This window comes from Mytilus trossulus, chromosome 3 (assembly GCF_036588685.1).
Source record: "Mytilus trossulus isolate FHL-02 chromosome 3, PNRI_Mtr1.1.1.hap1, whole genome shotgun sequence".
In the NCBI taxonomy this organism is placed as follows: domain Eukaryota; kingdom Metazoa; phylum Mollusca; class Bivalvia; order Mytilida; family Mytilidae; genus Mytilus; species Mytilus trossulus.
In genome coordinates, this window is record NC_086375.1 from 69,929,242 (window position 1) to 70,001,330 (window position 72,089).

The window sequence follows — 72,089 nt, forward strand, 5'->3', positions numbered from 1 at the left end:
TGTTGTTATACTTATTTATAAATCCAGATCTTACAATATGTCAGATTTTAAAAATTTGACGGCAAAATTGAGAAAATTTGAATATGCAGGCTACCCCATTTTGTTGTGGCATATACTAGACACCAACATTATTTGCCGAGCTTAATATTTTTTTTGATTGAGTATATATAGTTATACTTTGCAAGTAGATATGTTGTTTTACAATAATAAACGGGTCTTGGAGTATTTTATCTCTTAAAGATGACCAAAATCAGCCATTTTGGACTTGAAGCTAAATAGGACATATTGAAACGGTTAGATTATACATACACTTTATAGACAGCATTGTTATTTCTATGCATTCTTACACCTAAAGTGATGTATTACTAGGAACAACTATCAAAAATTTATAAATATTGCCATGTTTTTTTATTTAAACCACCAAAATATGCAAAAAAAGGCTTTTTTTTGACGTTTTCGAGCAATTTCAGCTGTTTAAAGATGGCGCCTCAAAAAAATCAAGATCGGTTCAAAATTTCCAAAAAAAATTTTGTGTGGTTAATTTCATCAATAAGGTGCACCAATGTGCCAAGTATGAACTAATTTGGCAAAATTGGCATTCGGACGGTTTTGCATGGTTTTCTGGCAGATTGGCTCTTAAATGCATGAAATATTAAGTAGGGGGGTGTAATTACATGTCAAAAAAAATTTGGTGCTGAATCTTTATGTTAAGGGCATACGATACAGTTACAGGGAAGGTAATGACGTTGCTAACGTAATTTGTTATTTTCGCGACGTCAAACTGTGACATATCGGGAAAAGATGCTTTTTTCGACTGATTTTTATCATTCCAACTGATTTAATTTGAAAACAAGTTCATGGACCCCTATTTTTCAAAACGGCATTTTGTTTCATTTTGCAGGGAGATTATGTGACCCAAATTTTATTAAACTGTAAATAGAGGATTTTTTTTAATTTTGATAAACATGGAGTAAAAAATGACGTTTTTTCCTCAATTCATGAACATTTGATAAATATGAGTTATTTCTGAATAGAAAATTGCATATTTTTTTGAATATTTATAAAATACAGAAATTACCGATTATCTAACAAAAAACGATTTGTGTTTATCTTTTATAACAAAAAAGTAATGTCTTTCTATAGAAAAAGAAATTACGGCCACAAATCTGAATTTTGAGCAAATATAAAAAATTTCGACCTCATTTTACTCAAAAAGTAGCACATGAAGGTATATTTTTTATTACATATTTGATTTAATCAGGTAAAAAATAGCCTATATGCAAATTTTCATGAACTTGTAAATACAGGATCAAAACTGTAATAGAAGATACAATTTGGTTGAAATGCACTAGACATTAACGAATAAGGGGAGATAACTCTGTTATTTGCTTTCATTCTAACCAATTTTCTAACCAAGTTATTTGATATTACCAGACACACACAAACAAAAGACTAATACTTTTTAACTCAGGATGATGGTTGGTATTAAATAGCATGATTAGCTCGGTGGGTTTTTCTAATCATGTTTTAATTTTTACCTAAATTGCCTGATTCTTACAAAGACTGGCACCAAAAGTAGTGAATTGGCCCAGTTCTTAAAGGTCAAATTTTATCACGTCTGAAGCTGTCAAACTGAATTTTACATCCCCTTAACACAGAATTGTCAATATTTTGAGTTAGAGCTGGTAGAATTTTCTATAATGTTGATATTATTTGTCTCACTGGTAGTACACAACACTAAAAATCTTTTTGAGAAAGAGCAGGTGCGATTTTTTTAATTTGAATTTATTGTCTTAAAAAAATGCACTACGAAATAACTGTGTTCTCGGGCCTGATGTGCCTGTCTGGTCGTCTGAAATAAACCTGCTGTTTCACAATGAGTCATCTTCTGACTTCCCAGCAGGAGAAACCTCCCTTGAAATGCAGCTCTTTTATTTCAAGTGTTTTAGCCACTACTGGGTCAAAGTTATGCCCCTTGCGCTATGATAAATATACACAAGTTTTCCAGATGGAATAACCCAATGCTTGCTGGGAATAAAACGTCATTACTTTTCAACATATCAACTTACACATGAACCATAAAAAGTTTCACAAGATTTTCACTGTTGGTGCACATTTCATTTTAGAGTTACTATTACATGTTTGCTTCTAAAGTTTGTTTTTGGAAATATAAGAAAGATCACCTCCTATAAGAAGGTTATAAGTGGTTTGTTACTAATGATTTATCACATATTATCTAAAATTTCTCATAATATATTTGCCCCCAGGCAAAGTTGACCTTGTACGAAAATGGCTGATATAAAATTACTTACCCGGTTATGTTGTTTTTAGCTTTTTACACATTCCTGCCTTTCAAATGTATGGGTTTGGCCGTTCCTGATAAACCAGGTTGATACATGTATATAGAAAAGTGATTTGAAAGCCCAAACATAATAACATGTATTTTCATTTATAAAGTAGCATTACTTGGCCTTAAAAATACCCAGTGCATGGCAAGTTCACTTTCTATTCCTTGGCAGCGATGTGTTTGTCTAGCATTTTAATGGTTAACGTATAAAAAAAGGCTGGCAGTATGTGATGTCGAAGGAGGGGTAAATGTTGTACCTATTTTGTGAATTAAACAACTGTTTACAACCCAGATCCATGTAACTCGCTATTTATATGGAAATGTTTGAAGATTTTGGTGATCTTCATTATTTACGATAAATGATACCAATCTGGGACTATTATACCGTAATTAGTATAATAGTCCCAGTACCAATTAAAGTTAATTAAATACAAACTCTGAAACCGTGATGATAATATGGAGGCTCTGCAGCTTCCATTTTTATACTGGTACATAGAGTTGTCTTTATTATTTCATGTTATTTCATATATATGTACATGTAAAATTATATATAAGAAACCGTGGCTTTCTAAGCAACCTGGTCACTTGAATTCTTTTTTTTTCTTTGAAGTATCCTGATCTATTTTTATGGATTTTTTTTAGTAGAAGGTTCAAAATAAAGATGGTTTATCTTATGTATATATTTTGGATTATGCTTGTTAGGATAAACAAGTTGATCCAGGATTTTGAAAAGGGGATGGGGGCTGGAAAGTCAACGTTTGGGGTGATACATGTACTTAAAAACGCCTATGCATTTATCGTATGTAAAGCTCCATCATAGTGGGCCGGCCGTGTACCCTGCTCCTAAAAACGCCTCAATTTTTTTATTTGCCACTGCCAGACTATGTTATGAGCCTTAAACTATCATAAAATAGAAACGAACCCCAAAAAAACTATTCTGCATAATGGACTGAAATCAAGTTGCCAATCTTTCGACAACAACCATAGAATTTGAGACATAGGCTATTTTTATAACAGAAAGTTCATGGCTTTGTACTATTATCGTTGGACAAGGACATACTAGTACTCAAAAATAAATAATCGAAGTAAGTGCACACTTTAAAAGTTTTAGGTTTATACATAAATAGAAGGGAATGTGAAATAATCTCATCTAATCGGGGTTGCTAAAATCAATACAATAAAAAAAACGTTTTATTTTTCTCAAAATGACGAACAATTACTTGGAACCCTTTTAAGAATGCTATATGCAAATCACCAAGTTATGTCTTGAAGGTTGATACATAAATAATTTATAAAACTATTGACCACATCAAGGATTTGTATAGTGAGATCTCACTATACAAATCCTTGACCACATGAGAGTTTTTATACGACTGCAAAATTTGAAAATTTTTTCGTCTTATATTGCTATCATGTTGGCGTCGTCGTCGGCGTCCGAATACTTTTAGTTTTCGCATTCTAACTTTAGTAAAAGTGAATAGAAATCAATGAAATTTTAACACAAGGTTTATGACCACAAAAGGAAGGTTGGGATTGATTTTGGGAGTTTTGGGTCTAACAGTTTAGGAATTAGGGGCCATAAAAGGGCCAAAATAAGCATTATTCTTGGTTTTTGCACAATAACTTTAGTTTCAGTAAATAGAAATCTATGAAATTTAAACACAAGGTTAATGACCACAAAAGGAAGGTTGGTATTGATTTAGGGAGTTGAGATCCCAACAGTTTAGGAATTTGGGGCCAAAAAGGGGCCCAAATAAACATTTTTCTTGTTCTTCACATTATAACTTTAGTATAAGTGAATAGAAATCTATGAAATTTAAACACATGGTTTATGACCATAAAAAGAAGGTTGGTATTGATTTTGGGAGTTTTGGTCCCAACAGTTTAGGAATTTGGGGCCCAAAGGGTCCAAAATTCAACTTTGTTTGATTTTGACAAAAAATTAATCCTTGGGGTTTGTTGATATGCTGAATCTTAAAATGTACTTAGATTTTTAATTATTGGCCCAGTTTTCAAGTTGGTCCAAATTGGGGTCCAAAATTAAACTTTGTTTGATTTCATCAAAAATTTAATAAATGGGGTTCTTTGATATTCCAAATCTAACTGTGTATGTAGATTCTTAATTTTTGGTCCAGTTTTCAAATTGGTCTACATTAAGGTCCAAAGGGTCCAAAATTAAACTAAGTATGATTTTAACAAAAATTAAATTCTTTGGCTTCTTTGATATGCTTAATCTAAACATGTACTTTGATTTTTGATTATGGGCCCAGTTTTCAAGTTGGTCCAAATCAGGATTCAAAATTATCATATTAAGTATTGTGCAATAGCAAGAAATTTTCAATTGCACAGTATTGCACAATAGCAAGAAATATCTAATTGCACAATATTGTGAAATAGCAATTATTTTTTTCAATTGGAGTTATCTTTCTTTGTATAGAATAGTAGTTGAATCAACTTTAATCATAGTTTTATACAATATACAATGTATTTTCATTTTTACTACCAACTAATAAATTAAAACAATCTTTACCATTCAGTGGTAACATGCACTTTTTATTACATTTTAATATTGTATGATGTATTTAAATCAGCAGTTATTGTTGCAAACTTCATTAGAAATTTGAATTGAAATCAGTACATTATAACTTAAGTATAGGTGAATAGAAATCTATGAAATTTAAACACAAGGTTTATGACCATAAAAGGAAGGTTGGTATTGATTTTGGGAGTTTTGGTCCCAACAGTTAAGGAATTTGGGGCCCAAAGGGTCCAAAATTGAACTTTGTTTGATTTCATCAAAAAATGAATAATTGGGGTTCTTTGATATGCCAAATCTAACTGTGTATGTAGATTCTTAATTTTTGGTCCCGTTTTCAAATTGGTTTACATTAAGGTCCAAAGGGTCCAAACTTAAACCTTGTTTGATTTTGACAAAAATTGAATCCTTGGGGTTCTTTAATATGCTGAATCTAAAAATGTACTTAGATTTTTAATTATTGGCCCAGTTTTCAAGTTGGTCCAAATCGGGGTCCAAAATTAAACTTTGTTTGACTTCATCAAAAATTGAATAAATGGGGTTCTTTGATATTCCAAATCTAACTGTGTATGTAGATTCTTAATTTTTGGTCCAGTTTTCAAATTGGTCTACATGAAGGTCCAAAGGGTCCAAATCATAATGTGGCATAAACCTTTGTTGTGTCAACTATTTAATCACAATCCACATTTAAAGCTGTATCAAACTTAAAAGTTGTGTCCATACTTGTCCCATCTGTTCAGGGTTCTACATCTGCGGTCGTATAATGCTGCGCCCTCCGAAGCAACTGGTTGTTATTGTTCAGAGGCGGGTCTGATGGGCATCCGGTGGGCGTATGACATTTGCGCCGATTTTAAAAATGTTCATTCGTTCATTTGCGCCGATTTCATTTTTTCATTTGCACCGATTTTATATTTGCTTCTTATTAGATTTAAAGGTAAGTTAAAACTTGTACATGTACTATACCATTGGTAAAATCTGGTTTTAAATTTTGTCCATTTATATTTAATAAGTTAATTTTGATTCATATTGTTCTGGAATTTCGTTGTAGCATGATGGACATATTGCACACTAAAACGAGCAGAGGAATAAATTCTTTAATCATCGACGGCCATACATATCTTACTTATGTACCATAAAATCGTGTAAGACCACAGTCACCACGGATTCTGATAGTCTGATTATTATTATAACACAGAACGAACAAAACCATGTTACAGATGACCGATAGACAGAGGCCGCACAACTACAGGTACGGTCAAGGAAAATTCTGGAGATGTATCTTGTAGGCCTTCTTCCATTTCCCCGTTGTGAGCAGGATACAACAGTTAAAAAAATATATATACATGGTGATATTGCACTTTTATGTTTTGTGCAAATAACAAAGCTATGTTTTAATTCTGTTGTTTTATAATTGTATATAACAGTCTCTCATAGTTCTTTTAAGAATGGCACATGAATTCTAAATTTTATATTGTGTACTTAATATTATATTGTGTTTATACTTGTATGTATGTGGTGAGACCTTAATAAACTATTGAATCTTGAATCTACATGTTATGATTGACAATTCATTTCATTTGTATAAGTTGCTAACCGAAGAGGTATATTATACTGATAAATGAAACATAACATGACTTTGATGGAGAGTTGTCTCATCGGCGCAAACGAAAAAAAATCGCGCAAATGAAAAAAAATCGGCGCAAATGAAATGTAGATCGGCGCAAATGCAAAACGCCGGTCCGGGTGTTGGAACCCCTATTTTAAAAACTATCAATGCATTTGAATGGCCGGAACATATGGTTGGACCCCGCCCCTTTTTAAATTGGAGGAATCCGTCCATCATTATTTTGAAAGGATTATTTTAACTGGTGTAAAAATAATAGAAATGTCACTTTGGTCAGATTTAATAAATGTTTTGTTTAAATTCCCCAAAATATTGGTAATTTCCCGTTTGTTCGTGTCACTCACATTGACAAAATCAGCTTTTCAAAAGTCTATCACATTAGTATAAACATCGCTTAACATTGCTGTTTAAAACAATTTCATACAATTTTGCCAATATTACATATTTTGGCATTAGAGGAAACCTTAAACATTACAGTTGTATTTGAAGGAAAACGTATTTTACTCTAAGTATAAAGTTAAGCTTTTAAATTTTAAATCTATGAAAATTGCATTTTAAGTTATTTTTAGGCTGTACAGTTAGTTATGTCATATTTGGTTAGAAGACGTTATATTACAAGAACATCAAATTGCAAACGTGAAATTGTCATACTTATTAGAGCACTTTCACATACTTGTGAAATGAATTCAGAGGAAATTAACCTATACTGTTTTCAGATCTAGATTTTGCTTTTTTAAACTGATAAACATAAAAATGTGTCTGCTTGTTATATGTCCATGCATGCCATGTTACAAATACAAATATTAAGAATTGTCTTCCAATTATCAGTGATAAATACTATTACTTGCTTATTTCCCTATCATTAATAGCGTCAAAACTTCTCCTAACCGACACCATACAGTTAAATATATGGAGTAAGTAAGGTCAGTAGTACTAAGAGCTGAGCTAGACCAGTGAGAATATCTAGAAAATATCTTAACTTATTTAACAATTACCTTCAGCCATACAAAATGAAAAATTTATACTTGAGCGTATAAAAAATGAAAACAATGTTTATTCTCACGATGTAGGTTTGATCAATTAATAATAAAACAGGTACAATTTGCTTTGTTGCTGCAGAATATCATACATTGTAGTATGAAAGTATTTTTCTCCGATCTATCTGCATTACATTTAAGACGCCTTGAAGAGTTAATAAATTTCAAGGATTTATATCGTTTGCTATATATATAAAGTGCCTATATAAATATAAATCCTTGATATTTTTATGCCAATACTGCATTCTAAGGCTTTGTCCATATATGCCCTTGTACTATTATGGATTACCCTGAACTTGAACCCTTTACTGTAAAGTATACGATGATTAATAATGTTATTGACCTCTTGAGTTCAAGATCATTTTAAAAGTTAGATCAGTACTATATCGACGTGGCCTTTGTCGGGAGTTGAGATCACTGAAGTATTGGATTTCAGTATACCATAGTACTAGTAATGCAATATGTAGTATTTTTATGAATATATTAAGCATGTAAATAACCGGAAATAAATCAAATGTTTATAGTATGCAGAAATTGGAGAAATACTGAATGTTTTAGTGTCTTTGTAAACTATAGGTCGGTTAATGTTGTAAAGCGAGGAATTTTGAATTTACAAACATTTTGTCAAAGAGTATCAATGTAGACAATATTTGTCGAAAGGCAAATATGTAACAGTAAAATCAGAAGCCTTCTAACAAAATGCCCGACACCTATACCTAAATCCTTAGTATTACTCTAGTAGACTGAAATAATAAAAAAAATATATATGGTCAAATCATATATATACTTGCTGTCCCTCTACTCGATTAACTTATAAAAGAGTAGATTTAATTGTTTATTGTTGCTTCCTTCACTGTTCAGTGGCAAATAGTTCATGCATGTTCAGGACGAGAACACAAATTACCATTAAATACAACAGCAATAGAGGCCGTCCTGAATGAAGGTGGGGACATTTGTACTGCTACTGGAAAATAAGGGTAAAATTGAATAGGGCAGAAATTTGCCCCTTCAACAGGTCATATACGACCCCTCTAATTTTTTAAGCGTGCAAATAGCGTGGCCCTCTCATCACCATTAACACTTATTAAGCACATTAAATTGGTTTAAGTATCTTTGTGGAAACAAGGTCGTTTCCCGTCCTGTCGAATCCATACAGAGGAGGATTCTTTTTAATGTGCTGGAAATAAAAAAAAATACCTCGAAGAAATAAAATAAGAGGTGCAGTAAAACTTAAGTACATTACATGAGTAAGATTCTATGAAAGTTTCACAAAATTATGTTACACAGTTAACGAGCAGTTGCGAAAAGTGGTACATAAAGACGCACGACTTGAAAAGAACAGAGAGACAGACATCTCCATCACTTTAGAAAACCGGGGATTAAATTATGAAAGGGGATGTGGTATGATTTTCATCTAACAAATAACCACAAGTGACCAAAAAGGACGAGGGTGTAAACAACTGTAGGTGACAGTCCAATTTTTACAATAAGGTACATAAACTAGAGGCTCTAAAGAGCCTGTGTCGCTCACCTTGGTCTATGTGAATATTAAATAAGAGACGCAGATGGATTCATGGCAAAATTGTGTTTTGGTGATGGTGATGTGTTTGTACATCTTACTTTACTGAACATTCTTGTTGCTTAAAACAATTTCTTTCTATAATGAACTTGGCCCGTAGTTTCAGTGGAAAATGTTAGTAAAAATTTACAAATTTTATGAAAATTGTTTAAAACTGACTATAAAGGACAATAACTCCTTAGGGGATCAATTGACCATTTCCGTGTTAAACCAAGGATTTGTTTACCTACAACCTTGGTGAAACTGAAATATCAAACTATAAAAGGACAATACGCGTCGTCGTATATACTAAATTAAGTCCTGGTATCTATGATGAGTATTAGTTACAACCATTGGGTCGATGCCACTGCTGGTGGAAATTTATTTCCCCGAGGGTATCGCAAGCCCAGTTGTCAGCACTTTTTTTGCCGACATGAACTGTCATTGATAATATGGTTATATTTATAAATTTACTGTTTACAATTTTTTTTAATTTTTTGAAATACTAAGGCTTTTCTACCTCAGGCATAGATTACATAAGCTGTATTTGGCAAAACTTTTAGGAATTTTGGTCCTCAATGCTCTTCAACTTCGTACTTTATTTGGCCTTTTTAACTTTTTTGGATTCGAGCGTCACTGATGAGTCTTTTGTAGACGAAACGCGCGTCGGCTTACAGACTAAATTTAGTCCTGGTATCTACGATGAGTTTTTGTTACTGGTAAAATGAGATTTTTATAACTAAATTTCTGGGGAAGACTTTTATAATGACAGGAAGATTAGTTTTACAAAATTTACAAGACGACGTGATGAAATCGCATTTCAATTGTCTAGTTATTCGTGTATCTAAGAAATCACAACGGTGCTTCGGCGTTACTGTGAAAGACTTACAACAAAAGTCTCAGACTCCCAGCTTGCAAATTATAGTATTCACATGTACAGTTAGTTTAAACATATTTTATTGTCTAAATATACAATAGGATTGGATACAAGTAATAACAACTTAAGATAGTCCTCTCCATATAAGTACAATATACAAAATTTTAAGATGACAGCAATTATATATTTCAGTACAATATGAAAAATATATACAATTTTATATTATGTTTAAACAGTATAACAGTTGGATACGAGTTCATTTTAAGATACAGCAATATTAATCAAAGAATCTTTTTGTATGGCGTATATAACTATGTACATTTCTGAAAAGGATTGTGCTTTGTTCAACAGTAATTTCGTCTGTTCCAAATAAAGTATGTTCTATAGATATATCAACTAAGTGTTGAATGTTTTTAAAGAGCTGACTTCTAAAGTTTATGTAGAGTGGACATTCTAAGAAAAAATGAATCGAATCTTCTAATGGACACCCACATTCACAACTGGGGTCATTTACTAAATAAACTCTGTATAAATCAGCTTTTAAAGGACTACATCTGTGTCGTAATTATGTATGTAGTATATTTTCCATCCTGTTTCCAATGAAATAATAATTAGGTACCAAAAAAGAAATATCATTTCTCCGGATGGTGTTTTTGAAATGTACAGTTGACTTCCCCAGAACAGATTTAGGGAGACGATGAGTGCCGGCCTCTCCCCCCCCTTTTTGTTTTAAAATTAAGTTGATTATATAGGGAATAACTGAAGGATGACTGGAGCGGGTCTACTCCTAGGCAGTCAGTGGACCCCCTCGGCTTATGAAAATTTCTGGATCCGCGAACGATTCCCTTCTCTTAACACGATAACTAATTCCTAATGTATACATGTATAACACTAAAATAAATTGTCCGATTTTCAGTTGATGCGTTATGAATATCACAATCTTAAGTTTTAAGTCATCCTTTCGAATCTTTTACGGACGCTGTTATGATTTGGTTAATGTTATGGAATTTCTCTGCCGACCGTATAGATGACCACTGATATGTTCAACAGTGAATAACTGCAAATTGTGCATTGTCTTATCTAGTTCGTGATCAGGACACAACCTATGATGGAACTTTCACTTTAAAGTTCAACCCGATGGGTGTCACGAATTTTACAATATGATGGAAGTGGCATTCCAAATTTCCCGTCTTCTCAGTGCCTTTTGAATTTATTGTTAGTTTACCATTCAGTTGGCGTTAAGCAACAATTCGTGTAGTTTATGGACAGAGTTAATGCAACGGTTTAAATATACAAGGTGGGGGCAGGGCTGTAGTATCCTTATGGAACTACACTATCATTTTCCCCATCCGGGAGCCGCGGCTGACGCAAGTCTACTAATGAAAAGAGAATTTTGTTTTCTTGGATTAGAATTGTCAGTTTTCCTGTCGAAGTTCGACGGTCTTCACCTCCCTTTTCATTAAAGAAATGTTTTAGATTCTATGTGCACTCTTATGTAAATTTATCATACAAATGAGTATAACAATTGTCCGTTTACCTATAAAAAAAGAAGATGGGGTATGATTGCCAATGTGAATGAGACAACTCTCCACAAGAGACCAAATTGACACAGAAATTACCAACTATAGGTCACCGTACGGCCTTCCACAATGAGCAAATCTCGATACCGCATAGTCAGCTATAAAAGGCTCCGAAATGACAATGTAAAATGATTCAAACAAGAAAACTAGTCAAAATGATCTATTATAATAGGGATGGTGCACATATGATCAAAACAAGCTACGAAGGAACTTGTGACCATTACAACCCCATTATTCACAACCATACAAAATGTTAGGATTTATGGTGTGTTAAAAAATATAACGATAAATTTGACCTTAGAGGATTATCCCTCTGTAAAACTTCATTGAATTTAACAGTGTATCGACTTTAAAGTCAAACCAATGTACTACAGTATTTAACAAATTCTATGATAATGTTAATTTGACCAAATTTTTTGCAAATAAGAAAATAATATCGATTGTGTTGCTCGGGATTTGTCAACAGAATGATTCATAAATATAATCCCCTGTGTTACCTCTCTATTTTGGGAGCCAGCTGATTTTTTAAACCAATGAAATTACAGTATTATGACATGACCTTGAATCATAAATATCATGTGTAAAAATCAATGCTATCACAACCGGAACCATACAAAATTTTCATAATTGAAAAACAACTTTATGTGGTTAAAACGTGTTCAGTGACGCAATATTGATAACAATATTTATGTGTGCTTGCACAGGATTCAGGTTGACAAACACTGCGCTAGACTTTTTATAAATTTTACAGGTATTTTTCGATCTGTCACCCCTCTATATAAACTCGTCCGAGAAGGAAGTGATCATCACCTGTGAGACTGTCAAACACAAAACAACTTGAACTGTTTGTGAGTGATTCGAGAAAGAATAATACTATTTGGATTTAAAAACATTAAGTTTTAAACATGCAAAACGACAAGGATAAATCGTCTGATGTGAAAAGTTCCCTTTTGGATTCTTTGAAGAAATTTGTGGGCGCGGTTGAGGCGATGAATGAAACTGTGATGATTCCAAGTAGACTCAAAGACATGGAAATTTCAGCCTCCTCCAAACCAGTAATCACAGAAAATAACAATAACGAAACGTGTTCTTCTTTACCAGATATCGAACCAGGAACAAGCATGTACAGTTTTTACAAAGTGCTAAATAAACTTGAGAAGGAGATAGTTTCAGGACAGTCTGCAGAAGTTGATGATGGAGATTTCACTGACAGCAGTGACGATAATTCTGACAATTCGGACGATTCTGCAAATATATCAGCAACTAATTTCAAATATCATTTACGGGGACTTTTCAATTCTTTGAATCAAATGACAGCTACTGCCAAAGTTCTAACGGACACATATGAAACTGAAGTAGGACAATGTACCAGGCATGCTCATTTTTCATCGTTCGCAGTTTAAAGCAGTGGCCCTAACTTTTATGTGAAACACCGCATGCGGAACAAACAGTCATGCCAGTTACAACAGTGAGAGGGTAAAAACTTTTATGAATTCTGATGCAATATTGAAAGGAGTAACGGTACTTGAAACCGATCGCTTTGCCAGTTTCATAACTATAAAGTGCAATTTCTGTATATTTGGCAACATTTATTGAAACATTCGCACATTGCAACTCTTCTTAGTTGGGGCGTGACTGAGTGTAAGTGTTATTCAAGTCGTTGCCACAATACTGAAGGCATTTAAGTTTATATGGTTGTAAAGAGAGCGTGATTCAATAACTTTAATACGATATGCTTGGTGAATTACACTTTAAATTGTTGATGTGTTCACATGTTTTATTTATTTAATGTTATTCATGTTAAATGCTTTCTACAGTTTCTTTTGAATATAAAATTATAAAGTTTATTATTTTTTGTTAGTTATATTATCGTGTAGTCTGTAGACTGTAGCTAAACATCTAAATCTGATGATCATGAAACTTTAAAACGAATTATATTCGCGGTTCCAAAGTAGGCAAGGTCAACTACAATGTATCTGTGTCATTTGTAACCACAAAAATACAATTGTTTTTGAATTTCATCATTTCATACATACACTCTCAAAGTTTCTATTACTAATAAGAGCTATGAAATTCAAGGAAATACAAACTGTTCTACTTTGCCAGTGAAGTATATAGCATCCTCTGATATCGGTAGAAGGTAAAAATGAGCAAAATAAACATCTCCCTGAGTTCAAGTTTGGTGTCGAGTAATTTACCAGACATTTGTGCTCATATCTGACAACCTGAAACTTGGTGCTATTTTAGTTATAGGAAGATGTGATATGAGAGCCAATGAGACAACTCTCCAACCAAGACCCTTGGATCACACCGAACAACAAGCTTTATTATAATCTGTATCTGTATGTGTACGTTGAAGATACCAATTCTGGCTTTTACTCTCAACGGGAGAGAGACACCTATTGGTGGTGTTGAAGAGCAGCATCGAAGCTCTCACCGGTATTAGCGCATACAATACGGTCTTTTAGTTGGTTCTAGTGTGGTATGCTCTTGACAAAGACAAGAGCTCGATCTTGTATATATCAGTGTTGCAATGAATAGTTTTTAGTGCCTTCGTATTGTTCTTCACTGAATTTGTCACTGTAATGGTACTTACAAAGTTTTCAAATGTTTTAGGTTGATTTTCCTCAATGATTTACTTTTAACAAGAAAATCATCGGGATTAATAGCTGGGATAATCCCTTCAACAACTTAGTACAGAAATACCAGCCGTTGACTTGTTCCTATCGATTGTACATTTATACATGTAGGTTGTGTAGTTCTTACTCGGCTAACATTTTGGTGACCGACCCCTCTTCTCTAGACCTGTGGTCGCCTGTAATGAATCTAGCTGCTCTGCGTTGTATTCTTTCCAATTGATTTATATCATGTTGACAGTTGTGTATACGTATATGGGTCCCATATTATGGCTGGACATATTCCATAGTTGATCGTACTAATGATATATATGCGGTCTTTTAGCAATTTTTTGGGCAGAAGCGTAGATTTCTTTTTATGAAGTCGAATTGGCTGTCTTGGATACATTTGAGATGTGCGTGGTCCAGTTTAGGTCTTCTGATATTTGTAAGTCTATAAGTTTGGATTGTGTTGTGTTGGACTTGCTGTAGAACATGTCCGTCTAAGCTGTACATGTTCTGGATTTTGTTCTTGATACTAAGAATATAGCACTTCTTTGTATTGAAGCGCATAATGCCATTGATAAAGTTATCTTGACATAATTTTAGTCAAGAACACAATATTATCCTTGTTTACTTATTTTGAGATATTTGTCTAAATGCATTGGCACCTCCAAATTTGGAGGTATCGCTGTAGGAGTGTGTAGTCATGTTGGTTATTTACCTTCCTGCACAGGCGGCAGTCATCTACGAAAAGTCTGACCGATAATTGAACTGTATTATTATTCTGGAAGGTCGTTAATGTGGCAGAGGAAGAAAAGGGGTCCTAGTACTGTACCATGTGGTACACCGGAGTCAACTAAAGCTTCTGATGATTCATTTCCATCTACGAAAGCTTTCATTTTCCTACTCATATATGAAAGAAGATGTGGTATGATTGCCAATGAGACAACTGTCCATAAGAGACCAAAATGACACATACATTAACAACTATAGGTCACCATACGGCCTTCAACATTGAGCAAAGCCCAGTTTATATGTTGTGAAATTTTTTAAAGACAAATTAGATTTAAATCAACATGGACATGCGACAGTTTAAGCGGGTCATTTTGGAAAAAAAATAGTTTTTCTCATCACTTGATCGTTCTATCTTTTACAAAAATCTGAGAAAAATGACAAGAACAAACAAAAAAGTATATGTGTTTACATGCTGAAAAAATAGGACATATTTCAAGTTTTACATTGAGTCTATGGGAGATACATTGTAGCTTAACCGGGCATAATAAAAAATGGTCAACACAACTTTATAGAGTAGGGTATAAAACTTAAGGTAGGTAGGGGTATATTGAACACGCATAGTTTTTTGTTTGGCTCAAACAATATAAATTAATTGAGGAGATATGTTTGTCCTGCATTCTATTTTTGTATACAAGGTTGGTTGTTGGAGAAGCTTTGACCTTTATAGATATACACATGCTCTTCGGAGATTGGTGGTTGCTTAAAAACCTCATCCGTTATTAAAAAAAGGCTGTATTGTTGCGATGGCGCTTTAAAGTCTAGACATATAAAAGCTCGTGCAGCTGAAAATAATGGTAAGATGAAACCTTATTCCGTGGGCACAAATCTGGTAATTCGTCATTGGATGGAGAGTTGTCTCATATCACATGTTCTTATTTATATTTGTATGAAAGAAATTTGACCTTAGTTTCTCCAAAAAGCACAATGTAACATAACAATTATATAGAACTGAAATATTCCACGTGTGTTATGCATGCAAGTATACAAAAACTGTAATGTATCATTATGACCTATATGGTTAAACAAATTTTAAATGTATACGGTATTAGTAAACAAATCAATGTGGAGTGTCCATGCATGAATATGCTGGTGACTGCCATAGATTGCAGATAAAAGTAATCTATCTGACCTTCAATCATAATAATTCTAACCACTTCGCCGCTGGCACGCCCATTCGTCTGAAACAGTTTTTGTCGGGTGGCGGAAAATGGTGCAGAGATTTTCGTTACCATCAATTGGAAACTCCGACTATCAAATTTCAAGTATGCATTGATAGTCGACCAACTGTCTGTGAAACGGTAGTATTTTTGTCACATAGGGACATTTTTTATGACGTCTTATTATATAAGTGAATTACAGTTTTCTGTCGTACAATAGTTGCATCGATCGTCGATATCATATTTGCGTGGTTCATGGATTCACAACGATTTCAGTGATTTGAATATAGTCTACAGTGCCTATTTGTAATGTCTCTTGTCAGTCGACTCATGCACAAGAAAGCCCGACATGCAAACGATATTGCGTGTCAAGTCTTGTTTTGGATTCGCACTTACTATATGTGGATTTATATATTTAAACTTTTCATTTTTAATTAACCCATTTTAGGATTACCGTATTTCACACATGTATATATAATTATGTACAAACAAATGTATAAGTATATAAACACACAGTTAATGGCCCATTTACAATTATGATAACTGACCAGGTCATTTCTATCAGGACACAGGCATGTTGGTCTACCAATCGAGATCGCTTAACTAGAACAATATTATTTTATCGTTATGAAACTAAACTGAGCATTTATTCCAGGCCACTGAACTGTATACTAATTAATGTTTTCATTGTTTATTTCGTTTTAAGTGTTTAATTGATTTATTATTATGATGTTAATGGCAGTATATGCTACATGTATGATGAATTAGTAACCTCATAAAACACGCAAACTTACATAATTAACAGATTTTATATGTACATGTACTTATACAGCAGAGTTTTCTGTTATGATGTACCTTGTATGCCATCTTACATAGTGGTGTTCTAAAAGTGGTATACATAGTTCAATAGCATATACAGACATCCCTTTGCTGCACAATACTGAACTTTGAAACAAATGTGTGACTGTTTTTTGAACGCGTTTTAAATGTTATAGGATTTGAAATTATTTCAAAATAAGAATAAAGTTTCTTAGCGTGCATAGTTCGATGTCTTTTTAGTTAATTTTTTTTCAGTTTTTTTTTTGGAAAATAACCAACTGCAGTTAAAGTTATTTCGTAAAATTTCTGAAATTAGAAGATATTTTATAAAATCACTGTATTATGACTAGGGATTTTGTAAAATCCTTTATTGAACCATATATAGTATATAATAAAAAAAAAATGTAATAAGAGAACGATCAATAACTTTGTGCATGGTTTTAAAACAATATTTAAATTCCCAATTTGATGAAAAAAAATCTGGTGGTCAAGCAGATGGAAAATAAAACAATTATTTTGACTCCAAATTTCCCCCATACCATATAGTGTTTAAATTTGATTGGAAGCGGCGAAAAAAAAAAAACAACAAATGTTTGCGCTTAAAGCGCGCGAAAAAAATCTGATTCCCAACAACAAACCCCCAACCCCCTTAATATGTTAACTAGCTTCACCCTTTATTGTATAAGGGATGTTGTTTTTTTTTTTTCTAAATTGAAATATGTTTGAATTATCTTTTCGAACATATATCCGATTCACCTGTTAAAACATTGTGAGGTACAGTGATTTTTAATAAAATGTATATATACTAGTACCGGTTATACTAGTATATAGAGTTACACACATCACAAATTACCGAAATTGTTTTGCATGCATGATGTAGTTTTGATGACATCAATATACACCTACCCTACACCTACGTTTGACCCAAACCTATTTTATTCATCACTTTTGTTACCACAACAGCCACATTTTATACGACTTCAGAGGCCAAGTCAAGCATAAGACAGATGGTAAAGTGCTTGGAAAAAGATACGAATCACATAAAACAAAATTTGAAATTACATTTAGATTTATATTTTCTTTCTATAACATCACCATGTTGCAGACATATGCATGGGGGATTAAATATTTGTTTGCATTAATTTGGATCGCAAATAATACTAGTACCTTAATATAACAGGCAAGTGCCTATCATTCGAGATTCAACGTTTATTATTCAGAGACTCATGGAATTTATGATAGGTGACTATAGATATAAAAAATGCAACTTTTCAAACGAAAATTGAGGCATGCACCAAACTCAAAATTGATATTGAATTGAATTTCTATTTTTTCTTCTTTCTAAAAGACAATCTCAGAGGCGGGTCGAGGGGGAGGAGGTCCGGATCTCCTTATGCAGCATAATTTATGATAAATGCAGAGGGCCATTCCAAAAGTTGGCAGTCCCCTTTATAAAATCCTGAATCCCGCGCCTTGGTCTGGTGGTGTGATGGGTAAGTGATATTTTATGTTGTGTGGAGTCCTCTGTAAGATGTGTAGTATAACTTTCTGAAACCGTATATATTTTTTAGTGTTTGGACACTATTGTGTGGCTCGGTTATGTGACTGATTGATTTGTTTGCTCTGCAAAGTTATGATTAATACGGGAACACATGCACACACAAAAATATCAGAGTGGTGCATACTAGTTTATCACATGAACAAGTTCATATATTTTCTTATAGAATTAAGAATTAAAATAACACGTGAATAATCTCATTATATAAAACAGTAAAGTCGAATTACATAAACTGGGAAAGAGAGGAATAAAAACAATTCTTGTTAGCTAACACTGACATGGTTTAGTTTGGATATGTTTTATTGTTTATAATGACAAATGAATCAGATACAAGTTTCATAACACAGTAAGGCCATAGCTGTGTTTTTCTATGTTTTATGTCCGCTTGCCTGTGTTTTTTTCTATGATTTTAAGTCCTAATAGTATAGCAGAAAATTACAACAACAAAAAACCAGAAAATCAAAATAAATATGGGGAAAGGGATTGATGAACTGTGTAGTCAAATAATTTTTTACAATTATCATTTGCCTTAATAATAATAAAAAAAACCAACATAACAACACTATATAATTATATATATATATACACTGATTTTAGTTTTCTGCATACAATTTTGAACAGGTATAATTCTGATGTTCAAATTTTGCGTCAAAATTTATGCCTTGTGTGTGATTTTCTTTCTGACTGCATGGATGATAATTTTTAGAAAATTAACTAAGAAAAACTAATTTAAAACACACACGACCTTACGTTTTCTGTAAAATTTATTCACAAATATAGTCACGATAAAAAAATATACAACTATTTTACATGTGACGATTATACAACATATAAAGTCAAGGATAAACTTCGCTTATATATAGGCACCAACCATTAAAAAGTCAATCAAAAAATCATCCAACCATACAAAAATAAATCATAGTACTGAAGTACTGAACATCGGATGACCGAAAGTTCTTGTGGATGGTCAAAAGCACTTGTCACAAAAAAAAAAGATCACATCTCTTTACCTGAAACTGAAGTTAATGTACACAGATATATTTTTTCTGAGACAAGTTCGTGCGTGGATGATGAATAAATGACAGGAAATTCAACCAAAAATGGGTAAAAATCGATGAAAAATGAGAAAATCATCAAAATTGGGTACTTTTAAAAGGGCGGTAGCGAAAAAAAAAAAAAAGCCCACCACCATATGATTTTTTCTTCACCAATGATTTTTTTACAGCCATATAAACCCAAAAATCAGGTTAAGAAAAAAAGTTTGATACTAGAAATTTTGGCTCCTCAGAGGTGTATATATATATATTTAAGACCGAAAATTCACAAAGTTTACGCAAATTAGGCCCATCAGAAAACAAAACCATCCATGAAGTGTGTATGGAAATGTCAAAAAATCAAAAACTTTGAAACAAAATTAGATTTGGAAAATGATATTGATCAGTTGAATTGAATAAGATTTGATAACACACCTAAAACAGTTTACATTATATAATTTGTGTAAGGGGTTAATTGTTTATTAAGAGAAAATTAAAGGTTTACAAAGATTATTTCTTTTAATTACGACACATCAATTTTTAAACAAAAGTGGTCGTTATATGAATACTATATATAAATTAAAGTTTTTCGTAAAGTTTCGTACACATTCAGAATTATGAAGGTGCTATAACTCATTATAAAATTTAATCCTTAGCATTTATGCCTCGTTCACACGGAAATTTAATCGAATGCGAATCGAATTCGATAATCGTGTTCACACACTCTTCTTTTTTTTAATTCGAATTGTTTCAAATTCGCTAATTCAAATTATCCAATTCGCATTAGAAATACGCTTCTGTGAATACGAATTAAAAGTTAACGTTGTTTGGACAATAAAGCAATTGAAAATTGGTCAAATCCAAATGAGTTACTCTCTCTAAATAAAGATATTATTATTATTATTAAAGCGAATTTGACTGACGCGCATTGCAATTCGAATTAGAATCGACGTTAGGACGTAATTCGTTTAACGAATTACACTAATTCGAATTAGCTAATGCGAATCGAATTCGAATGACGTGTGAACTCGATCAGCATTAGTTTCTATTGTCACAATGCTCTCCTAAATTCTACACAGCAACTGTTATTATTAATTTTACAATTTGTTATTTTTCATTTAAAATTTGTTGATACGTTACTGGGTACACATCACGACCATAATCAATCATCTGATGAAATACTTATCCTTCCCAGGAACCTTGAGGAGAGGGTTACACAACCAATGTCTTCCTGGTAACTAAGTTGATACATTTTTCATAGGTTCGGTATTACACATTATGGTGATGATGGATTACTGTTATTGTTCAGTGACACATATTACATCACATCAGAACTCGAAAATGTCAATAAATGTGATGTGACTATACATTTGAATCCTGCTTTGTACTATACCCCGATGGTACTCAGAGCCAGATTTTGTATTACTAGACTATGTCGCAAGGTAACAGTGCACTTGAATGCTCGAAACATTCTACACCGAATCATTTGATCTGACCAGTAGCTTTCTTTTACTATGAACGCCGCTTTCTAAGCAGCGAAACCCAAATAGAATTTTTAAATCTTTGTTCTGACCCATCCGTGGAATGATTACTATACATTCACAACATCATTTAGGCAGATATATGTAACCAGAAGACACCAGCGTGTGAATAGATTGCACAAAAAACCTACGAAAACATGTTAAAGGGGAATAACTCCTAAAGGAGTCAATAAGCTGGTTCTCGACTGACCACTTCACTTTGTTCATAGTTTGAATGTAGCGTTATACAAGCGAATATTTGTAGATCTTACTTTGCTGAACAATTTGGCTGTTTACAGTTTATCTCTATCTATTATAATATTCAAGATATTAACAAAAAACTGCAAAATTTCCTTAAGATTACCAATTCTGGGGCAGCAACCCATCAACAGATTGTCTGATGCGTCTGGAAATTTCAGGTTAGATAGATCTTAGTCTGTTTCCAGGTCGTTATTGAAATTCTTTGCAATAATTAATATTTGTATATTTCGAAGGCATACTGGATATTTTACGGACGGGACCAACCTAGATAGAACTTGACCTGATTCTGTAAATGCTAAAAGATTCAGATATATAAAGCCAAAAACTGCATTTCACCTCAATGTTCTTTTTTAGCCATGGCGGCCATTGCTTGTATTAAACTAGTTTATAAATTTCAGTACATACGTAATTACGGTACGGGTAACATTAAAAACTGATGCTCTTCATAATAATCGACACTTTGGCTGATGTAAAATGCAAGAACGTTTAATACATTATATACAAATTTATTGACAAGTGTACAATTTAAAAGCCAGGGGAAGACTGCCCAAGCAACAGTTTACAAAACATGCAATATTTCAAAGTTAATGGCCTTAAAAGGTTCTCACAAAACATTTATTATTGTCCAAGCTTATGTTATAATAATCGGATTAAAAAAAAAAAAAAAAAAAGAGAAATATTCAGACTAAATATATAGTTCATATATAGCACTTTGCGAATTGTAGTAAAAGTTCCTAACGTCACTTTTCTTTCAGTTATAATAACCAAAAACTGCAAATATCCTTAAAATTACCAATTTAGGGACAGCTACCCATATTCTATGTTTAGCCATAGCGTGCATCTTGATTGATGGGCGGGGTCATCGGATACATTTTTCAAATAAGATACCCAATGGTTGAGTTAGGCTAAGTTTGGTCTCATTTGGCCCAGTAGTTATTTACAGATGAGAAGATCATAGTTTTGTAAAAGTAAATGAACGATGATGGACGACAACGACGAACTACGAACGCCAACTGATTAGAAAAGCTCACTTGGTCATTTTGTGCCAGGTTAGCTAAAAAGGTGTACGTGAACCTCCTGCATATATCATACAAACCAGAAACTACTAACTTGGTTGTGTCAAGGGTCACTGACAAAGAAGCAATCGTTGCAGCATTCAACGTAAGGCTTAACAGTATGATATATTTATATATGTAACTACACTTACATAACTGTTTATTTGTATATGTATACCAAAATACAGGACCCAGGTAGAAACCTACACGCTGGTATTTGTACAGTTATGTTGTTTATTCAGTAGATCCTTGGTTCAAAGCGTCTGTTTAAGTTGGAGCTAGAGTTATTTAATATGTTTTAGATTTATATACGTTTTCTTTGAAATGGTAATAAATATATGTCTTTTGTGTCAATGTATATGGATAAGGTCGATAAGTAAAGGCGACAGCCGATGTTCATATCTCATAAATCGATTAGGAAAACTTAAATCAAAGTAACAAACAAACAATTAGGGGTTTGGATGAACTTCAAAGGGTGCAAAACCGGACGATTTGACAGGTTGAAGTCTCCTGCTACGCATGCATCATGCAATTTCACAAAATTCAGAAGTTTTGAAAAATGTTACAATTGGTAATAGCACAAAAATCATCCAAGATACTTTTTACAAGTTGGGCCATTAATGTTGATTGTCTGCAAGGATTGTATGTATAGTATGTTTATCATATTATCATATGTTGTAGTACATGTCTTTGTTTGCGGGTATAACAAAGAATTATAATAAATATTTATTATATTTTCTTCACTTTATACTATATAATGCACGTTTTTTTTTAACATCGTTATCCTTGTCTTTTATTTTTTCTTTAAATAATACAGCGAGGCAGTTGCTTCACCGCCACAATGTAATAGACAAGGAAATCCAGAAGTTTTCAAAAGGGGTTGGGCCCGTGAGGACTGTCATAAGAGGGTCCCGCTTTAGTGATATCCTAATTAATCAACCGAATTGTTCCCACAAAAGGGGTGTCCGGGCCCAAGCCCTTCTAAATCTGTTTCTGATCGATGCCACTGGAGAAAGAGAAGAAAGATACACGGTGAAGTATTCTATTGGAAGACACAATATAAGTTTATTGGTATTTTTGGAATACCTCATTGTATTTTAGCAGACAGGTAATAAAACAGACAAGGACTTGTTACATCATTTGAACAAGGATGAAAAGTTATCTACCAGTCACCGGGAATCTATTGGACCATAGTGAACATTGGTTTACTGCATGCAGTAGTAAAATATGCAGTTGATTCAAACGAATCTTAAGGTCTGGTAATTCTGAATTTTCATTTGAATAAATTGTTATATTCACTTATTTCTTATTTGTGTTAATCATGTCAAGGGTAAATTTATTAACACAAAGCAGACATTAACCAATATAATAATAATCACAACCTAAATACTATTTACATAGTCAAAGGGGTATAACTACAAAACTAATTCGATTATTTTTTTCTGAATCAGATCTAGACGAGGAAACTGACACAGGGTTAGGCTTTTAGGTAAATCATAGATGTAATATCTCTACGGGTAAACAGACACACCAAAAGTCCGGTACCTAATTCTATACTTTGGGACGAGGTAATGTGTAAAAGGGATGAACCGCTGGAATATGTCATTTACAAAATTTCATGATATTATTACCCAAGTTCGAGACATTAAAATTGAATATATTTTTTAAACAAGGTTGCAGGTTCACTGTGTCTAAACTACACCGGCAAAAAATGTTTGGACTCAATGGTATCTATAATATCGGGTACGGTGATGGAACTAGACAGAGTAAAGAAAGGTTTCTGTTTATTTATTTGTTATTTTTATGATATCAAAGAATATGTACACATATATAACTATTTTCTATTGTGAGGTGTAATATTTTCTACAACCGTTCTATATAAACGGAAAAATAAGTAAAAATACATGTCAAAATGACGAAATGAGTGAACCTTGCATCGAATTTGTTTATTAATATTTCTTTAAATTGTTCACAGTGTACAGGAAGAAAGGTTGCAAAACTAGCCACTTATAGCACCTCAATACTTGTATTTCTGTGTATGGAATAAAAGAAATGGGTCATATCAAAATGGAAGAGGCCGGTTTGGACAATGTTCTTTACTTCACAATCCCCCGGTTTTGTCTATATCACGCCTGGTAAACATCTATCTAATCTCAAGTAATCTGGCACTTCCTGTTGAGCTTTTCTGGTTCAAAATATCCAAAATAAACACGGGGTAGGTCATCTTTTCGTTAATTTACTGAAAATCAGTGAATTCTTTTGTTTAATAGGAGAATGTCATGCCATAGATAATTGAATTAGGTTTTGTCTCTTTTATGACACTGACCAATATGATTTTAACTGACATCGGAATGACTTTTCTCCAGCAGGTAAATGTCGCCAGTACAGTCAGTTATTGACAACATGACAGTGCGATCATTGTTAAAGTAACATAAATCAGTTATTTGGTATTTTCTAAAACCTAATAAACATAAAATTACAGTTTGTTCCTTTTCTTTGCGAATACAATTTCATTTTAGCTGAATACATGGAATATGTTATAAAGTATGTCATGTTGAGATATTCTGGTATCGGTTGTGGTATTCTGGAACAATATTGAGATCTTCTGATGAATCAATCTTTCAACTAGTTAAGGTAGATCAATCATAGGTATATTTATATTCTTTTTTTAGTTTATTTTATCATCAACTTTTCTTATTTTGAACATTTTCAACCACCTGTTCCTAATTTACCCCCTTCTTGACAGTTCAACACTAAAAGTCAGCAGGTGTAATATGATGCTGTGGAATGTTCCCGCCAAATATAATTTTGATAGTAAGCAAAACAGCTGGGACTGAGGCTAACCCAAGGTTACCATTTTATCAAATGATATATTTGATTAATCAAGAATAACTTTAGAGAAAATGGCATGTTTTATGTAAAAGGAAATTTATTAGCAAAATAAATTGTGATAAAAAGCAGAACTTCTTTGACAATGTATTCTGAAATGTAATATTTCTCCCAAGATTACCGTACTACAGGGTTAGAAAGAGAATTGAGAGAGCGACACATTACATATAAAATAAAATGGAGGAGACAGCAAATAATTCAAGATCAGTTTTGTCATTAGAAGTAATACAAGAGCAGAGGGATGCAATTTATAATTTGTTTGTACAAAATGATTGGGAATTTATAGAAATATCTGGTGAAAGTGCTAGTGTTGAGGAAAATGACTCAAAAACAAAAGATTTCTTTATTGCACAAGATGAAAACTCAGATGAATGTCCTAATTGTTTATGCAGGCCATGCATGACAAATGAAAGAAACAGACAGATGTGGTGGGCAAATGAACGGAAAGCATATTTGAAAAAAGACATGTATCAATTTTTTTGGACAAATTTGTATCATAGGCGAGTTTGGAAAGACCCTAGGTACTTATTGCGAAAGAAAGATGCACTTAAAAGTGATCCGAGAAGGCGTAAATGTGTATATCATCGCAGGGATTTAATACCCAAGTGTGTGATTCAGCTAGTGGAACAGTGGTTTCCAAAATTATCAGGAAAATAAATACATGGGTCACATTACATGCATCAGGGAATACCAACTTAGAAATATAAGTGCCGATAAGAAATATACTGAATACATGGAATAGACACGATGATTTTTTTGGTGTTTATATATATCTGATATATTGGATGCTATTAGTTCCGCTGACTCTAGGGTCATGTATAATTCCTGTGTAAACATTAACAATAAAATACAAAGTTTGAAAATATTTTCAACCTTACTATTTCTATAAAAACAAGGTATTTTTCAGCAATATTTGACTAGGGTGTGTTGTTGTACTAAATATACATGATGTATGTGAATTAAAATGAAAATAAAAGAAATATTTGAAAAACTGTGCTTTAATTTGGAAAAACTGAAAGAAAACCTCATAAACCATGTTGTTTTTCATTGGCAGCTATTGATCCTATTTGTGACTCAAGACCAGACTTTCAATTATCTCGAAAACTATAATAGAGAGGGACAAATTATAAACAAGAGTAAGATCTATAGGTAAAAAAAGTGAAGGAAAGTGTAAATCGATTCCTTACTAGTATTTGGGTTATTGTCCTAACATGACATGACCATTAAAAAAATAGTATGTGAAAGGACCTGGTTCATACTTGGCCAGAACTGTGAAAGATTGTGGCCAGTGTGGTAAATACATGTCTCAGTATTACGTGCTTTGTCAGGTTATATACAAAAGCTCCTGTGAGTCTATTGTACCAACAAAGACGTAGGGACGTGTATGTATGTCTGCAAGCAAAATGATGCTCTCCCAGTATAGGTTATTTGTTTCTAATACATTTTTACAATAGGAATGATGAATTCGTTACTTGCTAGTGATTCATTGGAACTTTATTTTTTTCTTATAAGAACGATGATTTACTTGCTAGTAATTCATAGGACCTTTGAGCGCAAATTAACTATTTTTAATACAATGCATCATATAATTAAATCATCTAAGTAACCTTCCCTCCTGAATCACAAACCAAAATTGTCTTTCAATTGTACAACCGAATTTTATCATATGACATATGCTTCTATAGACGATTTTTCAGACAATTATCGCAAACAGAAAGTTGTAAAACAAAATATTGCAAACTTGTATTATGCAAGTCAAATAGTAGCATTTGGATGAAGTTTGTAAGTTGTAAAGTGAAATGCTCAACGTACTGTAAGATGTCAAAAGAACAAACACGTTTCGGAATATGGTGTATTATCTTAGCGTTGTATCATCATTACAATGTTTATTATCCTTCATCATAAATTAGTTCAATCGAAAATACCTCCTTATTTCAAAGACCAGTCTGTACCAATAATTTCTTATACCTATACCAAACCTATTGCAACTAAAATTTTCAATTACAAACGCGTTTTGCAGGATCTCGATATTGACGACTTCAAGTTTAAACCTCCTGATTGCACATGTGCTAGTTCCCAATTCACATATAATCCTGCTGGCCACGTTATTACCGGTGACCTTAACATTGTTAATAACACTTCTCTACGAAATGTGTTATCGAAAGGTCCGAAATATCGTGAGCCTAAATCCATCAATTGGAAATACAACTTTAAAATTTTGATGGATTCAGTCGAGGAATATGCCAGGCAATGGGCTAAGTGCGAGAAGGAAGACGTAGACACTCTATCCGAATGGATTAAGGCAGTGAGGTCGTTAATACAAATAAGAATTAAGAAACTGAATGGGTCCATCAATGCCCATGCTACGTCAATCTTCAAAGACCCAAATGTTGTTAAACACCTATCCGACCTCCATGATAAATATATATGTTTGTCCCCGCAGACAAAGCCACAAATAACATCGTTTTTGTCTGTAAAAGTCATTACATTAATTGCTTGATAAATGAATTGGGTATAGACAATTCACTTGGAAACTCAACATATACCCTCACGACACTTACAAAAGAGGAAATCCTGGATAATCATAGGTCTGTTCTTTGTTCTTTTGGTATTTCAACCAAAGATGAAAAACTGGATCTTCCATCACTGTATTGGATACCTAAACTACATAAGTGTCCTTACAAACAACGGTATATTGCTGGGTCTTCCAAGTGCTCCACGAAACCCCTTTCTAAATTATTAACATCTATTTTATCAGCAGTCAAAGACGGGCTTCAAAGTTATTGTGAAACTGCCTATTCTAGAGGTGGCGTGAATCAGATGTGGATACTTAAAAATTCCAAAGATCTTTTAGAGTATTTTTCTACTCTTTACACAAGTATTCCACATTCCAAACTAAAAGACAAATTAAAAGAGTTGGTATTACTTTGCTTCATAAAAAAGAATGGCCAACGTAGATACAAGTATCTTGTCTTCGGGAGGGATAAATCCTACTTTGTAAAGAATCACTCTGATTCAAACAAAAAATTCTCTGAAACCGATATTATCAAGATGCTTGATTTCTTGATTGACAACATATTTGTTAAGTTCGGAGGACGTGTTTTTCAACAAACTGTCGGCATCCCAATGGGAACAAACTGTGCCCCTCTACTTGCTGACTTGTTTCTTTATTATTATGAGGCAGACTTCATGCAGGAACTTCTTAGGAAGAAAGATAAGAAGTAAGCAATATCCTTTAACTCTACTTTCCGCTATATAGATGACGTTCTTTCACTAAACAATTCAAAATTTGGTGACTATGTGGAACGCATCTATCCCATCGAATTGGAGATAAAGGATACTACAGATACAGTTAAGTCGGCTTCATATCTTGACTTACATCTAGAAATTGACAATGGGGGTCGGTTGAAGACAAAACTTTACGACAAAAGAGATGATTTCAGCTTTCAAACTGTGAACTTTCCATTTCTAAGTAGCAACATTCCAGCTGCACCATATCTCCCAATTGATACGATATTCCCGTGCTTGCATTTCCTATCATGTTTTTCTTGATAGAGGGTTACTGCTCACAAGGAAGCTATTAAACCAAGAGTTCCAAATGGTGAAGTTGAAATCATCCCTTCGTAAATTTTACGGACGCCATCAAGAGTTGGTTGACCGTTATGGAATAACCGTTTCACAAATGATATCGGATATGTTCCTTACGTCTTAACTACAATCCCCTTCCCTTTCATGAATTTGACCTACCGAATTAGACTATTTACCGGATTTGTAATCACATAAGCAACACGACGGATGCCGCATGTGGAGCAGGATCTGCTTACCCTTCCGGAGCACCTGAGATCACCCCTAGTTTTTGGTGGGGTTCGTGTTGTTTATTCTTTAGCTTTCTATGTTGTGTCATGTGTACTATTGTTTTTCTGTTTGTCTTTTTCATTTTTAGCCATGGCGTTGTCAGTTTGTTTTAGATTTATGAGTTTGACTGTCCCTTTGGTATCTTTCGTCCCTCTTTTATTAACCAACTAAGTACATTATTGCCAAAAATGACTATTTATTAAAAATTACATATTTTCTGTAATGGCCCTGGTTTTTTTATGTAATGGCCCTGTTTTTTCTGTAATGGCCCTGTTTTTTTCTGTAATGGCCCTGTAGTAATGCCCGGTTTGTCTGTATTAAGCACAGCTAGGGTTTTTAATCAAGTTAATAAGATTAAGTTGTAAAGAGTATAATACCTTTTTGTATTTTGTTTTATTTAGTAATCAGCAAAAAACATTAACGAGTTATAAAGAACCAATGTCCATATAAAGGGATCACTGTTCGTCCTGTTCTTTCAACTTTATATCTTGGATATTTGGTATAATAAAAGCTTTATCATGGTGAAGTACACATTTTTTTACAAACTAAACTGTCATTGAAAGAGTAAGAGATTACATCAAGTTGGTAGCAACATATATACTTTTTTCTGTTGGTTAATAAATGTATTAAGAAATGGGTGTTTTATAATGACTTAGTTATATGTCCTCGGTCAGTAATAATGGCCTTGGATATCTGTAATGGCCCTCGGCGTTGCCTCAGGCCATTACAGACTTCCTCGACCATTATTACAGACCTTGGACATATAACAGGGCCATTATAAAACACTCATTTATTTATACTATAATATTTTTCTCAAGAACTCAAGAACTCAACACAAAGTCGGCGGTGTGCTCGTCTCGATAGTCAAGCACAGGCACTTTTCTGAGACGAGTCTGTGGATCCGAGGATGATAGCACGTTCAAAATCAGATATACCGACTAATGTAATATTTACCTATGGGCCATCGTATCCACTAACTTAAAAAAAGTAAAGACTAAACATGCTACTAGTAATAGAAAAAAAGAACAATTATTCTCGTTGATTGAAGTTATTTTGTTTTTCTCTTTTATATTTGCCTTAAAAACAACAATTGACAGCCAGCTTTCTAAAAACAATTTATTTAAGGAAGTACAATGTATAAAACTATGTATTTTATATGTTAAAGTGTTCTGTGTACAAAAAGAAAGAAAAATATTTACAAACATAAAATATACAGGACAAAATATTAAACTTCTATTGTTCACAAATTGCAGTTTCGGATGAAGCCACGTTATATTGAAATATGGTATAGTATAATTATTAACAACATGCACAACTATTTATAAATAGATAAATATATTTTACATACACTTTAACTGTACTATTAACGTACCACAAAAGATGATAGGTTGGATGTACATTGGTATTTGCGTTTTACTGTTGTTCTTCATCATTTTAGTTCTACCGACGTAACCAAAATTCTTAGAATATTCCAGAAAACAAAGGAATATTATCTAAACCACCCTCTTTATATTGTTGAAGTGACAATGTCTGATTTGAAAATGCATCAGACGCGGCAACAATGGACCCTCCAACCCACGCAGAGAAAGCACGATCTGGAGGCGCAGAGATTTGAATCTTTATAGACGGAGGAGCTAGCGATGCAAGGCCATTTTTGAGTCTGTCTCCAAAACCAGGTGTCAATGTGACTCCTCCTGCTAGAACCACGTTGTGATAAAGGTCTTTGCGCACATCCATGTCACATTTCATTATACTGTTGTATACTAAATCGTGTAAACCAGGGGTCTCTATACCAATAAGCTCAGGTTCAAATATTGGCTCTGTACATCTGAAACGCTCTTTATCTAGTACTATTTTCTTTCCATCGGAAAAAGTATGGTTTTGTTCAAGCGATGAATCGGACAAGGTCATATCCTTTTCGAAATCCAAACTCACATAAGAATGTTTTTCTCGGACATCTTTTAATAAGGCCGATGCGTATTCTTCCTGAGGTATGAAAGAATATCCTTTCTCTGTTAAAAGTTGAGCTAGACAGCTATCTAAATCTCTACCCCCTAAATTTAAGCTTGTCATCCCTTCCGAAAGCAAGACCCCTTCATAGATTGGAACAACGTGACTAAGTGAGTCACCGCAACTACAAACAATTCCGGTTTTTCTACCAGAGGCCCAAAGTGAGAGAACAGCATCGACTGCAATCTGCATGCCCGCAACCTGAAACTTTTCAAATAAAATTTCATACATTTTATTTCTGTTTTTCGTATTATCTTCTGCACTTCCAGTCACCAACAAAGCATGCTCCTTCGGATTTACTTTCAGTGCTGATGTAAACATGAAATCCCACACTTTCTCCATGTCATCCCAGTCGTCCACTATTCCTCTATGTATTGGATACTTCAATAATAAACCTTCTTGTTTATGTAATGCATCCTCTCCAATAAATGTGGATTCTTTCTTATTAAACTACAATTAAAATTAATACAAAAATCATTATTTTTATAATAATCATAATTATTAAAGTAAAACAATGTCCATTGATATGTTGTTGCATATTGCAAAATACATTTGTAAACTTTTCTAGCAATGTGTTTAGTATCCACATAGCAAAATGCACATTGTTAGAAAACAAAGAAATATTGATGACAACGAAAACGTTAATAATGTATTTACAAAAAAAACAGGAAATACTTATAGGTTAAACAATACTTGGTCATGTTTTATGAAGATTTAAGCCCAAGGCGAAGCCGAGGGCTTAAATCTTCATAAAACATGACCAAGTATTGTCTGACCAATTTAGAACATATTCACACTTTCGAGTGACCTTACAAAATTAGCCTTTCCCATTGTAATATTCAAACCTTTAAAAGAGTTCACATTTTATAAATGTAAAACATAGGTAATCATTTCAATGGATGGAATGAAATAGCACTGACATAGTTTGTGAGGAATGAATTGATAAATTGTTTTTCTTCTGCTTCAGGTAAAATTTAATACTAATAAAGTTTGAGATTTTTTTATTTTGAAAAAGTAACACAATGTTATATAAATCCCCTTTTCAAAAATTTGATTTTTTTTGTAAAACTCTGTATAAGCATTTCAATTCAGACCATTCAACGTTAAATGCTTACTTTTTTTATTGATAACTTAATATGTATTGTGTTTCTCCATTATGGCATAAAAAATCCTTTTCGTTTATATATCGGCAGTCTGAAATTGTTTACTTGAAAGAAAAAAAATCCCTCAAATTCCCGGTTTATAACAAATAAATATTATTTTACCTACATCCTTACTCTCATTGTTTATTCTATATTATGTTATAAACCATTAGAAAATTTATGAAAATTTGCAAAATTCAAAATAATTTGTTGTAATGTTTGTTGTCGGTGATACTCATGGTGAGACATATGTCCTGCGGTGACTATAATAGTACATGTACATGATTGTCAAACCAACAGTATTTGGTATGTGGATTGATTGTAAGAAGTACATTTTATAATGTTATAGTAATTTGATACATATACATTAAGGTTCATTGATGGATGGGACATAAGTGTTTTTAACGTCTGGTAACAAAATTACGCAAACATGTAACGGTAATGTGCAGATGTGATGTGAGTCCTTAAAAAATACCTGTCACCTGCCCGAACACATCTTCCGAGTCGACCAGAGCAATCCGGACACCCTTTTTGTTTATTTTGTGGGATGTATTGGTATTTGGTCACGTCCGATCGAAATGGGGTCATTTGAGAGACGCGCTCTTTGCATTTTATTTAAAAGCACTTTATCATAAATCTCCATGCTTATTGGTTTCCTATTTATATTTTTCTGTCGTTTTTTTGTGTGTGCAGGCGAATGCACTGTTGCGTCAATCAAAGCTACGATACTGCAGAATATCGATAGAGAATAATTTCTGTATAATCCGGGACTCCAAAAATAAAGCTACGAACAAAGTATATAACTTGTAATTAAGTTTTGATTTGTCGCCCGTTGACCGTTAAAGTAGTCATGCTTGCATGTTTATATTTTTTTAATGTCATACCGCAAACTTCCGCATCAACACATTCCTGTTAATACACACGAAACGATATTACATTATTAAAAAATAAATAATAATAGTTCACTCTGTTCGGACGTACATATTTGTTTTCATTGGTTGCGAAACTGTTACTGGCTCTCCAGTTTATGATTAATTTTGGCAATGTTTAAAGAAAATAAACAGGAAGGAATTCCTCACAAATATTAACTCTACACGGTTAACCTATTTATTGTTTTCAGATCATATAAATCATACGTTTGAGTGTCAAATTTGCTGCAAAGCAATGCAACATTTTACAAAACGTAGAATGCAAATATTCATTTTACAAGAATTCTTCAACAACAAGGTGTATAAAGCTGAATACTTTAAAGGTTTTTTTTTAAAGATTTTTTTTTTTAAATGTTGAAAGCTAAGAATGCATTTTATTCCTTGATATTCAATCCACATCTTCCGGACGTTGTCTCCGTGCATCAAACGTATGCATGTACATAAATAGTGACAACAACTTATTACAAACCAATTATACTAGTTTATGAATACTATCGACGTAAAAGATCATTAAAAAAAACTCTTTTATGTATGATAACTTATATAGTCAAAACGGAAAGTATATATAGACAGCATCACAACCAAGGCCAACTACGAAGGCTACAATGTTATTATTTACGTGTTATAAATGACCATCATTATAAATCCCTTTACATACCTCATCCTTTGGATAACCCACGACAGTTGGAATGATAGCCGACGGTTTGTCCTCTCCGGCAAATCCACCTTTGCATGTTCCTGAACCATTATCCAACACAATCACAGAACTCGACATCTTTGGGAGGATCAAACTGATTCATAAATGAGATAATATTTCAAATATTTTATACATCTATATCAAATATCTGTTAATCGTTAAACCATGTCAGAAAGTTTGAGGCGCATTAGGGAACAGATGTGTCTAATAAATAAATGAAAATATACACACTGTAAATATCTTATAGTGTATTTCTCGTATCGTGTCGTTATCTTTATTGGGTCTGGATGGTGTTTTTAGAATAGAGAAATCTTGGGCAAATTATACAACTGTTGTGCTAAAATATAATCAAACAACGACATAATGGGCAACAGCTAGAGAATAGAACAAATAGAGAATTATGGGCAATAATATGAAAAATAGAAAAAATTACAACTGTTTCACAAGGAATATACCCTTTCAGACCTTCCTTTAAAAGCACATTTTAGTGAGATCCTTGATAGATGTACTTCCTCCATGTTCAATCCATTCCCAATAATATCCCATGCGCTAGCGCCTATACTTTGTTGTGACTGTCTGTGTCTGAACTTTTATGACACGCTCCTGTAAAATAGTCTAGCAGAACTAGCATCCAGAATGTTCAGAAAGGATTGTCGGGGGAGATATTTTAATGGTCAAATGAAGAAATTGCTGGCGATATACTGTAGCTACTTTAAATTTGTATAGCTATAGCCATTTCCCTCATGTATCGTCTTAACGATCGTTACCAACAAAGGTTAATTTGTAATAAATCAGACATTTTTGTATTCATTTTAGCTTTTGCCATCACTTGGTGTCCGTCGCCTGTCATTCATCGTCCATTAACCTTTTCCAACATCATCTCCTCTGAAACCATACAGAGCACAAGTTAAGTAAACTTGGTCACAACCATCACCGGACTATCTAGCTGCGAAAACGTAGCTCTTAATGTCCTTTTGATGATTTTGATATTTGCGGACAAAATTAAAAGGACCTTAGAGCTACATTTTCGCAGCTACGTACTATCTTAATTAAAAAGCTGTCCTAAATAAGATGAAGACACGCTTTTACTAGTGATCAAACGTACAGACTCATGAACATGTTGTTAAACTATTGCTTATAATTATTTTTTAAATCTATTTAAACACAAAATAATAAAGACAAAAGACTTAGTATAAGTTATCACTGCCGATTTTGTACTATTTGTGTCTGTAGGGAGATATTTTATATGTTGATAACCATATAAGGTTGTCGGTGTTGACGATTTTTAACCACGTTTTTGTTTTTATGCATACATATATAGTATAACAACCAAATCCCTCTATAAGGTAGTATAAACAAAACTATTCTTTTTTTTGACATAGTTACAAATGTATGCAACAATAAAATTGTCTTTCAGTTTCCTTGTTGGTATATATAGAACATTAACACCCCTATGCTCATTTCATCTCAACCTGATTAAGCAGAAAACCTTATAAACAAACTTTCGTGACGGAAACATGTGTTTCACTGAACTGTCATATTTTGCTACGGATATCAGTCGGAAAAACAATATACAGACTCATCTCATTTACATCTTTCAGTACTTCACTTCGTACATCCTGTTTAATTTGATACCTTATTTGGTAATAAATGTTATGAGATTGTTGCATACAATAAGTAGTTGGTCCTTGCCGGTCTTGACTTCACTTTAACGTCTACAGTCCGTGTGTGAGTATCGAACTTTAGCCTTACGAAGATGTGTGACGAGGATCTCTCCGCTTTGGTTGTTGACAATGGGTCTGGAATGTGTAAAGCTGGTTTTGCTGGAGACGATGCCCCACGAGCAGTGTTCCCGTCTATTGTTGGACGCCCAAGACATCAGGTAAGATAACTCAATATTTTATTTTTCTACACATATAAATTATCGTGATCAGAATTCGAATGAACGTCTAGTTGCAAATATTTCAAACAGCAAGACAAGATCTTAATGTGCAGTACATCAATAGGAGCTTAAAAGCTGTTGATCTGAGATAATAGATGGGAAATTTTGTAACAAGGGCAAAATTATGTTTTGTCGATCAACAGATCCCCAAAATGTACTTTTGATGCTTTAATCAATGTGTTCAAACTCTCCGAATTATTGTGTAAACGAGGTCTTAGCTTTAAGCACGATGACTTTTGTTGTATTTTGCACATATTTTACATCAAATGAGTAGAAGAGAGACTTTATTTTAAATTTTAAAAAAACTTCCGCCTTAAACATTACAATGTTTAATATGCTTACAATACAATGCTCAGAACACAACTGATGTTATACAAATTTTTAATTGTACACATTTATAAAGCAAATATTCAGAACTCAAAAACTGCACAACCACACACACTTCCGTGAATTGATTTTTATCTTTGTCTAATTATGGTTAACAAAGTAAAAAATAAAACAATATTAAAAGGGAAGAAAAACAATTTTTAAAAAGGAAGAAAATGTTTGCATATTTAAGTTAATAAGGAAGTAACTGGTGAAGTTAAACGGAAAACATATCAAATTCTACAATAAAATGTGTCACGCACTTCAACTCTCTTAATAATTTTGAGGCAATGGGTCAAATATACAACATTCTGAAGGGTATACTTTGTAACACCGAAAAGATAAGTGACACCCTAAATAACTTCTAATTACAAAAAAATGATTTTTTATTTAAAAAGTACCATGTTGTCTCTACTATCTCTGTCTGTAAATTCTCTGAAAAAAAGTTGCTTCATGGACACAATCAACATTTCACATATGTTCATGTTTATCCGTATTTAGAACAGTAGAGAAGGGTCAGCTAGTTTTCTTATGTTTAAAGTTGAATTTGTTTTCAGGGTGTCATGGTTGGTATGGGACAAAAGGACAGCTACGTTGGTGATGAAGCACAGAGTAAAAGAGGAATTTTAACACTCAAATATCCAATTGAACACGGAATTGTTACAAACTGGGACGACATGGAAAAAATATGGCATCACACATTCTACAACGAACTCAGGGTTGCCCCAGAAGAACACCCCGTACTTTTGACAGAAGCACCTCTTAATCCAAAAGCTAATAGAGAAAAGATGACTCAGATCATGTTCGAAACCTTCAATTCTCCAGCTATGTACGTAGCTATACAAGCAGTACTCTCCCTTTACGCTTCCGGTAGAACAACAGGAATCGTCATGGACTCGGGTGACGGAGTCAGTCATACAGTACCCATTTATGAAGGGTATGCTTTGCCGCATGCTATCTTGAGATTGGATCTTGCTGGAAGAGATTTGACAGACTACCTAATGAAAATTCTTACAGAAAGAGGATATTCCTTCACAACAACTGCAGAACGTGAAATTGTCCGTGATATAAAAGAAAAACTTTGTTACGTTGCTCTAGATTTTGAACAAGAAATGAATACAGCAGCTACATCATCATCACTTGAAAAAAGCTACGAGTTACCAGATGGTCAAGTCATTACTATTGGAAATGAGCGTTTCCGGTGCCCAGAAGCCATGTTCCAACCATCTTTCTTGGGAATGGAATCAGCCGGTCTACACGAAACTACCTACAACAGTATAATGAAATGTGACGTAGATATCCGTAAAGATTTATACGCCAACACAGTACTATCTGGAGGTTCCACCATGTTTGCCGGAATAGCTGACAGAATGCAGAAGGAAATCACTGCTTTGTGTCCACCGACCATGAAAGTAAAAATAATTGCCCCACCAGAGAGGAAATACTCCGTCTGGATTGGTGGATCTATTTTAGCCTCACTTTCTACTTTCCAACAAATGTGGATAAGTAAACAAGAATATGATGAATCCGGTCCAAGCATTGTACATCGCAAATGTTTCTAAACATAGATCTCTTAATAAGACAATCATTATCTTTTTATCAAGCATAGTATGAACTCGTTTTAAACCATGAACAACTCTTTTACTTTGCTATTTGCTATTAAATAAATTGTAAACAAATGCATTTGATGGTGTTTTGAATACAAAAATAAAATAAATCTGTACATTCAGTTTGTTTATTGACCGATTCCAGAATAAAGCCTGTATTCACCTATATATATACAAGTAGCCCTACAATAACAATTGTCCATCCGTCACAAACCATTTCAAGCCAAATAACCAAACTTGGTGTCTGTTATAGCTATCTTAACAGTTTTAGTTTTGATTATAGTCGAAGGCCGAACGATGACCTGTACATAGTTGTTAACATCTACGTCATTTTGTCTTTGATTGATAATTGTGTCATTGGCAATCATAAAACATCTTATTATTTTTATAATGGTGTCAATGTACGTCATAACCAGATACTGTGTTGCAACTGTTTCAATATCTATACGGTCAAATTCACAAGATTAGTTTGCTTGGTGCAGTTTATTGATGTTTAATGTCGTATTTGACATGTGTATCATGTATAGTATACAGGCAGACCATACATATGATTATGCAGATTACAAACAACCCGTACAGTCCAATTATTATGTTCATTCACAAATAATGTTATGAGTAAAGGATATATGCGTTACCTTAATGAGACAGCGACCCCAAAAACAAAATGCATACAAAGTTCTGTTGAGAGAGTTCTTTAAAATGTAAAGAGAGCATGGCACTCGCCTTATACGCACGACATTTAATTAAAAGTTAAAATTCCAACCGACAAAGCTTTTCATTTCTTACCGTCCCGCATAGCCAATTGTTCAACCAAGCAAGGGTTGTAATACAAGACGAGAGAAGTTCAGGGGATATTCGATTTTGACTCTGTCATTTTGGAAAGTCCAACTGTCAATTAATTAAAGTAATCTGTATTTAAAGTCGTGTTATTGATGCATATATACACACTACCATAGAACATGAGCTTTTTTTCCAACTTCGCCACTTTCTTCTTTTGTAAAGTTTAGCAACATACACATATCAATATACTCGTGATCGATAACAGGATTACACCTTTGTACGCCTTCCGCGCGTGTTGTCCTCAAAACACTCATCCGAAAGATTTGTCAACTGCAGCTAAGGTAATTTATAAAACACACACACACACACACACATTGAAAGCATAAGATATTAACATATACAAAGCCGTAAGAATTTAAGAAGTAGATACGTATATTCATATAAAAACATACAAGCAACTACAGACAACTACAGACAACTACATACAATTACTTTAAGCATATCTAAAATGTCGGTATAAAATTTATAGATAAAACAAAATACTTATAGGTCTCGAAGTATCAATTTACCTATGCATATATCACGTATATAAAAGAAGGCATCCTTAAAGAAAAACGTTTAAAACATTTGGGAGTATTTAGCTTTATAGTCTTCAGATACGACTTATGTAATCTAGTCAAGTGTGACACAAATGTGCTATGCCTTCAAAAGCAACATCTAACGCTGAATACTAATAACAACTATATTGAAATAATTTATTAAATTGTTGAAAAAAGTGTTTTCCATATGTTGTAAAATGTTAAGTATTTAGTTTTTAAGAAGGAATCGATATTTTGCAATTATATCGCATATTTTCCCCGATACCATATAATTTTCTGTCGACCAAATGACATAGATTATTGGTCCAATAGAGTTATCTCTCTTTGCACAATGCGAGTACAAATCCAACCAGAGACTTAAAGTTGCAACACAATCTATGGACTTCGAGAAGATAATATGATCGTCTAGGTAGATGTAACATATACGTGTGTGTAAATCACCTAAGCATTCCTCCATGAGTCTTTGGTACGTAGCTGGTGCTTGGGAGAGTCCAAATGGAAGTCTGTTAAATTCGAAAAATCCTAACGGTCCAACGGTGAAGGCTGTAAGTTTTTTATGTTCCTCTTCGATCTCTACTTGATGGTACCCGCTGTTCATATCTAGCACTGTAAAATATGTGTTGCCTCCTAAGGAATCAAGAATATCTTCAATGCGGGGAAGTGCATATGAGTCTTTTATTGTCTTTAGGTTAAGCTGACGGTAGTCAACACACATTCTAAGCTTTCCGTCCGTCTTACATACTAATACTACATTCGATGACCAGGGTGAATGAGATCTGTATGGACTGTATGGGTTTTTTATAATGAGACAGTTGTTGCAAATGGTTACGGACCTCTTCTAGCATAGATGGTGGTATTCGTCTGTGACGCTGCTTGAAGGGAAAATTGTCTGTCAAGTCGATACGGTGACGTACTGCTGAAGTTAGTCCAATATCATCGTCTCCTTTAGAAAATGTATCTTGGTATCTGTATATGAGCTCTTTTCCTCTTTCATAGTCATCATCAGTTAAATCACCCATCGGTAATTTAATGTCCTCCATATCTTTAAATTCTTTTTCCTCTGGTGTAACAATATCTTCAATGTCAACTGGTTGAATTTCGCAAATGAGAGCTCGTTGTTGAAGTGTAACGGTTCTTGTTGTTACGTTTGATATGTGAATGGGTATACTTCCTCGTTGTTGACAGTCGTAAGTAATTACTGTTGGCATGATATCTAAATCTTCTGATAAAGCTGAATTAAGAGTTGGTTGTAGTATAGCACACATTTGTTGTTGTTGTAGCTGTTTGTCCAAATATCCATTGATTACAACTTGAGAGTTAGCTGGTATTGTAATCGAGTGTGTTTCAGCGGATTTCACAACTGCTAATCGGTTATGACATCTTTCCAATTTCTTGTTTCTCAGATTCATGCATCGGAATGCCAAATACCATTGAGTGTGTAGATTAGCTTCCTGTAAATACCTTGATCTAGTGTTCTGTTCTACCTCCTGCATTACAACTGACATGATGCATGATGTTTGTTCTTATCAATAATGGTACGGTTGTGCTGTATTCTCTGTCCGGTATTACTAGAAATATGCCTGGATATGATGATCTCATAGAAGATATTCCATGTAGTTGAAAGTCTGCTTCGATGTAACCAAACAAGATAAGGCATTGTTAGTCCGTCGTCCGTCTGCACATTCTATTTTAAATATACGGGTAAATGATTCAATCGGTGTAGATCTCAAGTGTCTATTGTAAAATGACTCACTGATGGTGAAACCGATGATCCTGTATCCAGCAATGCTTTTGTATCTATTCCATTTATGCTGATTGAAACTTCATTTGCCGGTCCGCATAATCTATCTCCTTTGTTGTATGTAGTTGGTGCTGATTGATAATCATTCGTGACTAGTTGATAATTCATGGCTCGATCAAATTTCCTTGAGTTATCCAGCCTAACTTTACATCCAATGGCAGTACGGCCAAGTTGTCCACATCTCCAACATGTTTTCTGCTGATATTTTTGAGCAATTGCTCTTGTCGTTTCTCTAGAAGTTCAATCTGTGACATCAACTGCTTAACTACAATTTCCAGTACGTTCTTATCCTTTTTCCTTGGTGCATTCGCTCTCTAAGCTGGTATTGGTTTCTTTTGAATTTGAGGTGTGTTCTCTGTGGTATATGCCTCCTTTTGATGTTCCAATTCTCGTATCGCCAATAAAAGATGGTTGAAGTCCTTGATAGTATCAAACTTGTAACCTGAAATTCTCTCGAGTTCCGGTTTCAATCCTTTCCAAAACATTGATCGTAACATATCTTCTACATCTTCCTCATAAATCTTTCCTTGTCGGCGTGCTTTGTTGTAAATGTCTTCTAGTCGACATCCCAAGGTGGAAACATCTTCATTTTGTTCTTGTCTGGCTGTGTAAAATTGTGCTAATAACGCTTCCTTTGGATCTACAATTCCATAAATGCTATCCATTTTATCGATAATGTCGTAGACAGTAGCTTTAGGGCCTAATCGCATGACGATCTTGCTAGGTTCTCCTCTAAGTGAACGTCTAATGGCCTGAGCAATTACTTCATGTGCGCTTTTCTATGATAAGACATAACACTTGGTACCTCCATACTTCATAGGTGCTGTCTCCTTTATTGTCTCCGGAGAAGGTAGGAATCCTTGGTATGTATCCAGTGTATAAAGATTTCTGTGTTGAGAACTCCTTCGTCCAATCTTTAAATGCATCTGGAGATTCTACATTTGGCTTCATATGCAAATCTTTGAAGGCAGCAATGATGTTCCGAACTTCATCTTCTGTTAAATCAACTGATGTATCCATGATAATAGACAACTGATAAAAAATCAGTGTAAGAAAAAATAATCTGAAAGCAATATACTGAAAAAAAAAGAACTGATGCTAAAATAAATACCAAAATATGTTATTAAGTACCTACAATTAAAGTAAAATAAGAATTAGAGTGATGAAAGCAATAACAGTAACCTGAACAATAACACAATAAATTACTATGTTGATTAACCTCCTCCTTTCCCCACCCAAACTTCTTTCAAGTCGTGATTTTATTATACTCGAAGTATTTTATTAAATCATGATTACACTTATAGATATAGACCTTTTCCTTACATTGATGATATAAGGTATGCTAAGTTATGTACAGCAAATTCTTGAACATACAAATATACTTTTATAGTTAATATTTACATTAAATAACAAATAAAGCCAAGAATCATGGTTACAATTCAATAAATATTTATAACACAATCAGATGAAAGAAAATCAGATGAAAATGTCGTGGGTTGCTTATCTTTCATTTTCTTGTGAGTAACTCCTGGCAATTATATAAACAATTCAAATCAATACCAAATATAGGACACTGAGTGCTGTTTGACAATTTATTAACTATCAATTGTAGTTCTTTTGTTTGCCTTTTATCAATTTTAAACTAATTAATAGACTGACTTTCAGTTCTTCAATTATTTGCTCATCAAAAATACTGGAATTGCGCCTGAAGAATATTTGATTTGACATTGTTGTCTTTCTATGATATCGATTTTTCAAATGCTGTCAAGTTTTCTGAAAAGGAGCTGTTAAAATACATACTTCCAATTTAAATGATTTAGATAGCAAATACGAAGTCGATGACTGCTGATAACTTTCATTTTACAAATGACATTTTCACAGCATTTACAATAACAAAATCAGTAGGCGAAGTTTCGGCGATTCGCAGTTTGAAGTGAAACTTATAATTAATCATTATAGACTTTTTACATTGACAGATCTGGTTAAAAAATTATATTGATTTTATATATCTAGAAGATAGAGCATGTTTTACATTTTAAGGTACATTTCAACGCGTTCTATAAATGCACATAGAATTTAAAAAAAACTGGAGAATCCGCTAATTAAGAATATAGGCGAGACTCGCTTTTCTTCCTGTTTCTAGGGCTCGTTCTCATTTATAATTGGTTTTTTTATACACTTAACAAATATTGCATATGGAATAAAAGAACAAATGCAGAATGAATGTCAATGTAATATTCATTTAGTATGGTAATGTATAAACCACCTCGGGATAACCAAATAAGAAAATGACAACTTATAACAGGGTGTGCAGTCTGACATAAGAAGAAAAAACACGAAACGATAAAAGTAATAAAAAATAGAAACAAAATGTAACTGACAACGACATCCACAAGAATGTATAACGGTTCCTGTGCTAGCGTAGATAATACCAAGTCTAAAAAGCTATTATATTGCGTAAAACTACAAAATCAGTCTTCTAGATGTGTTCTCAGAGTTAAAATTATGGTATCGGACTGGACAATACTACTGAGTTATCTCGCTTTGCACTGTGAAGGTCCCATATTATAGATGCGCAAAGACAAATTGACTGACACTTTTATCTAATTTTAAAAGATAAAGAACATTAAGATAGAAGAAACAACTGTTTGCTAGGACTACAATAATTTTGCTTTATTAAAGCCTTTCCCTTGACGAAAAATTGTTTCTCGTGATACATTTTGATATACAAATATTCAATATTTACATTGTTGTAAGGTAGACCGACAAAAATCTATGTCATGTAAACATTATGAATATAGAACAAAAATTCAGACAAGAATATCGTGGGTGAAGTGCCTTTAATTCAGTCAATATTTGCAATTATGTACACAGTTCAAAATAATATCCAATATTGAATATTTGGTTTAAATTAGGACTGTATTATCTGTAAATTGCACCACCTGTATTTATTTTTACCCACACATTGATCTTATTTATAGAAATCCAATTACAAAGTACGTACTGTTCCTAGATTTAACTGTTTTCCAATAATTGTCTTTAACATGGTCGTTTCTAAAACACTAAATATACGCTATTTAAACTAGATTATTTGTGCAAAAGAATCGGTAAATATATGTTATTGATAGATGCAACAGGCAGATAAAAGTCTTTGAAACTTATAATTGAATCAAACATTTCTTTTCACTAAAGTACTTACGGCCAACATTTCACATATGGCAAACATGAATCCATATTTTTAAAACTTATATTCAAACAAGGGATGTTTACCTCGCTACCTTCTCAATGTGCCTGTTCAACTAAAGAACATGTAGTTGAGTTTCTGTTATTGATTGCTGTCTGTCATATTACCGTTCAACATTGCAGATGCTACTTACCAGACGTATTGTTGATTTGTTCTCGTCTAAAAAAAAGTCATGAAATATTTGCCACTGTACGTTTAGCAATCCCCGATCAAGCAATTTATCATATATTCATAAACAAATTCTAACGTGTAAGATTTATTCGTATATATATATTGATAGAAGAGAAAATTGCCGCTTGTTGTAACATAAATGCAGGCAGTGCCATACAGACAGTCAATTATCACTATTACTCTTGCTACCCGTTATCTACACGTAAACGATTTGGCCATTCCACTAATTTCAATGATTTGAGGGCCATTGGTGGATCGCATGTAGAGATCCTTGGCAATATTAACTACGAGATATTTTAAAAGATGTTTTAGATAATGATTTCCAAATGTATTTCTTAAAGAAATGAAAAGATCTAATTCCATAATAAGTTCCGAATAAAAGAACATCATAATATTGTCCTTTTTTCAATAACCTCACTATATAAGAGAAGGAAGAAGAAGATCACACTTTTTGTGTTCAAATGATCCAAAACGCCCACAATAAGTTAACTTGGACTCAAAGAATGTTCATGTGTAATTAAGATACTTTCTTGGAAGTTGAAAGAATCGGAAACTGAATGTTCCGATTAAACAAGAATTTCATTTCTTTTAACCAATCCAAAGTTCGAATCAACACGAAAGGAGTAAGTTGAATTGGTTCTTGTGTTCGTAATAATTGTAAAATCGTTTGGTTTGTTTAATTAAGATACTATTCAAGATACTCGTAAAGATTAATCTAGCATGCACACTTGTTTCCACCAGAAATACATGTATTAATACATGGAAATGACATTATTCCTATTTCCAATGGTTAAGTAAAATGCTATTTTGTTTAAGTACTTTAATTAGCTGTATGGATTCGAATGGGAAAAACAAGGAAATAAGAAATTAACTCTATGGATACAATGGGGAAACAAATACGAAATTACCAACGGGAAGGGCGTCTTCTTAACGACAACCAACAAAGAAAATACATCTAGATGGACATGGAAACTAAATATTTTATTCTTGTGTAGAAACAAAGCCCAACCACGCCTTTTTTAAACGGTCTTTTTTAATGACCAATACACTTAATAAATGTTTGTCCTCAAAATAAAGTGTCACTGGGTTATTTAAGGAATGGCAAGAATTTTAATCAGCTTGACCGTATTAAATGTATTAAGATTCGAGTAGACAGCATATTTACAGGTGCTTGTATAAAAAGATTGCTCAACAGATTATCTGACCACTACCGGATTAACTGACCATTACCAGCCGTTAAAGATTGCAAATGTACTTAATCACCTACAAGTATTAGTAGCAGGTGTAATTTAAAACTTCGGGGAGTTATGGATAAAGTCCATGGTGTTTATAGTGATTGTAATACATGTCTGAACAGTGAAATTCTATTTTTAAATTTGTCTCTAGGCTGTGTGACTGACCATACCTATATTGTTTGGAAGTAAATCATCGCTCAAAATATCCCGAAAGGGAAAAAACTACTCTACACATAGGAATGTTTGAATGAAAGATGTTGGTATAAGTCGAGCTTACCTTCTTGGATGTTTTTTTTACTATATAGACAATTGCAGTTTTACAGTTTGATATATTTGTATAACTGTCTTGGTAACAAACGTGTATACATTTTTGTCTTCTCTTCATGTTAATTTTAGTCTGAAATGACCCGAACAGTTACACGAATGACATTTTTAAAGAGGATCGGTGCTAACACATCTTGTAAATATCTGCATCTGTATTATCTGTCTATACAATGTTGACTGCTGTATTTTTGACATTTTCACCTATTATGTCTGTTTGTTTTGTTCACGCATCGTTGTTAATATAATGGAATTGGATGCGACTGTATACAAGCGAGAGGTTTAGCTAGCTTTAAAACCAGGTTCAATCCACCATTTTCTACATAATAAAATGCCTGTACCAAGTCAGGAATATGACATTTAATATCCATTTGAGCTTTTGATTTTGTCATGTGATTAGGGACCTTCCGTTTTATTTTCCTCAGAGTTCAGTATTTTTATGATTTTACTTTTTATTAATGTACATAACATAGTTTTTTTTTATAAAAGTCATCAATTTCTACTTTTAGACTTAAAATAAACATTTATACGGCTTTACAATATTAGACATAATAATTTTTATTTTTTACCAATGTATATAAGTGTACATTTAAATTGGTTAAATGGAGTCCTATAAAAATGAACTCTGCAACTATTTAGATATCGGTAAAAAATAAACCATACACAAAAAATTACCATATTTGCATTATAATCAAAGTGCGTTAGACATGATCTACAAGTTCAAACCATAGCTACATACGATCTAGTTCTCAGTATAAATAACCCATCTCCAAAGTTTTGAGCTATGTCATGGACATTCAAACACAACTTAAATCGGATATGTGTTTATTCTTAGATTAAACTGTCTGCCAAATATACAACTAAACAGCAAAATCAAAAATAAAACACAAGGTGTAAAAAGTCATTTAACATCAATAGAAAAATATATTTTGTGTCACCTGATCACAACCCGTATCGTTATGCCTTCGGTATTCTACAATCTGATAAAATCTACATTCTGAAAAGTACACCTCCACTAGAGCTTTGTATTTCATATGTCAGATTACATGTTATTGGTTTTGTTTTACCTGATTTTTACCTGAGTCTGGTATGCACACCTGATCAGACTTTAGGAAGTGCTCAGTCATGTCAGGTTAAGTGCTTGACATGTATAAAGTCGGTAAAACCACAGATGCACATTTCACGTCAATCAGAACGGACGTAGGGTATAAAACATGATGTAAACATGCATGTTAAATATTGTTTTACTTATCATAACTTCAACTGTACGTGGTGGTGATATATAGTTATTATGTAATAGTCATTAAAATTTTATTTTTGCTGATTCTGTGAAAAACTGAGAGAGGGGAGACATTTGTAAAACACAGCATTCAAAGGAAGTTCATCATTTTATGAAATTCCCGTCTTTTCTTACGGACGCAAACACATTTAACGCAAAAAATTATGTTATTCTAACTTTTCTATGTTCACATGACAAAAATCAAATTAATCGTAATAAATGGACAATTTCTAGGTCGAATGCAAATTGTGCAGTGCAATTATGTACACCTACTGTAAATGCATTAATTTAAAACATGAAGTACAAAAATGAAAACATCAATCGGTAATTCTCTTGTCATGGTAAAGTTATAACATAAACAATGACTGATTTATTTGTCTTATATCATGCATAAATCACAATATTAATTATATTGTTGGAGTTTTAAAAAACAGCTGTATAGCAAAAAATCAAATATAGGTCAAATCATGACAATTTCTCCACACCACAATTTTTTTTTATCAAAATAATTTCTATCAGAAATACATGCAATGAATTTAAGATTTGGACACACTTTCATTAATCAAATGCACTTAAAATGAACATGCATTAAGTACTTCAATTTTCTGTGAATACAGAAAAATATTTTTCGGATTGATCATCTTTTTTCGTAAACATTTGAACCCTGATTATTTTGTTACAAAATATTCATTTTCATTCATCCCGTATTGTGCAAAGTTACTAATGTTCAGTTCTCACTAGGCTAGGTTATTCTTTTTCTGAATCCTCCTATCACCCCCCCCCCCCAAAAAAAAAAATAATAATAATATGTCTGCTTATACATCTGGATTCGAACATATTCAAAACTGCAAAAAAATCACCGCATTTTGAAATCTTGTCGTTTAAATATCTTTATTATTATGGACCAATGCTTTATCCAAAAAGTTATTTTGTTACAAATTATATTTTAACAAAAATTCTAATGTATGTATAATATATAAATGAACAATTGTAAAAGGTCTAAATATACATCTCGAAACGTAAATGACGTCATAGTGACACCACAAGTGACCTTTCTTTACAAAAATTCCTAGGTTAAGGATCCAATTAATGACAGCCGTGAATTTGGTATAATGATTTTATGAAATTTTGATTTATCGATAATTGTTGAATTATTATCATCCCTTTAGATTCGGTTCAAATTTGGTATGTTTTGACAACTTTCTGATTTGGAATCGTTAAAATAACGAATACAGGGAAACTTAGTCATACTAAAAGGGTAAAAAAAACATCATTGCTTTTGAGGAGGTTAAACATTTCTTATTTGCAGCTTTTTTCATTGTTATGATTTATGACTATAATGAACTAATCATGTATGTACTTATTAGAGCATTCACGGTAATTTGAATCCTTAATCTGAAATTTGAGATTGAAACATTCAAGAACAAAACAAAACAAATAAATTTATTTATTCCAGGAGAGGAATTTAGCATTCATAAAAAGATTTAGATAGAACAGTGTAAAAATGATTTTAGATAACTTTGGTTAAAAGATTGATCAACAAAACCAAATAAGCAGCTGCCTTTCAGTAAGACTAAGATAGAATCTAATTAACCTCGGGATGAACGAAGTACGCAGAGAGTAACAACTCTCGGCTATTCTATTATAGAAGCTAGGACTGGAAAAAGTATTCTCAATATTATTCCTTATAAATCATTTACTATTGTACCAAACGCAATAGCATTCTATACTAATCATATTAAAAATCCTTATTTTGTTTCTTCAATTATATCGCATGCCACTCGTTGATGAAAATAAGAATATATTTTTTTAATTAAATATTTGATTAATTCCGTCTCTGCCTCTTATATGTTGGGTTTAACATTTTCTCATTTAATGATAACAAAATACCAGTGTTTTTAATATCACTCATCCAGGACAAGTTTCAAACCACAGAATTTTTTTGTATGTGTATGGTATTTTTTGGCGTGTCATTTTTGAAACATAATATTGTCTATAAAAACGGTTTGTATCAGAGTTTGTACATTATTTTCATTTTATTTCGTTTATCCTGGATTTATTTTGCTTGGCTTCGATTTGTTGTGTTTTCTTAGGGTTGTTACATAGACATATAAATATAGAAGCTATATTGATAAGTTAGCTTGTGGTCTCATACAATAAATATGTAGGACTCGGAACCGCGATGGTACTTCGAACCGCGATGGTCATGCCTACCCATGTTAAAATGAGCATAGAGCATGACATGAAGGAATTATTTCGATTCTAATAGGACAAATGCAGTACTTTTATAGGTCGAAGCGTAAGAAAATACCGTAAAAACGTTTGACTTTTCCCGTTTCTTCCCCGAGGAGTCCGTGCATTACAAATCATATTTGATAAGTTTAAAAACCACGAGCAGGGTAAATATATGTTGTTTTATAAAAAATAAATTATAAAAGTTTATGCTAGCTGCTTAAATGTATACATTTTAAAGGATAACGATGGAAATAACGATTATATACACAGTAAAGTTCGTGCGCATGTGTCAAACATATTTTTTATGCTCATTAGAACACGGCTTTGTTTACAAAGCGTAATAAGGACGTCATATTAAAATGATTGATGAAAACTCATATGCACTGACAAGATTTAAGACTAAATACACCATAACATATATGTTTTTCACTCAGACACCTTTTCTTCAAAGTAGAAAGTGTAAGCGACAACTCGAAATAGAAATAAATGAATGATATTTGTGTTTCCTAGGCCTTTGGTTACTTCTTTAAAAAAGAAGTCTTTCAAAGTTTGACACTTTATTTCATAATCTATTATCCAATATATAGTATTCACAGTGACAGCAGACCTCTCTTTCTGCAATAACAGAGAATTGAATGAGTTAATGATTATTTTTTGGTTCCATTCCAAATGCTCGGTGCAAAGATGTATATGCTATGCCATGTCAAATAAGCATAGAGAACGAAAAGAAATAATCCTTTCTTAAACAGATACGATACAATAAATAAGCTGTTTCTTTCGAGGAAGGAATGGTATAGGAAACGCATGCAAGAACAGAAGAATACACAGCGCATACATATTTGTGTTGACGAAATGTACGACATACACTTTGACATTTCAGTTGATAAAAAAAACCTAAAAATGTTTTACTTTAATGTCTAATTATTTCCGTCTCTGCCTTTTATATGTTGGATTTAAAAATTTAAAAACAAATCATTTAATGATAACAAAATACCAGTTTTGTTATCACTCATCCAGGACAAGTTTCAACCACAACAAATTTCTGTATGTGTATGGTACTTTTGGCGTGTCATTTTTGAAACATAGTATCGATACATGTAAATTTTTTAAGTGTATGAGAATATTTACATAAAGTTTATTTTATTTTGTTGTTATCCTGAATTCATTTTGCTGGCCTTCAATTTGAGGTGCTAAAAAGACATGAATATAGAAAACACATTTTTAAGTTGGCTTATGGTCTCATACAACAATATTTCTATAAATGGTTTATGAATACTCAAATGCGCTGACAAGATTTTAAAAGACTAAATACAGCACAAAATATATATTATTTACTTAGATAACTTTTCTTTAAAGTATAAAGTGTAAGCGACTTCTCGGAATAGTTTATGACGTGAATGTAATTGCAACTAGTTGGGATTTGTTTCCTGGGCCACAGGTTATTGTTTACAAAGACAGTCTTTCAAATTTAGACACTTTGTTTCATAATTCAATTTATAAGCTTTTTCTCAGTTCAGCAGACACCTATCTGTTTACAATAACTAAGAATTGAATGAGTTATTTTGTGTTTCCCTTCCAAACACTCGATGTAAAAATAATATGGTTAGCTTTGTCAAAATAAGAATAGAGCACGACTTGCAATTGTTATTTTTTCAACAGATACAATAAATAAGTTGTTTTTCGAGGGGGCAAGGGTATAGAAAACGTAATAAAGAATAGAAAAATAAACACCGCATACTTATTTCTGTTGACGAAAATCCATGCACGACATACACTCTGATGTTTCAGTAGATACAAACAAGCGAAAGACATCAAATTTCATATATTCAAGGTTATATAAAAGTATGAATATGTTATATAAAGTACAAATATGTTACTCTTTATTTGGCTGTTTCAATATTAAGTCACAGTAATCTCGAAGATATAAGGGAAATATTATTACAACACTTAAATTCATGTGTGATTAAGTAGAAAGTGAGAACACTTAACTAACTGATTGCTTACTTTTAAAATGAAAATAAACTATAGGCCTACTTCAAAATTTAAATATTACTCTTTAATACTTGAAATGGACCAGGTTTTATGATTACTTTCAGGGGATTTAAGCATGTAATGTGAAAACAAGTGTTCTCTGATTCTACTTATTATTAACTTAATTAAGATTTTCTAACAATATTTTCGTTTGATAAGTTCCTGTTAGTAGACTAGAGTCAAAGTCGGTTTAAAGTTGTTAAAAATTGATATTCTGGAACCAATATTTTATATTTGACAACAATAGTGAATGACAAATGTTCTTAACTACCACGTTCTAGAAAGTGTCCCAGTCTCAAAATAGTGAAAACTGTGGGAAACAATAGCAAACTGAGTAATTGACTAAATAACTAGATGCAAAATATCACATTTATAATTTGGTATTTGCACTTTTAGTTTTAAAAGAAAGGGTCAACTTAAAAGTAACATGCTACTTCCTTCACTTGTGCACATAACACAATAGACACATACTATGATAGTAAAGTTTAAACAATGCACATTTGATCACATAATTATACATTTACAGTTGTGGCTTGTGGTGACTTTATATATGTATTCTGTTCATGTAAAAGGAGAAAAAATACATCTGCAATACAAATGTGGACTTACATACATTAAATAACGTTAAGTATATTAAGTGGTTGTCGTTTGTTTATGTATTACACATTTGTTTTTCGTTCTTTTTTTACATAATTAAGGCCGTTATTTTTCTCGTTTGAATTGTTTTAAGTTGTCTTATGGGGGCCTTTTATAGCTGACTATGCGGTATGGGCCTCTTGTTGAAGGCCGTACGGTTACCTTTAGTTGTTAATGTCTGTATCATTTTGGTCTTTTGTGGATGGTTGTCTCATTGGAAATCATACCACATCTTATTTTTATATTAACAAAGTTTTGAACGATTTACACTTTCTAAATTGGGATTGCAATGAAATAAACGCATAGAGAAACCAGGAAGTCTTGACTATTTCTTTATATCATTATTCCTCGGGGCATATAGGAATACGACAACACATCATTTAGTAAACTAGAAAGAGTATTCCAACAGTTGAAGAAACTACTCATTAGAAGTTGTCGACTTTTCAGACTACTGTTCTTTTCAACTATGTCCAATCCATCATTTTTACATAAGAAAATGCACGTACCAAGTCAGGAATATGACATTTGTCCTCCATTCGTTTGATGTGTTTGGAATTTCGATTTTGCCATTAAATTTTGATTGGGAACTGTCCGTTTTGAAATTTTCGGAGTTAGGTATTTTTGTGATTTTACTCTCTTCAATATGTTGCTATAACTAATGTGAAGGTACAGCTACAGTTACAGATTTCTAAAGATTTGGCACACATCTTTAAAACGATGGGAATTTCGACCTTACTTGTCAATTAATATTACTAAATTGTAACACAAAAAAGTGTCAATATTGAAATTGTCAATGTGATTGTACAATTCATCACGCTAGGAATCACGATACCATTCACAAATAGGATGCAACTGCCGTGCATTTAGATACTGCGATGTATCAACAATTATGCAAATAACATTATCAAAGAGACCAGGCTTATTATTTTGTACATTAGAAGATGCCGCTCAGTTTTTCTAGTCAAACCATAGCAATGATAATTCATCTCAATACAAAAGTATTGAATAGCAAACTCCGAGCAGCAGTGGCATCGACCAGGTTTATTCCTATGCGTTTATTTATAAATTCGTTTAAAAGTTAGCCCAACAAAGTTAAATTTAAAAAATTCGCGGCAGCAAATTTTTTTTTTCCTTTAAGGGATTCGAACCCATTATATATTGTGATATTGTGTCACTCGATCTCGATCAACCGACAAAATAAGTATACGATATTTCTTTTTGTTAGTCGAGTAATGCTTTGTCAGGTCGGCCTTCACTCCAGGATTTTAACACAGTACATGCAATATTGGCAAGTAGATTGTATAGGCCTTGTAGAGCAGCTGTCTGTCGTAGAAGATGATTATTTTATCAACGATGCAAGTTTTGTATTCTGATATTATTGTAACCAAACAGTATAACCAATAGGTTTGAATATTGAATCAATAAAACACAGTACAGCCTTAAACAGAGTAGAAATTAAGTCGTTTAAAACTAAGTTAGTCAATACGAAGTGGCACATTAACGTTAACAGGGTATTTGGTGGCAAAAATTTGAGCGAACCCAGTATATTAAACCTGAACACAACAATATCATTGAAGTTTTTACCGAATGGTACAATCTTGTATTTTACATGTACACAGAATATTTAGCACGGGTTATTACTGTTCATTTAAAAACGTGTCAGATGAAAACAATATTAGTTCTATTAATAAATTTGAACTCGATATTATAAACAGTCCCTGGTCAGCGATTATTTTTTCTCTCACATCGAAATACATATTAAGTTGCTTATTTAACTATGATGTTGTTTACGGTAATATTGTCTTTGTTTACGGCTATTTATTTATTAGATTAACATGGATCAGTTGTTTTGTAATATCAAGCAAATGTCGGAAACATGTTTACCGAAAACACAAACATGATGGATAACCTATAGGATATAAATTCATTTACTTTATTTTGGAATAAGTAACATCTGTTTTAAAATTAAAAAAAATATTGTTTTTTTTTATCTGAATTAGTTGACTAGGATGAAAGTAGAATTAGAATTTAATTGACATAATAAATTAACAAAGGGTTTAACTACGATATCATAGCATAACGCTGCACATCGATAGACAAAAAAAACATATGATTCATTAGAGCCAGCTAAAGACTTTGTGCCCTGTAAGCGTTGTTTTGAAATATGTTTTTTTTAAATAGATAAGAATATGAATATATATATGTTTTATCTTAGATGTCCTACCTGGTTTTTTTTGTGTTTCGGAGTATCTTTCTCATTGATGTAGACACTATATATATATTTATTCACATTTTGTTTTGTTAATTTCTATGTTTTTATAATAACTCACATATCTCACAATGATTAATGTTTGCTTAATATCCGGTGGCAAATACTCATGAATCGTCGGTAACGAAAGTAAAGATCGAGAAGGACGAAAGAAGAATTATTTGGATTCTTACTGGAAAATGAGGGCATATTGTGACACACAGTTTTTTTTACCATGACACGTTCGATATACGAGGTACAGGATATAGCGTACAACTACAGACCGGACATAGCTGCAAATAATGCACCCCACTCAGCAAAACTGAAATCCCAGCTTTGGAAAAAGATTTAATGCCGGTTCGAATAAGACCAAATTAAGACTATATTTCTATACCCCAGTCAGCCCTTAAAAATCAAATCGTATTAAGTGAACATGCATGTAAATTAATCAAGATGAAGGTATGCTTGAGCATGCATGAATTAACTCATTTTCACACACAATACAACTGGATATATTCGAGTTGATGATATTGCCTCAATAAATGACAAAGAGATAACCAATTGTACAGTTAATAGTCTCACACTATACATATACGAACAATAAGTTTATTATGGGGATCAAGTTCCTCACAAGAGATTTGAAGTATCATATCACATATTGATAGAATCCGATCATAAGAAGTGCACACACTTGGTTACTAAATAAACTAATGTATAATGAATTTTGTTTGAAATTTCTGTTAACAATAAAAAAAAAAAAACATGATCATGTACGCAATACATACTTTGAGGATATGTATTTCACCAATTACCATTTAAGATGCCTTTGAACCAAAACCGTAATGCGCAGAAACGTGAACCATGCTTTACAATATACATGATTATGAACACAGTGAGTGACTGTGTTTAATAAAATGTGAACCCGCATATTAATATAACATAATCTAGAACATATAACGGTCGTCTGAAGACACTTGTATCATCAATATAATACAATTAAGTCCTGAACACACAAAGTTCATTGAAATATATGTGAACAATCATAATAATATAACATCTTTCAGAACCTATTATATTCAATTGAAAAAAAATGAACCCTAATTACAATATAACCATGAGGATAAATCAATAACACTCACAATATAACATGGTGCTTGACAAATAACCTCCATAAAGGTTAGTGAATTATCTGCACAATATGTAATAATTTAGCAACCATAACCGTAATTTGAAGATACGTCAACAAGCATTACAACACAACATGGGCCTGAACACATGGAATCCAGTTAGTGATACACAAAACCATTATCACAATTAAACAGAACTATGAACACATTACTTTCATTAAACTATGGGAATCATCATTGCAATTTTACATGATTCTGTATCAATAACTTTCATGTGGAAATACTAGAACCACCATTGCAGCTTAACATGATCTGCATTTGAGGAAATAAACGTAAACGGTACCACCAACATCACAGTACATTAATCATCTCTCAAAATATAAAATTATTCTGCAAATATATGAACCAGCATCCAAATAAAATATTTTCATGAACCCATTACCTTCCTTTGCAGAGATGTCAACCATCATCAAAATTTAACATTATTCTGAGCCCATTACCTGTATTACGGATATTTATCATATGTTTAGTAGTAAATACAGTAGTTTTGCATATGTGATAAATAGCCTGCTGTTTAATCCATATCGCGCAACTTTGATGCGCACCCTTTATCACACCCCTACCCTTTATCGCATACCCTTTATCGCACTCCTACCCTTTATCACACCCCTACTTTTTTTTTTTTTTTTTTTTTTTACATAAAGTCAGTTTTGGTTTATTTTTGCTTATGAAAAATTTTTCTTCAATTTTTTTTTATGACGTCATTGTTTGGTATGTGACGTCACGAACGTCGTTTTCATATTGAATGTGATGTCAAGAACCTCCAAAAAAATTCTTATTTTTTGGCACACTTAATGTAACTATAAAAATTACAAAAATATACAAAATATTGTAATATTTTAAAACAACAGCACGTAAATTGTAAGGTAACCAAGTTGCCTCGGATTAGTAATTGTGCAGTTCTTTTTTTAAGGCCATTGAAACAAGACAAAAGTAGATCTGAAGGTAACCCAGTGTTATGAATCAGAAAACAGTTCATATAATACTCTTCTGTTGAAACATATGATAAAGCGTATAATACATGGCAAAATCCGTATCACATGCCGTATCACCCTCGACCAATATCATCCCTCGGGCCTAAAGGCCCTTGGGCTGATATTGATGTCTCGGGATGATACGACATATGATACGGATTTTGCCATGTATTATTCTCTATATAAACCACCATCAAATACAACATTGTTCTGGGTAATTTTTCATTGTAGAGGTTTTTTTTTATCATTTTTTAAATACGTAGTGCAATCGAACATTGAAGGTTAGGTCATCCATAAAATGTTACTTTTTTATATACAAAGAAAATACTTTTTCTGATACAGCTGAATTAGTTATAGCAAATAGTCATATCAATAGGATTTATAAAAATAAGTCTTAGTTCTTACTAACATTTTCATATCACCTATTTAATAATTATTCTTTTTAATCGGCTAAGGTATGATTAGATATAATCTCGTTCCTAGACGAATATAATGATAATTTTGATTGCATAAATATTGATATAAAAGATACAAGAGATTTTGATATCCTAATTCCTCTTGTCATTGTACATGTACTTTTGACTTGTTTCTGGTTTGTGTATTTCTTATTTTAACGTATTGAAATAACCTGTTAGTGTACAATAAACAGGTAAATGCTCCAGAGTATTTTTGCTTTCCTTTTTAGTGTCAAAGAGTATAGACTGCATCTTTTGATTTTGCTTTTATCTATCCATTGAAATCATTTTCCCCCATCGTCAGTGGTCTTCGTTTGCCAAAACTTTTTAACTTTTCCCGTCGGAAGTCACTGGGTCAATCTTAAACCAAATAGTGTTTCAGGTTTTCTTACCGATTAGGCAAAATGGCTGCCGTTACTATAACTAAAGCAAATTAGCACAATGGTAAAAAAGGCACATAACTTATTTTATTATGGTTTTCTTGTAAATATTTATCGAAATGTTATTCAAATGTTATGAGAAGTAACAAAATATATTGGGAATATTGTTTCAAATTCAAATTCTTGACATACATGATGCAATTTTGAAACATATTGTGGACAAAGCAATACTGCCAGGCAAATTATAGTTTTATTCTCTTGTTCATCCTCCTCCTATTCAGATATTGAGGTGATGCTCGATATCTGAATTTGTCATTTCATTCGTCGGAAACAATTTGTAACAAGATTTCAGATAACTAATTAAAACTCATCACATGTCCTGGCGAATTTAAGGAATCTCCGTCTAAATGTTGTTTATACTACTTTCAAAATGAAATTTCTAAATCCTAGTTTATTTTCAACATAATTGCTACGAATCAGGTAAGTCGAAAGTCTTTATAATACATAAACGAGATAGAACGTACATCGTGTTATTGTACTAATATGATAAATGTGTGTATTCTTGTCTTAATTTGTGCTAATATGCTTGGTCTCGGTGCTTTGCTTTTGCGCCAATTGGCATTCCATTTGCGCCAATAAAATATTTCATTTGCGCCAAAATGAAACCTTTCAATTGCACCTATATTACAGGTAAATAGTATGAAACATATAGTTAAAAAAAAAGCTTTTGATAATAGAAGTTTTTGTTTGCAAATTTAAATATATTCCTCAGAAATAGTCTGTCGACTTTGAACCACACAAGTAATGTTAAAACTTTAATGAAACACAGTTCTGTTATAAATAAACGTGATCATAACACCTAATATGAAATATGAAAGAAAACAGTTTACACTAGAGTCATTTTGTAAAGCAGGAAACACCATTGTAAAGTATACCCTTTAACAAAACTTGTAAGCGACGGCCCTGATGTATTTATGTCCGGAAAATTCCTCATATCAAGTGCATACCATATTGATAAAAAAAGATTGTCCTTTTTTCATGAACTGCAATCCATTTTAGTTGTTAAACAAAAAGGTATTATGTATTCGGGGTACCAATAAACGACTTGGTCTCCATTTCAGAACGTATGATCTCATAATAATAATAAACTAAAAGTGTGGTCATCAAATATTACACACTTCTTATACTCCTGTTTTATGTCTTAATTGAAAATGTCCAACTTGACATCTCGAAAATGAAAACAATACTGTATATATAATGATACACCTTAGTGACTCTCAGCTTCAGAAAAGAGTGTGGCACTGCACTCACTCTATTATCCAGGGGAATACTGTAGAGACAAACCTTGTAGAGCAATGAATATTTAACGCTTCCGTTATTGCTTACTTGAATTACCTGTAAAATGGCACAAATAAAGTTTTAATTTTTAAGGGCAAATGAAATATAACCTTGTGGCGCAAATAAAAGATTGTAATTTTCTAAAATTGGTGCAAATGCAATGCGCCCGCTTGGTCAACGTGCCATTTTGTGCTTCTTTGTCACATATTTGTTTGTTATTTTAGTGATTAAGAATATATTGATTGCTGTATTTGTGACATTTGTACCTATTTTGTCTTGGTTTTTCTTCACGCACCGTTGTCGATATAATTGATTTGATGCGACTGTCATACACGTGAGAGGTTTAGCAAGCTATTAAACCAGGATAAACCCATCATTTTCTACATAAGAAACGCCTGTACAAAGTATATGAGAGTTGTTATCCTTTCGATTGATGTGTTTGAGCTTTTGATTTTGCCATTTGATTAGGTAATTTGCAATTAGGTTAGTTAACTAGATGTCTTTTGTATGTGGTTATTACTTCGTCCTGAACCTTCGATTTATTTTGAAAAGCAGTTGAAACAATTTTCAGCAGCTGTTAATAATTTTAGCAATGCCCTCAACGATGGTCAACATCTACTTGTATGTTTTTATAAAAGGGTCATACAGATTGAGCATATGGCCTTACATTTAAAAGCTTACTCAAATTATTAAATGACTACCTAGTTTTGAGGGCATTTTTATTTATTGTGGAACACTCAAAAATAATGTTTGCTAGAGGAAAAAACAAGGTTTTATGAGTTTGACTATTTTTGCGATGGATGAATTGATAGAATACTTTATTTGCACTAACATTGACTATTGTCTTACTTCTAAGTACTGATGGCATCATTATAACACCTACATATTAATAATAAAATATAGTGAGAAAGATCAATTGTGTTACATTTCACGCTTCTATAGGGACACTCAAACTTTTGTTTATGACATCAGTCATACACTTTAACTTTGTTTTTACAAACTACATGTTATCACTTTTTTAAAAATTAATATAAGAATCAAGTAGATAAATTCATCAGCTGTTTAAATTATATTAGGAATATGCAAAATGTCGTCTATCACACCTCTTATTACTGTTAAAAGCAAAAGACAAACAACTCACGAGGTGTTTACATGTTACATTTTGTAATCTGACCTAAAACGTCAGACATTGCTACTATTTCTTGAATTCTTCAACCTAAATTGGTTTGTTTTATTTAAAGTGTAATACATTTCTGTTCAAGATTTGAGTTTTCAAATGAACGAATGTGAATGAAAGTTGCTCGGTCACTTATATTTGTTGTGTTTTACACATGCGTCCATCGTTATACGTTTCTATTTCCTTTTAACTATTTCCTTTTAACAGCTTAACACGCCTAGTTCATGCGTAACCTATCCGTTGATAACTATTTGCATCACTGGGCTGATGCCTCTGTTGGTGGACGTTTCGTTCCCGAGGGTACCGACAGTCCAGTAGTCAGCATTTCGGTGTTAACATGAATATTATATATATGGTCATTTTTTATAAATGTCCTGTTTACAATTATTAGCGGTTAAGATACACAAAGGCGTTCTAGTTTTACTGAGGAGATTGTCAAAATTCGTATCTGAGGCAGATTTTTTCTACCATTAATGATAGAATGGTTGATGATTTTTTATGACAGGTTCAAATGACACATCATCTATGTTTAGTTTTGAATTTTAAATATTTATAAGCTGTTTTAGTAGATAAAGGCGTACGATGACCGCTTCTTTACCTCTGACATTTTACTATAAACGACTCGAAATATTTCAGATTCACCCTATTTTACTGAAAGTTTTTCTATTATTGTTCAATTGACTAGCATTCTTCATTCCTTCAAAACGTAATTGTTTTCAAAAATGCAGAACTACCGAAATGTATAGTTTTGTAGTTTTATTTCATGATTCACTACAATTTTAATTCATAGTATATTCTATTAAATGGTACTGTTACGTTGAGATTTTATTTTTTACTTCTCTTTTTTAATTACTTTGAATTGTAATATAATATGTGTACATCCGTTTGACACAATTGTTAAAAGAACGAATGTAAACGAAAATATATTAAATATCTTAAACTTAGCCTATGACGTAGATAGGATTTGTGATATCATTCAGCGACCTGTTGATACTTGGTATCAATACTTCATGTTAGCATGTTAGCGGTTAAATAAAAAACGGCTTTTATGGATGAGGATGCACAAAGTTTGGTTTGTCACACCTGTAAATTTCTTAAAGTACATTTGATTTATATATATAATTTGAATGCAACTGCGAGAGGTTTAGCTAGCTATAAAACCATGGCTAATCCACTTTTGTCATCGATTCGGTTTGAGGTGTTTGAGCATTTGGTTTGCCATTTGATTAGGGACATTCTGTCTTGAATGTTCCTCGGAGTTAGGTATTTTTGTTGTGTTACTTTAAACATTTTTATCCCCATTCATATTTCGCTTTTCCATATCTGTTTCAATAGATGAGGTGGTACAATATTTGTCCCTTGCATTTTATAACTAAACAATAAGCAAAAGCTATGTTTGTTTTTATTTTGTTTATTTAAACAGTACATAGTAAATACTATTAAATAATGCCGATGCATGGAAATTTTCTACATTTTCCAAATTTGTCATTTAATTGTAATGAACTACATGTACGGCAATTTCACACTGTTCTTAATTGAACGAATGTTAGTGAACTACCCACACCAGAACTTCAGAAGTAGGTTAGGTTTGTGATACCGTTTATGAAATGAGTAATTATATATCGTAATTATTGGTAAGCTCATTAGAAATTTTTTCATAAAAGGTAGTAGATAAATATAATAGAAAACGATAGGAAAAATGCCTCTATAATTGGCTTTTTCTATTTCAGTTATGCTATTATATACACATCTTACTGCCTTAATCTTGTTTCAGTGTTAATGTTATGAACAAATGTCATATTGGAATATATATATTTATGGTTATATCTGATTTCCACTGTCTCGTCATCATTTGAATCCATTGTTTTCAAAGGGCAAGAAGATTATCACAGGATACGTTGAATTTATAAAAACTATTTTTTTCACTGAGTTTCTTAGTAATCTTCTTGAATTTTCAAGATGATTAGCACTTTTCTGGTAAATATCTGAGCTCTGTTCTTTATCATATAAAAGAGCTTATTTTTAAAATTATATTTGCTTTCTTTGCTCAGGAATAGTTAATGCTTTAGTTAATTGTACAAGGTGAAAGCAGTTTATGTTAGATTAAGGGACATGAAACTAAAAGGATATTCTAATTATTCTTTATTGTATTTTCTATACCAACTAAAAACCGCCAAAGAACCCCGTTGGGTCTTTACCTCAGCAAGAAAACGTCACAAAACAATAAGAATACTATAAACAAATAATGATATGGTATGATAAAGACAACTCTCAATTAGTTCATCGAAGTGGACACCATATGGACAAACATATGAATTAACAATCATTTAATAACAGATAAGATTGTCCAAGTATTTTGCGTTCGATGTTGTGTTTTGTTTACTATTGTTTGTCTATTTGTCCGCTTGTCTCTTCTTTTTCAGCTATGGCGTGTTCAGTTTGTTTGTCTATCTTTCGCCTCTGTTTTAAAGGGGAGGAATTTCTGACGTTTGACGTGCCCGTAAATAAGACAGCTTAAAAATGGTATGTGATATCTCAGTACTCTCACTATACCCGTAGCCAATGAAGAATAAACAAACACACATCAATACGCCAGAAAAAAATATTTGTGTAAAAAGAAGATAGAGTCCGATGTTAGAACAGGTAACAGAAGAGACTAAGTAAAATGACATTGATCAACATACATTAGCAAAGGGCTACTAGCAGTTACTGACACGCTAGCTCCAGATCCCAACTAATCTTATCGAACGATAATGTCTTCATCATATGAAAATAAAACATGATCACTCCCGTTGCATGTAAAATATCAGCAAAATCGTATCTCCTTACACTTTTGTTTTAGTTAGGTTGCTAATTTTGTTAAAAAAGAAACAACAAATCACCACAAAGGCTAGGAGTATAATGTACTGTATGAGTGTATTTCTAATTCATAAAGCTTTAAAGTGGAGCGCACGAAAACAGTCGGAAAGCCAGAGAACCCAGTTAGATAGGAAACAAGACCTTAATTTTCAAAAAGTTGTTCAAATTTTGAAAGGCCATTTATGCTTTATAGAATCTCTTAGCGTGTCAAATGATATAATTATTGAAACAACAGAACATTCACAGAAAATTACCATAAGACAGTGCACGAGTGCCAACGTTTTTGCCGGTTATTCCATCGGTGACAAAAAAGCTAACATCAGTGCTACACCGAGGTTTTATAATATTGGCTGATTTTGCATTGAAATGGTATGAATAATTGATAAACAGGAAACATACATTATTGATTAATGACTTTGGTAGACTTTCTTTAAAACAAGGTTATTCGGAAAAAATGAATAAAAGATAAATGTGCAACACGCCTCATCGGTAAATTTTATTTTAAGTTTACCAAAGCCGAAATATTGGAATTTTTACTTTTATATCTCCGTCAATCTGTCATATTTACAACTTATAGGTCTAATGAAAATGTTACAGGTCAAAAGGACAGGGTGTACAAAATATTTAATACATTAGAAGTGATGTTTTTTTTTCAAAATGTACGTCACCACTGATCTTTCAAACTAAAGGGATGACGAATAACGATTGAAATAAAAATGTACTGTTACTAAAATTATCTGTCTGCTGCTGTTCTGGTAGAACACTGTATATTTATGTAGCAATTTATTAATTTTCTCTTTTGAATTATTACATATATTGTCATAGCGGTGACTTTGATAGCTAACGTATCGATCTTTTTTTATTTGATAACGACTGATGTTTCTTTTGTGGACGAAACGCGGTTCTTTGGTTTACAATCCTAATCCTCCGTAGTACGAGTGGTTGTAAAATGTAAGATACAAGGCTGATAATTTAGTACGGCATGCGCGTCACCAAGACTCACCCTTGTTTAAACTTGTTTGAAACTTACTTAATTTTTGTTTCATATAGTTGTTTTTTTTCTACTCAACACCAATTCATTTATTCCACTAAGCAAGCTTAGTTTCTCTTTCTAGTCATATATCTATATTTCTAATGTATGACTTATAAAGGATATTTGCATGTTTCAAGGTTCTTTAAATAACTGATGATTAATTGCCTACATATTTAATAATACTTTGCATTTAGTAAGCAACACTGTTGCCATATCTTTCCTCGTGTGTGCTCACAAGTAGCATGTATGTTCCACTATATTGCATTATTTTAAATACAGTTGTTGTAATTGAATTATGCCTTGTACATTTACTATGGATATATCTTTTATAGGCTGTGTACGTTGCTCAATCCTTTTGATATCTTAATGAATAAAATATGTTTAAAATCTAAATCTAATGTGGTGCTGACATTCAAATTTTTGAAATGCAAATAAATTTCAAAGTCAAGGAACACAGACAAAACATAGTTTGATTATGTTTCGGGAGTAAATATGACGTTTAACTTATTTTAATTAAAAAAAAAAACTAAGATTTTGTTGATTATCTGCTGGGCTTTATAAAACATGTTATCAAACGTCTTCACTAAAAAAATCAGATTTTATTTTACATGAGACGTTTGTATAACTCGTTTTCAAGTTAGTATTCTCAACAAATATATATATTTCGCCCTTTTCGATTTCACATTGTGTAGACTTTGTTATTTTGTTGACAGCCGGCAGATGACCTGTAGGTGTTTACCTTCTAGTTCTTTGGTCTTTTGTCAGATAGTTGTCTCATTGGAAATTATAACACATCTCCTCATTTCATATAGCATCAAATAAAATTGAGAATGGAAATGGGGAATGTGTCAAAGAGACAACAACCCGACCAAATAAAAAAACAAAAGCAGAAGGTCACCAACAGGTCTTCAATGTAGCGAGAAATTTCCGCACCCGGAGGCGTCTTTCAGCTGGCCCCTAAACAAATATATACTAGTTCAGTGATAATGAACGCCATTCTGATTTCCAAATTGTACACAAGAAACTAAAATTAAAATAATACAAGACTTTATTAGGCTCCTGATTTGGGATAGGCGCAAAAATGCGGCGGGGTTAAACATGTTTGTTAGATCTCAACCCTGCCCCTTTACCTCTAACCAATGTAGAAAAGTAAACGCATAACAATACGCACATTAAAATTCAGTTCAAGAGAAGTCCGAGTCTGATGTCAGAAGATGTAACCAAAGAAAATAAACAAAATGACAAAAATACATAAATAACAACAGACTACTAGCAGTTAACTGACATGCCAGCTCCAGACTTCAATTAAACTGACTGAAAGATTATGATTTCATCATATAAACATCAGGCACAATCCTTCCCGTTAGGGGTTTAGTATCATACCGTCATAACATATATGAGAAGAACATAACCCGTGTCATGCCATCAACTGTTTTTTTGGAATAAATGTGTTTAGTTCCGACGCAAAGACCTTATCAGTGACTCAATATTAACGCCAAAATATGCAATCTTTAATGACTTGACAACAGTATCGTAATTATATCCCTTCTTAATAAGTCTATTCAAATGTTTTGTAAGTTTCTGAGGTGAATACTGACACCTTTGTGCTTTATAAAGAATATTTCCATAAAAGATTGGATGTGAAATACCTGAACGTATAAGAAGTCTGCATGTTGAGCTATATTTACGAATGATGTCTTTATACCGATGATAAAATTTAGTAAACGTTTTAAATGTAATTATTTTTCAGTAATACATAAATTTCTCTCGTTAAAATCTAAAACATTGTTACATACACGAGCGAATCGTACAAGTTGAGATATATAAACACCGTAAGATGGTGACAAGGGAACGACACCATCTAAAAACGGATAATTAACGATAGGAAATGAAAAATCATCCCTTTTATCATAAATTTTAGTATTCAGCTTTCCGTTAGTGATATAGATATCAAGATCGAGAAAAGGGCAGTGGTCATTGTTAGTATTAGCTTTATTTAAAGTAAGTTCAGCAGGATAAATTTCATTAATGTACATACTGAAGTCGTCATTATTGAGAGCCAAAATATCATCCAAATATCTAAAGGTATTATTGAATTTGTTTATCAGATGTTGTTTTGATGGATCTTTGCTTATTTTTGTCATAAATTGTAACTCATAGCATGCTATGACGTTGCTTATAAATTTAATTTACACCCCAACCCTCTATTACTGTAAATAATTATCAAAGGTACCAGGCGTATAACTTAATACGGCAAACGCGCGTTCGCCTACATTAGGCCTCAAAGCACCATTTTCACACGGTTGCATGTTTACTCCATTCCATTATTTGATCTTACATGTATGCGATCGTCGGATTATTCTTTCATATAGGATAACTTAATCCCCACTAATGAGAATTGCAATTGTGCGAATAATGATTCAAATTTGAATTTCTGAAATGAAACCACATTTAGTAAAATTTAACTGACCATTTTTGCAAATAGTATAGAGAGTGGCAATACTGAACTGAAAGGATAAAATCACATATAATGGTACAATTTATAGACCATGAAAGAACATGAACTAAACATACTCTAAGAACTACTGACCATTGTTCAGATGTCCATTTTAGCTTTGCTATCGTTGAATTGAGGTATCATTGTCGCATATCCAACATCCATTGCATTTATATACAAATGCAACAAATTGTTCCCATATTATACCATCCTTCCAGAACAAATTGACTAATATAAAAAAAACTGCCTGCAGCTGTAATCTTTTGTTGACTTATAGTTTTTTCTGTATATTGTTAAGAATACTATCTGTGTATTTTTAAAAATGTATGTATTTATTGCTTTTATACATTGTTCATCTGTTTGTGGGATAACTAGATCAGGGAAGATACATGTAGTTGTTGAACTATGTAACTCTCATAAACAATACTTTGATTATTTTGTTTATTCATTGGATCTATCACCAATTAGCAGTGAAATAACTGTGAGAACTCATTAGTGCCCACATTATTGATTCAGCACGTTTGATATGCGTTTCAGTACAAAGTCTTTAGAAATAACTTGTTGTCTGAAAAGATGGTTTGATATCAAATATCCAAGGTTGTTTACGCAGTAAAATCCAGTCAAGTCAAGAATTGTGCGTTTAACGAGTTGCTGATGAAAAAGCCATTGTACGTAAATATATTATCGAAACGGTAACTATGAAAAACATAATTTTATGTTGTAAATTATAAAGGACTTTTAATTTGCATTTTTCCCTTGGTTTAGCGCATTTATACTTTTCTTGATGTGTCTATCTACCTCTGGTCTATGTTTAAATTTCCATCCATCATACCACTTTTGCTTTATATACATTTAAGTACAGCAGCATCATTGATTTACAACGGGTGAACTTGATGCATAATGTATGCTGATATAAAAAAAAAAACACAACGAATCTGAACATCACACTTCGACGAAGGGCTGACCATTTTATTTCATTTACCTACATATAATTTAATTCATGTAACATGCTTCTTGTTTTCCCACATGTAATTGTGTATTAAAAAAAAAACCCAATATAATCAAAAAACAATATGACTATATAAAGGGTTATCCTGTCGTCTCTACTCGAACATGTCAAATAAGACTAAAGATCATAAATGTTTTGTCAAGCTGTTGACCAAATATGAAATATTTTGTTCAGAAGTATCTCAAGAAAATGTGATCTTAAAAACGAACAAACAAGAATTTACAAATAGTCCTCGTCAGTTAAATTCGGCATTATAGTTGATTTAACTGCACCGTAAACATTATAGCGTTGTATAGTTTTGTTAGATATTTGCTTATTACTGTTTTTATCAATAAAACACACCATAGATGTTGCAAGTGTAACGCTATGCATAAATACGATTTGTTAGCGCATTCTTCTTTTTAATCATACCATCATATTGTATTCATATTATAGATTGTAAACATGTATTGTTGCTAGAGTTTTATTCTTGTAATTTCTTTTTTGATTGGATGTTTGCTAAGCCATGATTAAGTCGATTTGGAGATATTTTAGTTTTAATATCGTTAAAACTAGTTTGTTTGAATTACGTGATTATTTCCTAATGTAAAAGAGTACCCTATTAGAGAAATTTTCTTGGTTTTAATTTGGACTGTACACCTAGAAAACTCGATAGAATATTTTCATTATATAGAACCCATAATGTAAAAAGAAAGTTGTCATGGAACCTTTTAATGCACAAAATTGGATAATAGTAAATGTTTATATACAATTGAGAATGGAAATTGGAAATATTTTCTTTTCATCTGATCTGATGTTAGAGTATAACTCATCATTACAAAAGTCAAATTACTCGTGCAAACTCTATAAAATAAAAATAAAAAAAGATTTATTTGTTGTTATTGCTGTTTTATGTGAATTTAGTTGTGTTACGACATGGCCGTCTATAGCAAATAATAAAAATCTTATTCAAAGTCTTAATGATTGGAAATAGTTTAGTATTGTATGTGAACATATTGGATATATGTTCACATATAATAGTGATCTGGTTTTTTTTATCCAAAGGCGTAAATCATTTGAATTTGCTTTAATAGTATAAATCTAACATATATCAAATCTTTAAATATTTAAAAATGTTGAGACAAGTAAGAAAACAAATTAAATGTAAGCACACCGATATTGTGATTATCTTTAAATATATTTAAAGCCATAGCCACTATAGTCAAAGCATGAGAATTGGTTTCTTTATCGATCTTATAAAAGGATATATAGTCCAAAGTTGCCGTTTCCTCGGGAATTCAGGTATAAAATAAACCAACAATTTACCTCAGTATATCTATGTACAGTATTTATTATTTTTAAACTGTTAAGGACAAACCCCGGTGATTTTACTGAACTACGCATGATTTTACTTTTATGACAGCATTTATACATTTAATAAACATATAAGTCACCTGTTTAAAATAAACTCATCATAGATACTAGGACTAAATTTAGTATATACGCCAGATGCGCGTTTCGTCTACAAAAGACTCATCAGCGACGCTCGAATCCACAAAAGTTAAAAAGGTCAAATAAAGAACGAAGTTGAAGAGCATTGAGAACCAAAATTCCTAAAACTTTTGCCAAATACAGCTAAGGTAATCTATGCCTGAGATGGAAAAGCGATCTTCTGTTTAATAAACCAGAATGACCAACTCTACACATTGATTTAAACATAAACATATTAAAATGATTATTGTTAACATGGTGATACTGCATACAATAGCTTTAGCAGCAGCGTCTAGCTTTTAAACACATTGGCAACAGGAAAATGGGATTTCATTGCCGGTCGAGGAAAGGAGGACAATTGTTTTTTTTTCTAGCTACTGTCTTTGTTTTGCTTCAAATCCAACAGAACTAATTACCGACTTAATTTACCCTTTAGCGTAATGACATTCTTTTTCTGTGATATCTTATCGTAAATAAGCACCGAAAATAATTTTAAATACTACAACTTAACTTATGCATTATGTCATGTCATTAGTTTGTAAATATAATAGTCTGTAGTTGTAATGCTACAAGTAAGGAGGACTAGACTTTGACCTTACCGAATGCAAAATAAAAGCAACAGTAGTATACCGCTGTTCAAACTCGTAAAGATATGGACAAAAGACAAAATTGGGGTAAAAAACTAAAACTGAGGGAAACGCATTAGATATAAGAGGAGAACAACGACACAACATTAAAATGTAACTAACACAGAAACAGACTAAGCATTAAACATTAGCTTAGATGTTACCAGTACGTATTAATTTTCTTTGCTAGAAAGAAGATTTCACGATGAACAGAATGGAAGCCAAAGACCAACACACTATGTATAAATGTTGCTAAACACCTATCCGACCTCCAGGATAAATATGTTGTTGTCCCCGCAGACAAAGCTCCAAATAACATCGTTTTTGTCTGTAAAAGTCATTACATTAATTGCTTGATAAACGAATTAGGTATAGACAATGCATTTGGAAACTCAACATATACCCTAACGACACTTACCAAAGAGGAAATCCGGGATAATCATAGATCTGTTCTTTGTTCCTTTGGTATTTCAACCAAAGATGAAGAACTGGATCTTCCATCACTGTATTGGATACCTAAACTACATAAGTGTCCTTACAAACAACGGTATATTGCTGGGTCTTCCAAGTGCTCCACGAAACCTCTTTCTAAATTATTAACATCTATTTTATCAGCAATCAAAGACGGGCTTCAAAGTTATTGTGAAACTGCCTATTCTAGAGGTGGCGTGAATCAGATGTGGATACTTAAAAATTCCAAAGATCTTTTAGAGTACATACAATCTAACTCTCTTTTATCTTGTAACAGTATTAAAACATTTGACTTTTCTCCTCTTTACACAAGTATTCCACATTCCAAACTAAAAGACAAATTAAAAGAGTTGGTATTACTTTGCTTCATAAAAAAGAATGGCCAACGTAGATACAAGTATCTTGTCTTAGGGAGGGATAAATCCTACTTTGTAAAGAATCATTCTGATTCAAACAAAAAGTTCTCTGAAACCGATATTATCAAGATGCTTGATTTCTTGATTGACAACATATTTGTTACGTTCGGAGGACGTGTTTTACAACAGACTGTCGGCATCCCAATGGGAACAAACTGTGCCCCTCTACTTGCCGACTTGTTTCTTTATTATTATGAGGCTGACTTCTTAGGAAGAAAGATAAGAAGTTAGCAATATCCTTTAACTCTTCTTTCCGCTATATAGATGATGTTCTTTCACTAAACAATTCAAAATGTGGTGACTATGTGGAACACATCTATCCCATCGAATTGGAGATAAAGGATACTACAGATACAGTTAAGTCGGCTTCATATCTTGACTTACATTTAAAAATTGACAATGAAGGTCGGTTGAAGACAAAACTTTACGACAAAAGAGATGATTTCAGCTTCCCAATTGTGAACGTTCCATTTCTAAGTAGCAACATTCCAGCAGCACCTGCATACGGGGTATATATCTCCCAATTTATACGATATTACTGTGCTTGCATTTCCTATCATGATTTTCTTGATAGAGGGTTACTGCTTACAAGGAAGCTATTAAACCAAGAGTTCGAAATGGTGAAGTTGAAATCATTACTTCGTAAATTTTACGGACGCCATCACGAGTTGGTTGACCGTTATGGAATAACCGTTTCACAAATAATATCGGATATGTTCCTTACGTCGTAAATACAATTCCCTTCCCTTTCATAAATGTGACCTACCGAATCAGACTATTTACCGGATTTGTATTCACATAAGAAACACGACGGGTGCCACATGTGGAGCAGTATCTGCTTACCCTTCCGGAGCACCTGAGATCACCCCTAGTTTTTGGTGGGGTTCGTGTTGTTTATTCTTTAGTTTTCTATGATTTGTCATGTGTACTATTGTTTTTCTGTTTGTCTTTTTCATTTTTAGCCATGGCGTTGTCAGTTTGTTTTGGATTTATGAGTATGACTGTCCCTTTGGTATCTTTCGTCCCTCTTATATTCATCCCAACATGTAGTAACTATTTGCTTGTTTCAATATAGACGATAGAGTTATTAATCCAGCATTCCTAAAAAACAGTTTGCTACAGGACGAAAAACTGTATTCGTTGATTGTGGATTATATAAATAAAACAGATAAATTATCTAGTAACATGAATAGTAGTAGAAACAAGATTGAAGTGGCACAGAAACCGCAATTTTACAATGATAACTGAACTTGATTTTTTTCTCACCCAACGGTGATTGTTATTTAAAAAAATAAGGACATATAAGTAGGAATTAAAAACAACTATACGTGAATGTACGTAAATGAGAAAGCAACAGACTGAAACAGTTAGAGAAATATAAGGAGCATCCGGGAAAAGTCTGAAACGAATTGCGAAAGCAAAAGGCAAGTCGAATACTATTCTCTGGAACAACTTGAAAAACTATCAGAACCAGAATGGAGCATCTCAAATAAATTCGGAAAGTCGTGGTGCAACTCTGAAAATATCGAGAGTAGTCTTAGGGTCCAATAGTACACTTTTCTAAATTGGCCAGTACTAATTACAGCCGGTCTAATGAGTTTTCGTGACACATGCGAACACTAATCTCACTTTTATTGATGAAGGAGGTAAACAATATGTTTCTTTTTGGAAAATGACTTCAAAAAGATACTATTGCTTTATAATTAAAGGGACCAAAATTTATCCTACTGAACATCTGTAACTAGAAACAATTTCGGTAAATGATTTGCAAAACCTTAATCCAAAACGAGGTTACCAGCTGTCC

At 32.7% G+C, this 72,089-nt stretch overlaps 3 protein-coding genes across 4 annotated transcripts; 2 read left to right on the plus strand and 1 right to left on the minus strand.

Annotated features, from left to right (window-relative positions):
* The first annotated feature begins 12,137 nt into the window (after positions 1-12,137).
* On the plus strand, positions 12,138-13,406 carry LOC134712262 (mid1-interacting protein 1A-like). Its single transcript, XM_063573635.1, has one exon. It carries the CDS (start codon positions 12,465-12,467, stop codon positions 12,960-12,962), a length of 498 nt encoding a protein of 165 aa, XP_063429705.1. The 5' UTR covers positions 12,138-12,464; the 3' UTR covers positions 12,963-13,406.
* Positions 13,407-30,222: 16,816 nt separating this feature from the next.
* LOC134712264 (actin-like) lies at positions 30,223-35,386 on the minus strand. Of its 2 annotated transcripts, XM_063573639.1 has the most exons (3): positions 35,212-35,386; positions 33,860-34,783; positions 30,223-31,580 (listed from the first exon to the last, which is right to left on the minus strand). In XM_063573639.1, the coding sequence occupies exons 2-3, from the start codon at positions 33,974-33,976 to the stop codon at positions 30,582-30,584; spliced, it is 1,116 nt and encodes a 371-aa protein (XP_063429709.1). In that variant the 5' UTR covers positions 33,977-34,783; positions 35,212-35,386; the 3' UTR covers positions 30,223-30,581. The 2 variants fall into 2 exon arrangements, with proteins under 2 accessions (XP_063429709.1, XP_063429708.1); XM_063573638.1 differs by lacking the exon at positions 35,212-35,386 and having other exon boundaries at positions 33,860-34,971.
* Positions 35,387-35,563: 177 nt separating this feature from the next.
* On the plus strand, positions 35,564-37,935 carry LOC134712263 (actin, cytoplasmic-like). The gene is made up of 2 exons (XM_063573636.1): positions 35,564-35,780; positions 36,764-37,935. Exons 1-2 carry the CDS (start codon positions 35,655-35,657, stop codon positions 37,766-37,768), a joined length of 1,131 nt encoding a protein of 376 aa, XP_063429706.1. The 5' UTR covers positions 35,564-35,654; the 3' UTR covers positions 37,769-37,935.
* Positions 37,936-72,089: the final 34,154 nt, after the last annotated feature.

Excerpts from the sequence above, each read along its gene's own strand:
- LOC134712264 (XM_063573639.1), bottom strand. The coding sequence starts at position 33,976 with ATGTCGAGTTCTGTGATTGTGTTGGATAATGGTTCAGGAACATGCAAA. Across the intron at positions 31,581-33,859 it reads TGGGTTATCCAAAGGATGAG|TTTAATAAGAAAGAATCCAC; the intron begins GTATGTAAAGGG and ends TTTTAATTGTAG.
- LOC134712263 (XM_063573636.1), top strand. The coding sequence starts at position 35,655 with ATGTGTGACGAGGATCTCTCCGCTTTGGTTGTTGACAATGGGTCTGGA. Across the intron at positions 35,781-36,763 it reads TTGGACGCCCAAGACATCAG|GGTGTCATGGTTGGTATGGG; the intron begins GTAAGATAACTC and ends ATTTGTTTTCAG.
- LOC134712262 (XM_063573635.1), top strand. The coding sequence starts at position 12,465 with ATGCAAAACGACAAGGATAAATCGTCTGATGTGAAAAGTTCCCTTTTG.